This window comes from Cicer arietinum, chromosome 2 (assembly GCF_000331145.2).
Source record: "Cicer arietinum cultivar CDC Frontier isolate Library 1 chromosome 2, Cicar.CDCFrontier_v2.0, whole genome shotgun sequence".
Classification (NCBI taxonomy): Eukaryota; Viridiplantae; Streptophyta; class Magnoliopsida; order Fabales; family Fabaceae; genus Cicer; species Cicer arietinum.
Genome location: NC_021161.2, coordinates 23611837 through 23671958, shown reverse-complemented (window position 1 = coordinate 23671958; position 60122 = coordinate 23611837). Strand labels below are relative to the sequence as shown.

The 60122-nt window shown below is 34.0% G+C and overlaps 3 protein-coding genes across 3 annotated transcripts; all 3 read right to left on the bottom strand.

The window, feature by feature from the left end:
- Nucleotides 1-19073: 19073 nt before the first annotated feature.
- Nucleotides 19074-19523, bottom strand: LOC140919394 (secreted RxLR effector protein 161-like). The gene has a single exon (XM_073365405.1). It carries the CDS (start codon nt 19521-19523, stop codon nt 19074-19076), a length of 450 nt encoding a protein of 149 aa, XP_073221506.1.
- Nucleotides 19524-40642: 21119 nt separating this feature from the next.
- On the bottom strand, nt 40643-41800 carry LOC113785514 (uncharacterized). The gene is made up of 4 exons (XM_027332155.2): nt 41683-41800; nt 41126-41425; nt 40962-41034; nt 40643-40845 (listed from the first exon to the last, which is right to left on the bottom strand). Exons 2-4 carry the CDS (start codon nt 41357-41359, stop codon nt 40835-40837), a joined length of 318 nt encoding a protein of 105 aa, XP_027187956.1. The 5' UTR covers nt 41360-41425; nt 41683-41800; the 3' UTR covers nt 40643-40834.
- A 23-nt stretch (nt 41801-41823) lies between these two features.
- LOC101497806 (uncharacterized) lies at nt 41824-48276 on the bottom strand. The gene is made up of 5 exons (XM_073365404.1): nt 48197-48276; nt 42834-43052; nt 42495-42733; nt 42013-42231; nt 41824-41940 (listed from the first exon to the last, which is right to left on the bottom strand). The coding sequence occupies exons 2-5, from the start codon at nt 43048-43050 to the stop codon at nt 41824-41826; spliced, it is 792 nt and encodes a 263-aa protein (XP_073221505.1). The 5' UTR covers nt 43051-43052; nt 48197-48276.
- Between the last annotated feature and the right edge of the window lie 11846 nt (nt 48277-60122).

Below are 60122 nucleotides of genomic sequence, written 5' to 3'. Positions count from 1 at the left end.
GGTGTCTTCACTGATTATGGCTAGACAACAAGAGTTGTGGGAAGCTTTTAGAGACCTACACTTGAACGTAGAGTTCGGACCGGGAATTTTGAAATTCGGAATGATTAAGATCTCGAGTGGATTACTTGAAGACATTGCGAATTCTCAGGATGACGTCTTAATTCAAGAGAAGAGGAATCTAATAGTACAAGGGAAGACGACTGAGTTCAAGATCGGGGCAGATAATGTTTTGCGGTGTAATGGTAGGATTTGTGTACCAGCCATTACAGATATGCGGAAAACGATTCTAGAAGAGGCGCATAAGAGTAAGCTGAGTATTCATCCTGGGGCAACAAAGATGTATCAGGATTTGAGGCAGAATTATTGGTGGCCAGGAATGAAGAAACATGTGGCGGAATATGTATCCACTTGTCTAACTTGTCAGAAAGCGAAGGTGGAACATCAGCGACCTGCTGGAATGTTGCAACCTTTAGATATACCTGAATGGAAGTGGGACAGCATTTCCATGGATTTTATAACCGGATTACCAAAGACAAGGAGAAAGAATGATTCCATATGGGTGATAGTGGATCGACTAACTAAATCTGCTCACTTTTTGCCGGTAAGGACCACCTATAAGGTAGATCAGCTAACGGAGATCTACATTGCTGAAATTGTGAGGTTACACGGGGTACCATCGAGCATTGTATCAGACCGTGATCCGAAGTTCACATCGCATTTTTGGGGAGCATTGCACGAAGCGTTGGGAACGAAGCTACGATTGAGTTCAGCTTACCATCCACAAACGGACGGACAGACTGAAAGGACAAATCAGTCCTTGGAAGATCTGTTGAGAGCATGTGTTTTAGATGATAGAGGAAGTTGGGATGATGTACTTCCGTTGATTGAGTTCACTTACAACAATAGTTTCCACGCAAGTATTGGAATGGCACCATATGAGGCTTTATATGGGCGCAAGTGTCAAACGCCCTTGTGTTGGTATAAAGACGGTGAGAATATGATTGTCGGACCAGAGATGGTGCAACAGACCACAGCTAAAGTAAGGAAGATCAAGGAGAAAATGAAGACTTCACAAGATCGCCAGAAGAGTTACGCGGACAAGCGTCGCAGACTTTTGGAATTCGAACAGGGTGACCATGTATTTCTGAGAGTCACACCTACTACTGGAGTAGGTAGAGCCTTGAAATCGAAGAAGTTGACTCCTAAATTCATTGGACCATATCAGATTTCTGCACGAATTGGGCCGGTTGCTTATCGGATTGCATTACCTCCGATACTGTCCAATATTCATGACGTGTTTCATGTGTCACAGTTGAGGAAATATCTCGCAGATCCATCTCACGTGATCGAACCAGACACAATCCAGCTAAAGGATAACCTGTCGTTCGAAGTACCACCCGTGAGAATTGATGACAGGAAGATTAAGCGGTTGAGGACCAAGGATGTTTCGTTGGTCAAGGTGATCTGGAACCCAATTACTGGAGATGCGACTTGGGAACTGGAGAGCAAGATGAGGGAACAACACCCAGAGTTATTTATCGATGCATAGTTTCGAGGACGAAACTAATTTTAGGGGGGGAGTAATGTAAGACCCATAATTTTAAAGTACCCTTTTATGTATTTTTGGTATATTTTGGATTTTGGCTCGGAGGCTTTTAAGCCAAAGTTAATAATATTTTGGAGTTTTATAATCAAAAAGATATTTCGATGCCAATTAGAATTTCTCGTCGATAAATAAATTGAATTTAACTGCGGTAAATACTTTACGGTTAATTTAAGGCGTTTCGGGTGAAACGGTAATTTAATAAATATCTAGATTTTGAGATATTTGTTAAGTTATATTTATTATATTTATATATGTTTGTTTGGAGGGAAAAAGAAAGGAAAACTAGAAGGAAGGAAAAGGAAAAGAAAATAGTATATAAAGGAAGGAAGGAAAAAGGAAGAAAGGAAAAACAAAGGAAAGAAAAAGAAAGGAAGGAAATTTACAATTTTCCATCTCCTTCCTCAGACCACCGTGAAACCAAAATCCATCCTTCTCCATTTTTCGTTTTCGTTGCTTCCTTTTCTTCAAAGCTAGTGACCCAAGGTTGGGTGAGAGTTAGATCAAGGTTTTCGCAACTCCACTCTTCCTCTTTGATTCGAAAACGAAGAAAAACGGTTTTGAGATCCAAACACAAACCCCTCCGTTTCTTCTAGATCCAAACCTCATTTCTCGAAGAGATAGAAGGGAAAGTTGCTCACCTCCATGCTACGGTGCTAGTGCCCTAATTTGGAAGCGGCGTTGCGAGCGGAAAATTTACCGAATTTACTCACGGTGCCGTAATCGCACGTTAGAACGCACGTTAAAGCTAACGTTGAGGTAAGGGCTCCTTCCAAACTTCTAGTTTGCATTAGGGACTTATCTGTGGTTGTGTGGGAAGGAATTTGTTAGGGTTTAATGTATCGATTTGGGGAAAAACGAAACTAATGCGTTATGGGTAAAACCTTAGAGTTAGGTTTTGTTTATATTGATGAATGGTTCGTGGTAAATGAATTTGAAATCATTGTGTGTGATTATGAGTAAATTAAATTTGATGTATCTGTGTGTTATGTTGCTTTGATTTGTGTTCGTTCTTTTTAACATGCTCTTAATTGACATTGATGAAATTTGATATGTGTATGGTTGGATTTGTGAATAAATGAATTGATATGTTTTGATGTGAGAATTTGTTTGAGTTTGTGTTGTGTGGAATTTGAAAACCATTAAGTTAAATGAGTATTAAGAATGGGGAATCTCTTAATGTCTCGGTTACTTAACATTTTGTTTTGAAAACCGTTTAAGTTAACTGGACGTTAAGGAGGGGGAATCTCTTAATGTCTCGGTTACTTAATATTTTGTTTTAAAGAAAAATCGTTTAAGTTAACTGGGCGTTAAGAAGGGGGAATCTCTTAATGTCTCGGTTACTTAATATTTTGTTTTAAAGAAAAATCGTTTAAGTTAACTGGGCGTTAAGAAGGGGGAATCTCTTAATGTCTCGGTTACTTAATATTTTGTTTTAAAAACCGTTTAAGTAAACTGGGCGTTAAGAATGGGGAATCTCTTAATGTCTCGGTTACTTAATATTTTGTTTTAAAGAAAAATCGTTTAAGTTAACTGGGCGTTAAGAATGGGGAATCTCTTAATGTCTCGGTTACTTAATATTTTGTTTTGAAAACCGTTTAAGTAAACTGGGCGTTAAGAATGGGGAATCTCTTAATGTCTCGGTTACTTAATATTTTGTTTTGAAAACCGTTTAAGTTAACTGGACGTTAAGGAGGGGGAACCTCTTAATGCCTCGGTTACTTAATATTTTGTTTTAAAGAAAAATCGTTTAAGTTAACTGGGCGTTAAGAACGGGGAATCTCTTAATGTCTCGGTTACTTAATATTTTGTTTTAAAGAAAAATCGTTTAAGTTAACTGGGCGTTAAGAACGGGGAATCTCTTAATGTCTCGGTTACTTAATATTTTGTTTTGAAAACCGTTTAAGTAAACTGGGCGTTAAGAATGGGGAATCTCTTAATGTCTCGGTTACTTAATATTTTGTTTTGAAAACCGTTTAAGTAAACTGGGCGTTAAGAATGGGGAATCTCTTAATGTCTCGGTTACTTAATATTTTGTTTTGAAAACCGTTTAAGTAAACTGGGCGTTAAGAATGGGGAATCTCTTAATGTCTCGGTTACTTAATATTTTGTTTTGAAAACCGTTTAAGTAAACTGGGCGTTAAGAATGGGGAATCTCTTAATGTCTCGGTTACTTAATATTTTGTTTTGAAAACCGTTTAAGTTAACTGGACGTTAAGGAGGGGGAACCTCTTAATGCCTCGGTTACTTAATATTTTGTTTTAAAGAAAAATCGTTTAAGTTAACTGGGCGTTAAGAACGGGGAATCTCTTAATGTCTCGGTTACTTAACATTTTGTTTTGAAAACCGTTTAAGTAAACTGGGCGTTAAGAATGGGGAATCTCTTAATGTCTCGGTTACTTAACATTTTGTTTTGAAAACCGTTTAAGTAAACTGGGCGTTAAGAATGGGGAATCTCTTAATGTCTCGGTTACTTAATATTTTGTTTTGAAAACCGTTTAAGTAAACTGGGCGTTAAGAATGGGGAATCTCTTAATGTCTCGGTTACTTAATATTTTGTTTTGAAAACCGTTTAAGTAAACTGGGCGTTAAGAATGGGGAATCTCTTAATGTCTCGGTTACTTAATATTTTGTTTTGAAAACCGTTTAAGTAAACTGGGCGTTAAGAATGGGGAATCTCTTAATGTCTCGGTTACTTAATATTTTGTTTTGAAAACCGTTTAAGTAAACTGGGCGTTAAGAATGGGGAATCTCTTAATGTCTCGGTTACTTAATATTTTGTTTTGAAAACCGTTTAAGTAAACTGGGCGTTAAGAATGGGGAATCTCTTAATGTCTCGGTTACTTAATATTTTGTTTTGAAAACCGTTTAAGTTAACTGGACGTTAAGGAGGGGGAATCTCTTAATGTCTCGGTTACTTAATATTTTGTTTTGAAAACCGTTTAAGTAAACTGGGCGTTAAGAATGGGGAATCTCTTAATGTCTCGGTTACTTAACATTTTGTTTTGAAAACCGTTTAAGTAAACTGGGCGTTAAGAATGGGGAATCTCTTGCTAATCAGTTTTTCGAAAATCATTTACGAAATCGATTGCCCAATCGATTGGCCATTAAGTCAGGGGCTCAGCTACCCTGTCAATCGATTTCCCAATCGATTGATTTCAGCCCAGGATTCTGTTTCATCAAAATCCTTCACCCCAATCGATTGCCTAATCGATTGGCTCAGTGAAAATCCTCAGTTTTAGTTGTATGATTGTTTGCTCATGAAACTATCCATGTCTTGATTTGTTATGTTATAATTAGGGGATTGAGAACCTCATTTTACTTTCATTTTAACTGGCAAAGTATTGTATGAACTTTTCGCATATTGAAAATCCTGCTAAGGTGCATGCTTAGTTGAAAAGTTATTTTTAGCATTTAAAACTTAAATGTTATGTGTTAACTGTTATTTTCGGTTGGTGACCTTTACAATTATTGTGGAAATCTGGGCTTTGCCCTCAGATGAGAGTCAGGACGATCTTACCGGTTCGTACCCTACGGACGGAAATGGAGATGGGAACGCTTGACTGCGGCTACGATAGGAGGATCTCACGGGGCGCGTGGAGATCAGTCAGGGTGTTTAGTTGTTTTGTAAAATGATCAGACTAGGTTGTCACAGAGGGAACATATGTCTTTCTTTTGTATTGCATTTATTTTAAAATGGAAGACTGTACCTATACTAATATTGTCAGCTTGACATGTTATTTTCGATGGGTTACGTGTACCATTTGTTGTTGGGTAAATGGTTTGGATTTATAATTGGAGTAACTTTTCCGCTGCTTGTAAATTATAATGACTCAATTATTTATTCAAAGGCTTTTTCCTGATTTAATTCTGTGTTTTAGTCTAATACCTTTTGAAAAAAAAAAAATATACCCTCGCTTTGAAAAACGGGGTGTTACAGATTTCAAAACAGAACAGATCGAACAGATTTAAAAAAAGAACAGATTTTATATTATTTATCAGGTAACAATTTATTTGATTTATTAGGTAACAATTTATATGATTTATCAAGGTTATGCCATTTACTATCAGGTAAAATTTTATATGATTTATCAGGTGACAATTTATCAGTTTTAGTGACAACAACAAATTAATAAATACAATACCTGAGACAACAATCACTCAATAGAAATTGACACACAATACAAGAGAAATAGATAAGGGTTCAACGAGAAGACGTCGCACAATAGGAGAGTTCACACAGTAGAGGAGATGAGGGTTTGTAGGGTTAGGGAGAGATCGTATTAAATATGTTTTTATTTATTTAAAGAGAATGATTTTTATCAAATACGCATCATTTTATAGCGTTTATATAAAAAGCGCTCTAAAAGACCCTGTAACTGTGTGAAAGCGCTATATTTTATAGCGCTTATATACAAAGCGCTCTAAAAGCGCAGTACACATTATGTGAGAACGCTATGTTTTACAACGTTCATATCAAAAGCGCTGTAAACATTATGTGAAAGTACCATGTGACCCTACAACAACCCTTTCAACAAAAGAGCTGTAAATATTATGACCCTATATGACCTACAATAGCGCTTTTGTAAAAGCGATTGTTAGAAAGCACTGTTGTATCCTCTGTTAATTTTAAAATATTATACAATAGCGGTTTTAGTAAAAAAAACGCTATAAAAGACGCGCTGTAAAAGGTTAATTTTGACGTAGTGTTAGTAAGATATTTTACTATGTATTATTTTTGTGGTTAAAGCCACAAAGAAGAAAATGAATGGATTTTAAGTTGCAACATTTTCAATGAATAATAATTCTTAAATTAATATGTCAATGTTGTCGATCATGGAGAAAATTAATTTTATCTCTATAATCCTAGATGGATGTATGATATTACATTTTTCAAAGGAATGAGATTGAAACTACATTTTATTTGGTGGGATTAGAGAATTTACCGTATTCGCCATGACCCAAGAAAATTAGAAAAGTGATAAGATGTTCATACATGCTATATAGATATAATTGCGTCATATTGGGTGGACTCTACACTTAATGAGATTTATACGAAAACTCATATTAAGAAGACTAGTGGTGACTATGGAGATGAGCACAATAAGAAAACTTAGGTTTTTCTTTTCTTTCGACATCAAAGCGAAAGTGCTTTGCCCACATTTTAGGAAGAGTTGCAAAGACCACACCGTATCATATGCTAAAGTTGGAGTAAAACATCTTATAAAATGCTTCTACAAAGAGAGATGCTTATATGCACTCATTTGTTGTCGAAAATTCTACTTATGCGATAACATACGCTGATCCGATTTGCAACTGTTGTTGATGTTTGTAACGAGACGTCACAATCTCGATTAAATTTCTGCAATTGGCCGTGCTGCTGCCGTCTACGAAAGAACGCGTTGCTGCTGTCCCCCAATTGATCGTCTGCTGCCGTCTACAAACTGAACTTGTTGCGAACTCACTGATATGATCTGCAAATAATAAACGGTGAAGTCTGAGACACACTGAATGCGCTGTACTCAAGGATTTATCCGTGTAAACCCATGTGGGATCGAAAGGAATATAAATTTTTGAAATAACTCAAAAAACACAACTTAAAAATGAACAAACTACACCTCGAGGAAGTAAAATTACACTTCAAGTCTGAATTAAAATTACAGAACCCATAAATCTTTTACCCTTACTAATCCAACAAATTTGGCCAGAATTTTCCCTTCATCGTTCCTCAGTACACCTGCAATTTCTGCAGGGTTTGCCTTTTGATGACCCGTCACATTACATTTCCGCACTTTTGGTGGCAATGGACACCAATTTGTCACTTCTCGTTCTTCTTTAATGCTTCTAACTACTTTTCCTAGAGTATGGGGACATTTGGAGCTCTAATATCTCATCCAATTTTCTAGTTTCAATTTAAATTAGAAGAGAAGTTGCTCCCAATTAGTTTTTTCAGCTTGAAAAACAATTTTATTACGTTGGTTCCACAATGACCATAACACCTCATATTATAAAGCAATCCATAATATTTTAAAAGCCGTTATACTCCACTCCCATTCAAACATCAAACCATCTATCGGACTTTCTTGTCATCCGTATGCAATTGTTCCACCAGTTTCGTACCTCCATCCAAATTAAGCCTAACTGATTTTACAATGTAGGAACACATGGCTAATTGTTTCTTCTTAATCCTCACAAAACGGGCCTAAAAAATAAATGGAAAAGTCAAATCAATGACAGGCCTACACCGGCTAAAATGAAGAAAATGTGTCCATCGATGAAATGTTTGAAAACATAGACAGTGGAAGGGAAGAAGTCACTCTCAATCCGATCTAAGTTAATAAGTCAAAATGGCAAGTAAAAAATTTTAAGCTTATGGACTTAATGGATTTTTGAAGAGTAAAAAAAAATTCTTTCACAAGATAAAACAGATTGACAATGGAGGAAAACTGTAGCAAGATTACATTATCGTAGATTTAAATGAGGCTGTTTACTAGTTTTCTGATGTTGTTCTTGTCAATGCCACTAACTGTTAGGACAATTTATTTATAAATAGAATTGTAGGGTTCAATGTTCAAGACTGCTGATTTGTTTTCAAAAATCATCAATCACATTTAACGAACAATTCCTAATTCTCTGTCGAAATTTTGAAATATGTCTAATACAATTTCCTATAATTCTCTTTTCCCTTGTTTACTTTCCTTGCAATTGTTATTTTCCTTATTAACTTGTATGTTCTTTACTTTGCTTTTCTTTTTGTTTGGCCTTCTTAATTATCCTGCAAATTAACTTACTGCAATTTTCTTTGATGTCATTTAAGTTTTATGCATTTTGCAAGTTCTCCTCTTTGCTATTTATATATATATCTCGTCGAGCAATTCTATGTGTTCGTTGTTTGGGATTTGTTTCATTTTATACTTGAAAATTTTCCAGTGATTTTATGCATTAAAACTGTTGATCATAGTATTTGGGCACATGTTTCTAGCTTTTTAGTTTGGTATTTTAAAAGTTTTTTATAGCTTAGAATAATATTTTTACCTTGTTTTTAAACTTTGGGTCGAATTTGAATTATAATTTTATTATTTACATTTTAATTTTATTATTTACATTTGGACTCTTGCTCACTCTGTAGGCCATAACTTGACCTCTAGATATCTGATGCATATGAGCAGGAGTTGGAAAGCTAAAAATCAGAGCTACAACTTTTGTATTGGAATAAAAGCCCAATGCGGAACTTTACTATGCCTAAATTGCAGATTTCGTAATCTGGACTTTTGTTATAATTTTATTTGCGGGTCACTTGTTTTTAAACCCTAAAATCCAATATGGAGTACTATATATTGGCAGTTTTGTTTCTTTTCTACGGATGAGAAAATTAGGATTCAAATTGCTACAACAAATAAACAGTTTTTATTTTGATTTCATGAAAGACTAATTTTATAAGATTAATCAACAAATTCAGAGTTTCATCAACACCTTGAGATTTAGCTTACACTGTCAATTTCAAATTCATGATTCTATTCTTGTTTATTTGATTATATTGATATTTTGATTTCTTGAATTGAATTTCAATAGGATCAATTAAATTTATTTGATAGAATTTGGTTTCGGTTTCTAATTTAATTGAATTATAATTTTGCGATGCTTGATCGTTAATTGCAATATTTTGATGATTGTGATGCTTAATCCAATCAAAGAAACCAAATTCACTTAGGATTGATTATGCTTGTTTGATCAATTCTATAATCAAATAAGAATAGAATCACGAATTAGAAATTTAACCCATTGATAGAATATGTGATAGGTGTGAAACTCGAATAAGTGGATTAATCATTTTGCGCATCTGTTAAATAAAAAATCTAAAAAACCTCTTTTTAATTTCAACTTTCTATTCGGTTATTATTATATCAGAAGTCCTTGCAAAACGATTCGAGTTATTACCTATATTTACATTTTATTAATTGTATTTGACCCGTGTGCGACAACAGATCAAATTGGTGCCGTTGCTGGGGACTCTCTAATAACAATATTAACCAATATTAACCAGTTTTAGAGTATTACTAACCATCCTAACAATTGTAAGAAGATCCAATTGTTGATGCTCTACAAGCATATGCAACTAATATATACCATCCTGAAGCCAACTATGATCTATCATCTAACAGGTACAATCCTAGTTGGAGAAACCATCTCAACCTGAGATGGGGGTACTCATCTACAAAACAGATGCAGCAAAATATTCTTCAACAGTAAAACAATGCACCTACATTAGAGGACCTCGTTAAGCAGATGGTCGTCCAGAAATCTCCAATTTCAACAACGAACATATTCCACCATTCAAAATTTGGTAACAAAGCTTGGTCAACTAGCCACTTCAATTAATCAATTGCAGACTTAGGGGTCAAACCAATTACCTGCAGAATCAATAGTAAATCCAAATGCTCCCAATGTCAGTGCAATTACATTGCGGTCTGGGAAAGTTGTTGAAATACCAATGGTACCTGAAACTACAGTGAAAAATAACAAGGTTGCTGAGGACACTTTGATACCTGAAATTGTTAATGTTGAGCAAAATATACCACTTCATTTTCCTCAAAGAGCAGTGAAGACTAAGAAAATGGGCAAGGTAGATAGGGACAACGAGATCCTGGATACATTTAGCAAGGTGGAAGTGAACATTCCCCTCCTTGAAGCAATTAAATAGATTCCAAGATATGCAAAATTTCTAAAAGATTTATGTACACACAAGAGAAGGTTAAAAGGTAATGAAAGAGTAAACATAGGGCGAAATGTTTCAACCCTCATTCAACCCATGCCTCAAAAATGCAAAGATCCAAGAACTTTTTACATTTCATGTACCATAGGCAATAGTCAATTTGAAAATGCTATGTTAGATTTAGGAGCTTCCATTAATATTATGCCTGCATCTATTTTTAACTCTCTTGCTCTTGGACCTTTATAGAGTACATGTGTTACCATTCAATTGGCGAACAGGAGCAATGCTCATCCCGCTGGACTTGTGGAGGATATACTTGTTCAAGTTAATAAATTGATATTTCTTGCAGATTTTTACATTCTAGACATGGAGGGAGATAATAAGTCCAACAGGGCGCCTATCATCTTAGGCAAACCATTCTTTAAAATTGCTAGAAAAAAATTGATGTGCATGCTTGAACTATATCAATAGAATTTAGTGATAGCAGTGTAAAATTTAACATCTTTGATGCTATGAAACATCCCATGGAAGAGCATTCTATTTTTCAAATTGAATTGCATGCTGATTTGGTTGATGAAACTTACCCCAATATGTTTGCTACAGATTTTCCTTCATTATCTAGTTTTTATGATACTTATACTTGTGAATTCTTTACAGATACTCAATTATGCTCTGTGTATGTTGAGATCGAAGCTTCCGTACAGCTTGATCATTGTGCTGATATTGATATTTCTATTAACATAATTGATTTAGCATACTTAGCTTTTGCCACTAGTGTTGTACCATCCATTGAACAACCACCGACTATAGAGCTTAAACCACTTCCTGAAAATTTGAAATATGCATATTTATAAAGAAGTGGCAAGTTACTTGTGATTATTTCAGCCAAACTTGAAAATGAACAGTGTGACACCCTAAACCCCAAAATAATATATATAATAATTTATATAATATTCCTATAAAATTTGCAGTGGATAAATAAAATTTATTTCCAATAAAATAAAATCTTTTATTTTTAATTTAGGATATCACGTTTCTCAAAAATAAAATAAAACACTTTAAACTTAATTTTTTCATTAAAATAGTGCAATCCTGATAAGTTTGATTTCAGTATAATTACTTGGTTTAATTCTAAAAACTAACTAGTACTTCTAAGGTTTTCATACAAAAATTCGTTTCAAATTAAATAAGAAAATACAAATTACAACCCTTATTCCCGGTATCACTTATCAGAGCAGTGTTCCTCCCAAACTTGAACTTCAAGACTCATTAACCTGTAACAACTACGATTTCACAAATGCAGGGCCAAGCCAGTCAAACACAAACAACAAAGGAGGTGAGTTTTGAAATCATGTTAATAGTATAATATAAATAAGAAGAACACGCAATTAATCATAAATAAACTGTATCATTACACTAACTTTCTTCAAGGAAAACCATAACATTATAAAGTCAAAACCACTCAAGGAAAATCAATAAATTTCACTATAACATCAAATCATATAAGAAAATTATTATCGCTTTTGAAACACACCAATCACAATAAAACAATCACAAGGAAATGCAAAGCTATGCATGAGTTTAGACTCTACTTCACAATGTGGTATCATTCTAACTCTGAAGTGCTTGGTTAGGAGGCTTGATACTATGCCACCATCCCAGTGGACGGACAATTCAAATTGGCTCTGTCCTCATTGATCCCCTCAACTCAACCCGAGACACATATACGTGAAAGTCGAGGTAAACGTTTGTTGTGTGGTAGCTCCCGACATTTGGAGTGCTACCTCCAAGTCACCTAGGAATTCCCCACCCGTATACCTCCAAGGTCTAACAATCTTGCCTTAAGACTCGACAGTAGACCGCTACGATTAGGCTCATTCAGTTGTACTTCCCCAGAATCACTAGGCCTGTCAGGCCCTACCTATATGATGACAAAATAATTTTCACTTCACAAATTCTCAATATTTATTTTCTCCCCTCGTTAGCTTAGACTACTCCATTAAGAACATCATATTTATAAATCATCACTATTTCATCATATATGGGGTACTTCAATATTCTCATCACAATTTTATAACGTCATTAATCAATCATAATCATAATCATCGTATAGACTCATCACAATTTTATAACATCACTAATCATACATAATCGTAATCATCATATAAACTAATCAGAATTTTATAACATCACTATTATCGATATAAAGTCAGCATTATCATCCTGCATACATATATCATACCATGCATTCATATTTTATTATCACATCACATAAATTCGTCTAATCAAACACATGCATCAAATTCATTTGAAATCAAATATCATAATAATATCAAATACCACACATTTAACGAAATTAAATCAATCAACACCTTATGAGAAAACGTTAAAAATAAATTATGAGAAGATACTCTAAAAACTAAATTCGAAATTCGGTCAAGGAAAATTACCATAAACCAGAAAATCAATCAGTGGATAATATATCAACTTTTCACATGGTCGTTTTGGCGTTGGTTTCCCTCAAATCAGACTTACGGTGAAGGAGAACAGCGCAAAATAACGAATTCTACAAACGGAGAAGTCGGATATTTTAGACAGAAATTGGGGTTGTTAAAAATCTGGAAAATTATGTTTAATTGACTAGTTAAATGAATGAAATAACATACTCAAATTTGGGCGAAAATGGAGAAAGTTTTCTGGAAGAGTTATCGATCACCGATGTCAAACGATAGGTTATTGTTGTGTTTCCGCTTTGCTTTTACGGCTGCCCTTCCCAGGTTCCAACTACCTTCCCTTTTTTGTTTGTTATATTTTATTAACAATTAGGGTTCACACACGAGTCAAAATCATTGGTCCCTTTTTTATGTTTTTGTTTTACTATTATTATTTTTATTTTGCTAGAACAAAATTAATAATTATTTAATCTCTTTTTTTAGTATTCTTCCAAACACAGTTTTTCCAAATATTACTAATATTTTATAAATTAGAGTAATTAAAATAATCAATATAAAAAAAATATATTACTAATAATTAAAACTCTCACATTCAAAATAATCTCTACAATTATACTTATTTCTCAAAATACTCACATTATAATAATACCAGCATATTAAAAAATAGTCAAAATTATAAAATAAAAATATAACATTAATATTTTATATTAATTACTAAATCATAATAAATATATATAAAATCACAATGTCATAACAAGTATATAAAAATAAACGAAATCAAACACAATATCAATTCTATCTCAAGATAATTATTTATAAAAAAATAAGTAATAATAGAAAATAGTTATAAATAATTGAAATATAACTATGTGGATACTTAATATCAGTCAAACGCACAAAAAAATATTACATTAATTGGGTACACGTGTATTAACGTAAAATCACATAAAATCTTTTTCTTTAAAATATATATTACACTAAAATACTATCTTTTTTTTTTAAAAAAATAGATCAAAGAGTAAAATGTAATATTTATTATTTATATCGCTCATGTAATTTAATATTTATAAAACTAGCACATCATAGAAATCACTTATATAACAAAAATTAGTCAAAAAATTTATCGTCATATATTCTAAAATAATTTTAACATTAAATTAATTATTTATAATCGTATTTAACTAATAAAATAGTTTATTATAAAATTTAGGGTGTTACAAACAAGAAGAGAAGCTGTTGCAGATTTTGAGAAAACACAGAAAGGCAATTAGATGGACCTTGGTTGATATTCATCGTATTAGCCCATCCATGGGTATGCATAGGATACTACTGGAGGATGAAGTAAAATCAGCCAAGCAACCCCAAAGGCGATTTAACCCATTAATTTTGGATGTTGTAATAAACGAAGTGACCAAGCTCTTGCAAGCAGGCATTATATACCCCATCTCTGATAGTCAATGGAATAGTTGGAGGGTATGAATCGATTACAGGAGACTAAACTAGAAAACTAGAAAGGATCATTTTCCTTTACCATTCATTGATTAGATGCTTGAATGATTAGCTGGTAAGTCACATTATTGTTTTCTTGATGGTCTTTCTGGTTATTTTCATATTAGTATTGCACTCGAGGACCAAGAATAGACCACGCTCACTTGCCCTTTCGGCACATTTTCCTATAGGAGCATGCCCTTTCGCCTATGCAATTCCCTTGGCACTTTCCAACGCTGCATGATTAGTATTTTCTCTAACTTGATAGAAAATTGTATTGAAGTTTTCATGGATGATTCTACTGTGTATGGTTACTAATTCGATGCATGCTTGAACAATTTAGATAGAGTTTTGCATAGATGTATTGAAACTAATCTTGTGTTGAATTATGAAAAATGTCATTTCATGGTGGAACAAGGCATAGTTTTGGGACATGTGATCTCTAAAAATGGGATAGAAGTTGATCCTACCAAGATTGATGTGATTTCTAATTTGTTGTACCCAACTTGCAACCTCGAGATTCGTTTTTTTCTTGGCCATGCAGGTTTTTTTAGGTGTTTTATTAAGGATTTCAGCAAGATAGCTCTTCCGCTGTCAAATTTGCTGCGAAAAGATGTCAGTTTCTACTTTGATGACAAATGCAAGAAGGAGTTTGATTTCTAAAAGGCAACACTGACCTCTACTCCCATAATTCAGACACCCAATTGGAACCTCCCTTTTTAAATTATGTGTGATGCATCTAATTATGTAGTGGGAGCAGTCCTTGCATAAAGGGTTGGTAAGGTTGCCCATGTTTTTTTTATTATGCTTCTAGGACTTTAGATTTTGCACAAGCTAATTATACTAACGATGAAAAGGAACTTTTAGCTATTTTTTTTGCACTTGATAAGTTTAGATCATATTTTATAGGTTCGAAGGTAGTTGTTTTTACTGACCATGCAACTTTGAAGTTCTTGCTGAAGAAACCACAAGCAAAACCGAGATTGATCCAGTGGATGTTGTTACTCCAAGAATTTGATTTAGAAATTAAAGATAAGATTGGAGCTAAAATTTTGGTGGTTGATAATTTTAGCATAATAGAATTGGATGAGGACCTCATCCCCATTCAAGATGACTTCCCTGATGAGCAACTGCTACAGTTGCGCGAGGTAACTCCTTGGTTTGTTGATTTAGTTAACTATCTAGTTGTTGGAGTCTTTCCTGCAAATTCATCCAGAACAAAAGTACACAAACTTAAAAGTGAAAACACCGAGAAAGTGTTCAAAGTAAATGGACAATGCCTCAAGCTTTGAAGATGCTACCATAGAAGAACTCTCCTTGGAAAATCCCACCTACTCTGAAGTTTGAATAGAGAGCTCCCTTTCCTTACTCTTATTTTATACTTGTTACTTTCATTAAGGACAATGTTTAATTTAAGTGTTGGGGTATTATTTAGAATTTTATTATTTAGGATTTTATTTGTAATATTTTACAAAATAAAAAATAAAAATAAAAACAAAAATAAATAAATACATAAATAAAAATGGACATTGCACTACATGATTTTTCATCAGATTTTGTGGTTGTAAATGTTGAGAGTTTGTTTGAACTAGCATGATTGGATAGTATCTTTGCATTCTTGGTAAAATAAATTGGATTAAAATGCTAAATTTTGTATCATTTGTGATAGGTCATTAACCTTTGTGAGATTTTTTAGCCTTATTATGAATGAAATATATGTTTCCATATTTTTTTCTTGTGTGGTATCTCATTCATGATTACTAGTTATGCCATAACTTGACTTGACTCTTGGCCGCATGCATATATTGAAATGGTCTAGGCATTTGTTTCTTGTTAAGCTACTTGCCAAATAAGCCTACCCTACAATTATCCATTTGTTTAATCCCCTTTGAGCCTAATTATCCCATTCTTTGTTATATAGCTCATTACAAGCCTTAAAGTGAAAAACAATTAATTGATCCAATCTTGGGGGATCAAGGAGTCTTTCCTTAGATAAGTTTAGGACTGCTCAACTTGTTTGTTTAAATTTGAGGGTTATGAAAAAAAAAAGAGAAATATAGATTACTCCTTAATGTTGTTTTTCTCTCTTAATCATTACTCATTTATCCTCTTTGATTTTCAGCCCTAGTCTCCTTAGGATTACCTCACCCTTACCTTGGCTACATTACAACCTGAATAAGGACCTTTTGATCATTATGTGCATGTGTTTCAAATATAGATTATAGAGGTTTGTCAAGCATATGGTAGTGCTAGCTTTCATGACGTGCTTTGAGTGTAAACAGCAGCCCATACACTTTGAGAGAATTTTATATCCGGGGAGGATTCTATCACTTATGATGCATTCTTTAGTTAACTTGTCATCTTATTTGCCTTGGTTGTGATGACAAAACTATTCATGTTTTCCTTAAGCTAAAAATATATTTTTTTTCTCTAACCACTTTGCATTCATAAGAATATTTGGAATCGCATACATTGCTTTGCCCGAAGTGCAAAAGTTTAAGTGTGGGGGAATTTGATCATAGCATTTGGGCACATGTTTCTAGCTTTTTAGTTTGTTATTTTAAAAGCTCTTTATATCTTAGAATCGTATTTTTAGCTTGTTTCTAAACTTTGGGTCGAATTTGAATTATAATTTTATTATTTACATTTTAATTTTATTATTTACATTTTAACTCTTGCTCGCCCGGTAGACCATAACTTGAGCTCTGGATATCCGATTGGTGCACATGAGCAGGCGTTGGAAAGCTAAAAATTATAGTTACAACTTTTGTGGTGGGATAAAAGCCCAATGCCAAACTTTACTATGCCTAAGTTACAGATTTCGTAATCTGGACTTTGTAATAATTTTAATTTGCGGGTCACTTGTTTTTAAACCCTAAAGCCCAATATGAAGTACTATATATTGGCAGTTTTGTTTCTTTTCTACGAACGGGAAAATGAGAATTCAGATTGCTACAAGAAATAAATAATTTTAATTTTATGGAAGACTAATTTTATAAGATTAATCTATGAGTTCAGAGTTTATCAACACCTTGAGATTCTGGTTACACTCTCAATTTCAAATTCATGATTCTATTCTTGTCTATTTGATTATATTGATATTATGATTGCTTAAATTGAATTTCAATATGATCAATTAAATTTATTTGACAGAGTTTGGTTTCGGTTTCTAATTTAATTGAATTATAATTTTGTGACGCTTGATCATTAATTGTAATATTTGATGATTTTGATGCTTAATTCAATCAAAGAAAACGAGTTCACATAGGATTGATTATGCTTGTTTGATCACTTATATAGTCAAATAAAAATAGAATTACAAATTAGAAATTAAACTCATTAATAAAATCTGTGATAGGTCTGAAACTCAAATAAGTGGATTTATTGTTTTGCTCATCTATTAAATCAAAAATTTAAAAAACCCCTTTTTAATTTCAACTTTCAATTTGGTTATTATTATTACATCAGAAGTCCTTGTGAAACATCTAAAAATCCTTTGTTTCCATTTTTTTTTACCTCTATTTACATTTTATTAATTGTATTTGACCTGTGTGCGATAGTGGATCACCATGGTTCATCCACATGTCATCACATTGCATAACATCTAAAAATCCTTCATTTCCATTTTGTTTGAAAATCCTTTGTCTAAAAATCCATTTCTTGCATTAAATCATGTTCATTACATTTTACTTTGTAAATTCAATTTTTCTTTTCTGCATATGTTTTCATGCATTAAAATCCTTTTTTATTTTTTATTATTATTTTTATTTCATAAAAATAATATTCCCATCTCAACTCCAAATTCCATTCCATTTCATTTCATTTTTGACATGGTAATTGATAGGAAAATTCCATAACAAATTGTGTATGAGGTATAGCCATTTGATGAGGACCAAACTTGAAAACTAAAGAAAAGATCAAGGGCAATAAAAAGTCAAATGGCTTTATAGTTCTTATAGAACAATTATATTTTAATATTAGTTTGTTTTGTTAATTTGTTTCTAACAAAATTAAAGATAGTGAGAGAAATTTTTTTCTTTTTTGATTTTTTTAATCTACAACACTTTACATTGAGCAAAGGCTCATGATACCACTAGACGTGAATCTAAATAGATGCCCAATACTGGATCTTGTGCTTACCATGACTTTTGTAATCATGTCTTTCCAAATACGATAAGGTAAAAACAACCCAATGTTGGGGGGTTTATCTCAAGACACTCTGGCAAGTGTACACCACCAAATTGTTGACTCTAATCATGAGATGAGGCATATGCTCACGCAACAAATGAGTTGAATCCTAAATAGTCACCCAAATAGCCAGATTGAATAAGGAAATAGGTGTAGTTTGTTAGAGAAAGAAAGGTATTTCTAATAGAAAATTCTCAATTTTCTTGATGCTCAATGTCCAATACAAGTAGGTATTTATAGGTATAAATAGAAAACTCTAGACACATTTTTAGATATTTACCACAATTTTTTATAATTAAAGCACTTCTAGATTATTCAATGCAAATTCTACATGGTTCTAGAATTATCTAATTTCAAATTAGTAATTTTATTACTCCCCCTTAATATGAAATTTTCTTCTTCATTCCAAGTCTTGCTCTTAGCCTTTGAAAGTCTTCAAATTTTAATGGCTTTGTAAAAATATATGCAACTTGATCTGAGTCTTCACATATTTAAGCTCAACTTCATTCTTGGCAATGTATTCTCTAATGAAATGGTACCTTGTGTCTATGTGCTTGTTGCGATCATGAAACACTAGATTCTTTGCAAGTGCTTGTGCAGACTTGTTGTCTATATAAATATCAATAGCTTACTTTTGTGGCATATGAAGTTCCTCTAATAATCTCTTTAGCCAAATGGCATGACAAGTGCAAGATGTTGCTGCTACATTCTCTGACTCACATGTTGAAAGTGTGACAATATGTTGCTTCTTTGAGCTCCACGAAAAAGCACAGTCTCCCACGAAAAATATAAAGCCACTAGTACTTTTTCTATCATCAATATCTCCCGCAAAGTCGCTATCACAAAATCCAAAAAATTTAAAATAATTAGAAGAAGAGTAAAGTAGTCGATAATCAAGTGTACCTTTAAGGTAGCGGAGTATCCTTTTAGTGACTTTCATGTGTGTAGTAGTAGAAGCTTCCATGAAACGACTCACTACTCCAACCGCATATAGAATGTCAGCCATTGTACATATTAAGTATCTTAGGCTTCCAACGAGGCTTTTGAAAAACTTTGACAACTTCAATCCGCTCTCCATTGCTGTGTTCATCGGATTGCAATCAAATATTTTAAATTTCTTCAAAACTTCATTTGCATAGTTTTCTTGAGAAATAAATATACCTCTTCCAATTGCTTTACTTCAAGGCCTAAGTAGTATAACATGAGCCTTACATCAGTCATCTCGAACTCAAGCGCCATGGCATTTTTGAACTCTTCAAACAAACTTGGATTATTCCAAGTGAATATAAGATCATCCACATAGAGACAAACAATCAAAATATCTCCATTATCACAAACTTTGACATAAAGAGCCTATTCATTGGGACAACGAGCAAACCCATTGTCTTTGAAGTATTTATCGATACGACTATTCCATGCTCTTGGTGCTTGCTTTAATCCATACAACGCTCTCCTCAATCTAAAAACTTTATTTTTCATGTCCTTTAATCATGTATCCCATTGGATGTTCAACATAGATCTCTTCTTCAAGATAGCCATTTAGAAATGCCGATTTTACATCAAGTTGATAAAGTTTCCACTTAATTTGAGATTCTACATAGATTAGCAAATGAACAGTGTCTACGAAGCAACTGGAGCAAAAACTTATTCATAGTCAACTCCATGTTTTTATTTGTAGCCTTTGGCAACAAGTCTTGCTTTGTATTTTCCAATCTCTCCACTAGCATTCTTTTTAGCCTTGTACACCCATTTGACTCCAATTTCTTCCTGGCCTTTTGGAAGAGTTGCTAAATCCCAAGTGTTGTTCTTCACAATTGATTTTATCTCCTCGTCTATGGCTTGTCTCCACCTTTCATCTTTCACTGCTTCTCTATAAATTAATGGCTCATTATCTGCCAAGAGACAATAGAACTCTTCAAGGTCAAGAGCAATTTCAGTTGACCTTTCATAAATGTCTTCTATATCTATTATCTTCCTTGGTCTCTCACTTGAACTTACATATAGAGAAGTAGGTGAAGATGGAGGTGAAGAAGGTGGAGTTGCATCTTGAACTGGTGATGTGGCCTCTTGATCTTCTTCAAAATGTGGAAGGAAATTATAGTTTGTTTCTTCTTGATCTTCCCAATTCCATGAAGCATTTTCATCAAATTCAAAATCACGACTCACCATTACCTTGTTGTTGCATGGGTTATACAACTTGTAACCTCTAGAATGTGGATCATAGCCAACAAAGACATATTTGATGCTTCGATCATCAAGTTTGGATCTCACTTGTTGTGGCACATGTGCATATGCTATGCTATCAAAGACACGCAAATGATTAACACTAGGCGTCCTTCCATTCCATGCTTATAGAAGGGTTTGGTCTTTGACATTTGAGGTTTGAGAGCGATTTGCCAAATAGACCGCACAAGAAACTGCTTCAGCCCAAAACTCCTTTGGCATCCTTTTGGATTTTAGCATACATCTTGCCATGTTCAAAATAGTTATGTTCTTTCTCTCGGCTACTCCATTCAGTTGCGGAGATCTTGGAACGGTCAATGGACGACAGATTCCATGAGTTTCACTTAATTCATTAAACTCCTTCGAAGTGAATTCACCTCCTCGATCAGATCTCAAAGCTTTGATTTCATGACCGCTCTCCTTCTCTACAAGAGTTTTGAAGTTCTTGAAAGCAACAAAAGCTTTTTATTTTTTTTAAGAAATAAATCAATGTTTTTCTACTAAAATCATCAATAAAGAGAATAAAATATTTACTCTTAGCAAATGAAGATGGATTGATTGGTCCACACAAGTCAATAGACACAAGTTGTAGTGGCTTAGTTGCTCTTGATATGGCTTTTTTAGGGAAACTTTTTCTAGCTTGCTTGCCAAGAAGACAACCTTCACACAATTGATTTGGATGATTGATTGAGGGCATCCCTTTCACCATACTCTTTTCTCCCATAATTTTAAGTGCACCAAAGTTCAAGTGGTCATACCTCATATGTCAACGCCATGCTTCATCTTGGACACTCATCTTCAAACATTTTGTTTCAATAGTTCTTATGTTCAAGATAAACATTCTATTTTTCGACATAAGAACTTTAGCAATTAAATTGTTATTTTGATCTTTAAGCCAAAGATGTTTATTTTTCTTTAGAATTTCATATCCTTTTTCAAGAAGTTGGCTCAAACTCAAAATATTACTCTTTAATTTAGGCACATAGTATACATCACTAATCAACTTATGGCTCCCATCTTTAGAAGAAATTACATTCCTACTGTTTCCTTCAATTTTTACTTTTGACGAGCCTTTAAAGGAAACATTTCCATTCATCTTTTCATTAAGCCCACAAATTTCTCTTTGCATCCACAACTATGGTTACTCGCACCGTTGTCCAAGTACCATGATCTATTAGCATCTCTATCTTCTTCCTTGAGTGTTACCAACAAAGTTGACTCTTCATCTTCGTCAATAAGATTAGCCCCTTCTTCCTCTTGATTAAGAGTATTACAACATTCCCAAGAAAATAGCTAAATTCTGACAATTATAACATTCAACTTTAGATTTGTCATACCTCATTTCACTTTGATAATAGCTGTAAGACCCATAGTTTTAAATTCTAATTTATGTATTTTAGTGTATTTTGGTATTGAACTCTGAGGCTTTTTAGCCAAGTTATTGATATTTTGTGAGTTTAATACCCAAAAATATCTTTTGATGCCCCGGTTAAAATTATTCGTCGATAAATAAATTAGATTAAATGCGGTGAATCTTTTTTCGAAGAATAATTTATTTATGTTACGAATAATTTAATACCGGTAAGTTTTGTTAAAAATATCTCGAGTTGCTGAAAATTTTACCTGTCAATTGAGTTGCGACGAGAGTAGGTATTTTTATCAAAATGGTTTAGAAGTGATGGGAGGTGATGTGGAAATGATGATTTTACAAATATAAAAAATATCTAGATATTTAGATATTTGTTAAGTTATATATATATATATATATATGTGTGTGTGTGTGTGTGTGTGTGTGTGTGTGTGTGTGTGTGTGTTTGGAGGGAAAAAGAAAGGAAAAGGAAAAACGAAAGAAAAGGAAAGGAAAACAAACAGAGGAAAGGAAAGGCAAACAAAACCCATTCTTCCTCTCCCTGCCTCGCGAACCCTTCATTGTTCTTCTCCTTTGTTTTCTTTTTTTGGCTTCAAGAAACCAAGTGATAGTGAAAGAAAAACATTCCCCTGCTACTCGACATCTTCTCTTCATCTTCTTTCTTCTTCTCTGATTCGAAAACGAAGGAAAACGGTGTTGGTGATTTCAAAACCGTCAAACACAAACCTCCATGTTTCTTCTAGATCTAAGCTTTATTTCACGAAGAGATAGAAGGGAAAGTTGATCATCACTCCGCTACGGTGCTAGTGAGTCAACTTTGGAAGCGAAGACACGAACAAAGATTTTACTGGAATTAATCGCGGCGCCCTAATCGGCTGTTAAAGCTACCGTTAAGGTAACGACGATGATATATGTGTATTTGTGGAGTTAGAATTTTGTGAAACGGATGTGTGATTTGGTGGAAAAGGAATTTAATTCATTTATGTATGGTTGTGAGGAAATTTAACTTGATGTGTTTGGGGTGTGGTTTGTGAAAATTAATCTGGCATGAGTGATGTTTGAATTTTGTGGAAATTATGGGTGATTGATGATTGAGCTTGGTGTGGTTTTTGTGGAATTTGAATTGATCAAATTTAATGTGAATTGTAGATTAAATTTGATGTGAGGTGGTGGAAAATAAATGTTTGAGTATGCTCTGTGTGAATTTGAAAATCATTAGTGTTAAATGAGTATTAAAAATGGGGAATCTTTTAATATCTGCATTTACTTAATGATTGTTGTGGAAAGAGTCAGAGTATGCTCATGCATTTCATAGTACATGGTGACCGCGACGGTTCCATGGTGATAGTGGTGACCGTGATGGGCCACGAGATGATCCCATGTGAATTGTTGGTTCATCTTATCCTTGCGAGGGTTATCGTGTCGTGCTGATCTGTGAGAGATTGAACTCTAGAATGTGCTGATCTATGAGCGATTACACTCTAGAAAACAGTGTAAGGCATGTGATAGGCGACACTTTAGTAAATCGTGCGGGCCTGTGATTGGTGGCACCTTGGTAATTAGTACAAGGCCTATGATAGGCGGTACAATTAGGATTTACGCCCCTTCGAGGAGAGTTTTGGTTTGGAACTTCTGGGATCCATGCATTTTGACATATACGCATTGCATTAGGGTGCTTGACACGCGAGTCGTGTTTGATATGCTATGATGATTGCGTGTGTATACTCAATTGTTGTTGTGATTGTGCCTTAATTGCTAAGTGTGATTGTTTTGGATTTGTTGTAAATGTTGATTGATTGCGAAACCTTTTCGAAACGTTTTCGAAACTGAATTATGTTGTTTTCTGCCGCTGTATTCGAATACAATGAGGTTGTAGTCGAATACAAGGATGTTGTAGTCGAATACAGTTGTGCTAATTTTGCGACTAACTTGCAAAACAACACTGTATTCGAAGACAAAGATGCTGTATTCGAATACGACAATGCAATTTTGTTAAAAACTTCATTTTTCAACTTGTTTATGAATGTTTGACATATGAAAACCCTTTCAAGGAGTATGCTAAGATGAAAGGTTGTTTTGTGCATTTAAAACTTAAATGCTAAGTGATATTTGTTAATTTTGGTTGGTGACCTTCACAATTATTGTGGAAATCTGGGTTTTGCTCTCAGATGAGAACCAGGATCGTCCTACCGGCTAGTACCCTAGATATGGACACGTAGTTAGACATACCTGACTGATGTTGTGTCCGAAGGATCTTGCGGGGCACGTGGAGATCACCCAGGTGATATAGTCTTTTGAAGCATGATTAGATTAGATGGTTGTATAGGGGATATATTTCTTTATTTGGCGTATGTATTTATTTTAATTTGGAAGATTGTACCTCTCCTTGATGATGGCCTTATAGGAAAACCATGCCGCTAAGAAGGAATGACGCTCCAAGAGTCAATGTCAATAGGGATGACCAAATGGAGGAAGCTATGAATAACATGACTGCTTCTGTTGCTGCCCAAACTATTGCAAAGACTTGACGAGATCTAGAAAAGAGGGATAGAGAGGTACGTGCTGTTGAGTCAAGAGGATAAGAATATTTTCTTCGTTACAATCCTCCAAAGTTTAAGGGTGATGAGAATTCAGAGAAAGCGGATCAATGGATCCAAGAAGTGGAGAAGATCTTTGAGATGATTAACTGCCAGGCAGGAGTGAAGGTCAACTATGCTACTTATCTGTTATTAGGGGATGCTGAGTATTGGTGGAGGAGTGCAAGGTTGTTGATGGGGTCAGCTCACGAGGAGGTGAACAGGGAATAATTCAAAAGGAAGTTTTAAGACAAATACTTCCCAATGAGTACCAGGACTAAACTGGGTGATGATTTTCTAAAACTTCATCAGGGGAACATGATAGCAGGCGAATATGTCGCTAAGTTTGAATCGTTGTCGAGGCATTTCAGGTTTTTCCGTGAAGAGAATGATGAACCATTCATGTGTCATCGTCTCCAAGACGAACTAAAGTATGAGATTTAAGACTTTGTTTAACCCTTGGGAATTCAACGTTTCCAAGTTCTTGTGGAAAAATGTAGAGAAGTTGAGGATATGAAAAATAAGAGGGCTAGCCGAGGAGGGAATTTTAATTGAAGAGGGCCTAGTCGGGTGAATTATTGGAACAAGAGAAACAAGTTTCTAAACCTTATAATCGACCACAAAATAACAACGGGGGGCAGAGTCGCTCGGGGAACTAGAATTTCGGTAGGAAATTGAGACAAGGGAGTCGATGATTCCGATGTGGGGAAGAGGGACATTATGCTCATGTTTGTACTTCTAATGCTAATGTTTGTACCTCTAAGGGACTTACATGCTACAACTTCCAGAAGTCAGGGCACATTGCAAGGGATTGCACGGCTCCGAAGGTAGAACCAGTTGTGAATGCAACTAGGGCTACTCGTCCTATTGCTAGAGGAAGCGTTTATTGCGTGAATGTTGAAGCTGGAAATCCATCTAGCCATCTGATTCAACGTGACTGTTAGATTGCAGGTAACACTCTAACTGGACTTTTGGATTCGGGGGCAACCCATTCCTTCATAGCTATGGATTGTGTGAATCGTTTGAAGTTATCTGTGTCTGCCTTGCCTTTTGATTTGGTTGTTTCCACACCTGCTAAGACTTTGACAGTAAATTCTGCATGTTTACATTGTCAAACAACTATCCAAAATAGGGATTTCTTGGTTAATTTGATATGTTTACCTCTATAATCACTCGAGGTCATTCGTGGTATGGATTGGATGTCGTATCATTATGTGATCTTGGATTGTGCTCGCAAACTGGTTCTTTTCCCCGAACCAGGAGTTGTGAAGTGTAACACCCCGATTTTTAACAGCGCGAGTGTATTTTTTTTTTCAAAACAAATTCATTAAAACAAAGAAATAAAGAAGGAAATACTTTTGGATAAATATTTAAGTCGTAACACAACGACAAAAGTCAACAACATTTACAAGCAGCGGAAATAGTTTGAAATAAAAATCAAAAGTATTTAAAACAGCAAAATGCACCGGGGCTATGGGACCTATCAAACATAGCTCATATCCCTGGGGTATTCTTGGAAAACACTTGTACAATAGCACTGCCCAAGAATCTTAACTCCCCCACGTCACATCAGAAAGTGGTACATGGACTCATCAAAATAAAAGTGTAGCTGACAATATTGGTATAGGTACAGTCTTCCAACATACAGTAAATACATCCACAAAAGAAAGACCTCTAGTCCCTATACAACCGTCTAATATGTTCATACTACAAAAACTATACAACCCGGGTGATCTCCACACACCCTGCAAGATCCTCCTAACAAAGCTCCAGTCAGGTGTGTCCAACTACCTTCCCATCTATTATTTGGCGTATGTATTTATTTTAATTTGGAAGATTGTACCTCTCCTTGATGATGGCCTTATAGGAAAACCATGCCGCTAAGAAGGAATGACGCTCCAAGAGTCAATGTCAATAGGGATGACCAAATGGAGGAAGCTATGAATAACATGACTGCTTCTGTTGCTGCCCAAACTATTGCAAAGACTTGACGAGATCTAGAAAAGAGGGATAGAGAGGTACGTGCTGTTGAGTCAAGAGGATAAGAATATTTTCTTCGTTACAATCCTCCAAAGTTTAAGGGTGATGAGAATTCAGAGAAAGCGGATCAATGGATCCAAGAAGTGGAGAAGATCTTTGAGATGATTAACTGCCAGGCAGGAGTGAAGGTCAACTATGCTACTTATCTGTTATTAGGGGATGCTGAGTATTGGTGGAGGAGTGCAAGGTTGTTGATGGGGTCAGCTCACGAGGAGGTGAACAGGGAATAATTCAAAAGGAAGTTTTAAGACAAATACTTCCCAATGAGTACCAGGACTAAACTGGGTGATGATTTTCTAAAACTTCATCAGGGGAACATGATAGCAGGCGAATATGTCGCTAAGTTTGAATCGTTGTCGAGGCATTTCAGGTTTTTCCGTGAAGAGAATGATGAACCATTCATGTGTCATCGTCTCCAAGACGAACTAAAGTATGAGATTTAAGACTTTGTTTAACCCTTGGGAATTCAACGTTTCCAAGTTCTTGTGGAAAAATGTAGAGAAGTTGAGGATATGAAAAATAAGAGGGCTAGCCGAGGAGGGAATTTTAATTGAAGAGGGCCTAGTCGGGTGAATTATTGGAACAAGAGAAACAAGTTTCTAAACCTTATAATCGACCACAAAATAACAACGGGGGGCAGAGTCGCTCGGGGAACTAGAATTTCGGTAGGAAATTGAGACAAGGGAGTCGATGATTCCGATGTGGGGAAGAGGGACATTATGCTCATGTTTGTACTTCTAATGCTAATGTTTGTACCTCTAAGGGACTTACATGCTACAACTTCCAGAAGTCAGGGCACATTGCAAGGGATTGCACGGCTCCGAAGGTAGAACCAGTTGTGAATGCAACTAGGGCTACTCGTCCTATTGCTAGAGGAAGCGTTTATTGCGTGAATGTTGAAGCTGGAAATCCATCTAGCCATCTGATTCAACGTGACTGTTAGATTGCAGGTAACACTCTAACTGGACTTTTGGATTCGGGGGCAACCCATTCCTTCATAGCTATGGATTGTGTGAATCGTTTGAAGTTATCTGTGTCTGCCTTGCCTTTTGATTTGGTTGTTTCCACACCTGCTAAGACTTTGACAGTAAATTCTGCATGTTTACATTGTCAAACAACTATCCAAAATAGGGATTTCTTGGTTAATTTGATATGTTTACCTCTATAATCACTCGAGGTCATTCGTGGTATGGATTGGATGTCGTATCATTATGTGATCTTGGATTGTGCTCGCAAACTGGTTCTTTTCCCCGAACCAGGAGTTGTGAAGTGTAACACCCCGATTTTTAACAGCGCGAGTGTATTTTTTTTTTCAAAACAAATTCATTAAAACAAAGAAATAAAGAAGGAAATACTTTTGGATAAATATTTAAGTCGTAACACAACGACAAAAGTCAACAACATTTACAAGCAGCGGAAATAGTTTGAAATAAAAATCAAAAGTATTTAAAACAGCAAAATGCACCGGGGCTATGGGACCTATCAAACATAGCTCATATCCCTGGGGTATTCTTGGAAAACACTTGTACAATAGCACTGCCCAAGAATCTTAACTCCCCCACGTCACATCAGAAAGTGGTACATGGACTCATCAAAATAAAAGTGTAGCTGACAATATTGGTATAGGTACAGTCTTCCAACATACAGTAAATACATCCACAAAAGAAAGACCTCTAGTCCCTATACAACCGTCTAATATGTTCATACTACAAAAACTATACAACCCGGGTGATCTCCACACACCCTGCAAGATCCTCCTAACAAAGCTCCAGTCAGGTGTGTCCAACTACCTTCCCATCTACAGGGTACTAAACGGTAAGAAGATCCTGGTTCTCATTCTGAGGGCAAAGCCCAGATTTCCACAATATTTGTATAGGGTCACCAACCGAAATTAACAAATAACACATAGCATTTAAATTTCAAATGCATAAAATGGCCTTTCAACTTACCGAGGTGCCACCTATCACGGGTCAACAGGATTTACCAAAAATGTGTAGTCTATCGCGGACCTTACATGACGCGACAATCCCCGCAAGGATAAGATGAACCAACAAATCACATGGCATCATCTTGTGGCCCTTCCGGTCACCACTATCACCATGGCCCATTCGGTCGCCATGTACAATGAAACGCATGAGCATACTCTAACTCTATCCACGAAAATCATTAAGTAAATGCAGATATTAAAAGAATCCCCACTTTTAATACTCATTTAACTCTAACGATTTTCACGACAATCATTAAGTAAATGCAGACATTAAAAGATCCCCATTTTTTATACTCATTTAACTCTAACGATTTTCAAATTCCACACAAAGCATACTCAAATATTTATTTTCCACCATACACATCAAATTTAATCCACAATTTACATTAAATTCGATCAATTCAAAAACCACAAAATCCACACCAAGTTCAATCATCAATCACCACAAATTTCCACAAAACTCAAACATAACATATGTCAAACTAATTTTCACAAACCACAACTCAAACATATCAAATTTCTTTTCCTCAACCACACACATAGATGAATCAAATTCCTTTACCACGAAAACACTCATCAATTTTACCAAAAACCCAACTCCAAACTTTCACCCATAAAAGCATTAAATTCATTTTCCCCAAATCTACACTTCAAACCCACCAAATTAAATATTCCACACAAACCCAAATAAGTCCCTAAATGCAAACTTAAAGTTTGGAAGGAGCCATTACCTTAACGATAGCTCTAACACGCGATTACGGTACCGTAATTAATTTCGGTAAAATCTTCGTTCAAATTGCTGCTTCGAAGATGGCTCACTAGCACCGCAACGTGGAGATGAGTATCTTTCCCTTCTATCTCTTCGCAAAACAAAGCTTAGATCTAGAAGAAAATGGAGGTTTTGAGTTATGGAGGTTTTTGGTTTTCTCGTGAAACAGAGAGAAGAAGAAGATATAATCGCAAAGGAAATGCTTTTCTTTCTGCTTTCCTTTCTTCCTTTTTCCTTCCTTTCTATTTCCTTTTCCTTTCTTTTCCCTCCAAACATATATATATTAATTATAACTTAACAAATATCTAATTATGTAGATATTTTAGATATTTATCACAATCAACATTTCCACATCCTCTCCCATCACTTCTCAAACCATTTGATAAAAATATCTACTCTCGTCGAAACTCAATTGACATATACAATTTTCAGCAGCCCGAGATATTTTTAACCAAACTGCCCGGTATCTGATTGGATAACATGAGACGGATCTGCAAGGTATTTCCCTAATTGTGACACATGAAACACGTCATCAATATTGGACAGTATCGGAGGCAATGCATCTGATAAGCAACCGGTCCAATTCATGTAGAAACCTGATATGGTCCAATGAATTTCAGAGTCAATTTCTTCGATTTCAGGGCTCTACCAACTCTAGTCGTAGGCGTGACTCTTAGAAATACATGATCACCCTGTTCGAATTCTAGAAGTCTGCGACTCTTGTCCAGATAACTCTTCTGACAATCTTGTGAAGTCTTCATTTTCTCCTTTATCTTCTTTACCTTATCAGTAGTTTGTTGTACCATCTCCGGTCCTACAATCATACTTTCACCATCTTTATACCAACACAAAGGTGTTTGACCCTTGCGCCCATAAAAAGCCCCACATGCTGCCATTTCAATACTTGCATGGAAACTATTGTTGTAAGTAAACTCTACGAACGGAAGTACATCATCCCAACTTCCTTTATCATCTAATGCACATGCTCTCAAAAGATCTTCCTAGGACTGATTTGTCCTCTCAGTTTGTCCGTCCATTTGTCCGTCCGTTAGTGGATGGTAAGCTGAACTCAATCTTAGTTTCGTTCTCAACGCTTCATGCAATGCTCCCCAAAAGTGCGATGTGAACTTTGGGTCACGGTCTGATACGATACTCGATGGTACTCCGTGTAATCTCACAATCTCAGTAATGTAGATCTCAGTTAGCTTGTCTACCTTATAAGTGGTCTTTACCGGTAAAAAAGTGTGCAAATTTAGTCAATCGATTCACTATCATCCATATAGAATCATTATTTCTCCTTGTTTTTGGCAATTCATTTATAAAATCCATGGAAATGTTGTCCCACTTCCACATATAAAGGTTGCCGCATTTATTATTATTATTATTATTATTATTATTATTATTATTATTATTATTATTATTATTATTATTATTATTATTATTATTATTATTATTATTATTATTAAACTCATATATCAATAACTCACAAAGTATCAATAACTTGGCTAAAAAGCCTCATATATCAATACCAAAATACACTAAAAAATATAAATTAGAGTTTAAAACTATGGGTCTTACATTACTACCCCTCTAAAATTAGTTTCGTCCTGGAAACTACGCGTCGATAAATAACTCAGGGTGTTGTTCTCTGATCTTGCTCTCTAATTTCCAAGTCGCATATCCAGTAGTTGGGTTCCAAATTACCTTGACCAACGAAACATCCTTGTTCCTTAACTGCTTAATCTTCCTATCATCAATTCTTACAGGTAATACTTCAAACGACAAGTTATCCTTCAGTTGAATTGTATCTGGTTCGATAACATGAGACAGATCTGCAAGGTATTTCCTTAACTGTGACACATGAAACACATTAAGAATATTGGACAGCATCGGAGGCAATGTAATCCGATAAGCAACCGGTCCAATTCATGCAGAAACGTGATATGGTCCAATGTATTTCAGAGTCAATTTGTACGATTTCAAGGCTCTACCAACTCCAGTCGTAGGCATGACTCTTAGAAATATATGATCCCCCTGTTCGAATTCTAGAAGTCTGCGACGCTTGTCCACATAACGTTTCTGACAATCTTGTGAAGTCTTCATTTTCTCCTTTATCTTCTTTACCTTATCAATTGTATGTTGTACCATCTCCGATCCTACAATCATACTTTCACCATCCTTATACCAACACAAAGGCGTTTGACACTTGTGCCCATATAAAGCCTCACATGGTGTAATTCCAATACTTGCATAGAACTATTGTTGTACGTAAACTCTACCAATGGAAGCACATCATCCCAACTTCCTCTATCATCTAATACACATGCTCTCAAAAGATCTTCCAATGACTGATTTGTCCTCTCAGTTTGTTTGTTCGTTTGTAGATGGTAAGCTGAACTCAATCTTAGTTTCGTTCCCAACGCTTCTTGGGTCACTGTCTGAAACGATACTCGATTGTACTCCGTGTAATCTCAGAATCTCAGTAATGTAGATCTCAGTTAGCTTGTCTACCTTATAAGTGGTCTTTACCGGTAAAAAGTGTGCGGATTTAGTCAATCGATCCACTATCACCCATAAAGAATCATTCTTTCTCCTTGTTTTCGGTAATCCAGTTATAAAATCCATGGAAATGCTGTCCCACTTCCAATCAGGGATATCTAAAGGTTTCAACATTCCAGCAGGTCGCTGATGTTCCACCTTCGCTTTCTAACAAGTTAAACAAGTTGATACATACTGCGCTACATGTCTCTTCATTCCTGGCCACCAATACTTTTACCTCAAATCCTGATACATCTTTGTTGCTCTAGGATGAATACTCAATTTACTCTTATGAGCCTCTTCTAAAATTGTCTTCCTTATGTCTATAATTTCTGGTACACAAATCCTACCATTACATCTCAAAATATTATCTGGTCCAATCTTAAACTCAGTTATCTTCCCTTCCATTATTAAGTTCCTCTTCTCTTGAATTAAGTTGTCATTTTGAGAATTCACAATGTCTTCAAGTAGTCCACTCGAGATCTTAATCATTCCGAATTTCAAAATTCCTGGTGCAAACTCTACGTTCAAGTGTAGGTCTCTAAAAGCTTCCCACAACTCTTGTTGTCTAGCCATCACTGTTGAAGACACTGATACACTTCTTCTACTCAACGCATCAGCCACTACATTGACCTTCCTAGGGTGGTACAACATCTCTGTATTCGAATACAAGGCTGTTTAAGAAGTCAGCAGCAAAAACAAGATGTTTGTATTCAAATACAACCTTATGTATTCGACTACATATAAGTTTGTAACTAAAATAGGATGTCTATATTCGAATACAATCTTCGGTATTCGAATACACAGCAGAAAACAGCAAAATTCAGCTTTTAAAAGGGTTTCAAATCAATCCACACTTACACACAAATCCAGACAATAACACTTAGCAATTATAGCACAATCACAATGACAATTTGAGTTTCAAAAAGGTTTTGCAATCAATCACACTTACGCACAAGTCCAAAACATTCATACTTAGCAATTATAGCACAATCACAATGACAACTTGAGTTCAAACACACAATCATAATCTTGAATCAAACATGACTCGCGAGCCAAGCAGCCTAATGCAATGCGTATATGCCAAAATGCATGGACTCAGAATTCCAAACCAAAACCCTCCTCGGAGGCTTGTAAATCATAATTGTACCGCCTATCACAGGCCAAAGTATTAAATTACCGAGGTGCTACCTATCGAGGGTCAGGAAGATTTACTAAAAACGTAAATCGTAAATGTACCGCCTATCACAGGCCGAAGTACTATTTATCGAGGTGCCACCTATCACGGGTCATCACAATTTACCAAAAATATGTAGTCTATCGCGGACCTTACGCGATGCGACAATCCCCGCAAGGATAAGATGAAGCAACAAATCACATTGAATCATCTTGTGGCCCATCCAGTCACCACTATCACCATGGCCCATCTGGTCGCCATGTACTATGAAATGCATGAGCATACTCTGACTCTATCCACTACAATCATTAAGTAAATGCATATATTAAAAGATTCCCCATTTTTAATACTCATTTAACTCTAACAATTTTCACGACAATCATTAAGTAAATGCAGATATTAAAAGATTTTCTATTTTTAATATTCATTTAACTCTAACGATTTTCAAATTCCACACAGAGCATACTCAAGCATTTATTTTCCACCACACACATCAAATTTAATCCACAATTTACATTAAATTCGATCAATTCAAAAACCACAAAATCCACACCAAGTTCAATCATCAATCACCATAAATTTCCACAAAACTCAAACATAACACATGTCAAACTAATTTTCACAAACCACAACTCAAACACATCAAATTTCTTTTCCTCAACAACACACATAGATGAATCAAACTCCTTTACCACGAACACACTCATCAATTTCACCAAAAACTCAACTCCAAACTTTCACCCATAAAAGCATTAAATTCATTTTCCACAAATCTATACTTCAAACCCAACAAATTTATTTTCCACACAACCACAAATACGTCACTAAATGCAAACTAAAAGTTTGGAATGAGCCCTTACCTTAACGGTAGCTCTAACACGAAATTACGGTACCGTAATTAATTCCGATAAAATCTTTGTTCATCGTCGCTTCCAAGATGGCTCACTAGAACCGCAACGTGGAGATGAGTAACGTTCCCTTTCTATCTCTTCACGAAACGAAGCTTAGATCTAGAAGAAAATGGAGGTTTTGAGTTATGGCGGTTTTTGGTTTTTCTCGTGAAACAGAGACAAGAAAAAGATATAATCGCGAAGGAAATGCTTTTCTTTCTATTTTCCTTACTTCCTTTTTCCTTCCTTTATACTTCCTTTTCCTTTCTTTTTTCCTCCAAACATATATATATATATATATATATATATATATATAGAGAGAGAGAGAGAGAGAGAGAGATTAACTATAACTTAACATATCTAAATATCTAGATATTTACCACAATCAATATTTCCACATCCCCTCCCATCACTTCTCAAACCATTTGATAAAAATATCTACTCTCGTCGCAACTCAATTGACATATACAATTTTCAGCAACCCGAGATATTTTTAACCAAACTGCTCGGTATTAAATTCTTCGACAAAAGATTCACCATACTTAATCTAATTTTTTTATCGACGAATAATTTTAATCGGGGCATCAAAAGATATTTTTAGGCATTAAACTCACAAAGTATCAATAACTTGGCTAAAAAGCCTCAGAGTTCAATACCAAAATACACTAAAACACATAAATTAGAGTTTAAAATTATGGGTCTTACATTACTACCCCCTAAAATTAGTTTTGTCCTTGAAACTACGCATCGATAAACGACTCAGGGTGTTATTCCCTGATCTTGCTCTCCAATTCCCAAGTCGCATCTCCAGTAGTTGGGTTCCATATTACCTTGACAAACGAAACATCCTTGTTCCTTAACTGCTTAATCTTCCTGTCATCAATTCTTACAGGTAATACTTCAATTGACAAGTTATCCTTCAGTTGAATTGTATCTGATTTGATAACATGAGACGGATCTGCAAGGTATTTCCCAAATTTTGACACATGAAACACGTCATGAATATTGGTCAGTATCGGAGGCAATGCATCCGATAAGCAACCGGTCCAATTCGTGTAGAAACCTGATATGGTCCAATGAATTTCAGAGTCAATTTCTTCGATTTCAGGGCTCCACCAACTCTAGTCGTAGGCGTGACTCTTAGAAATACATGATCACCCTGTTCGAATTCTAGAAGTCTGCGACGCTTGTCCACATAACTCTTCTGACAACCTTGTGAAGTCTTCATTTTCTCCTGTATCTTCTTTACCTTATCAGTAGTCTGTTGTACCATCTCCAGTCCTACAATCATACTTTCACTATCCTTATACCAACACAAAGGAGTTTGACCCTTGCGCCCATAAAAAGCCTCACATGCTGCCATTTCAATACTTGCATGGAAACTATTGTTGTAAGTAAATTCTACGAACGGAAGTACATCATCCCAATTTCCTTTATCATCTAATACACATGCTCTCAAAAGATCTTCCAAGGACTGATTTGTCCTCTCAGTTTGTCCGTCCGTTTATGGATGGTAAGCTGAACTCAATCTTAGTTTCGTTCTCAACGCTTCATGCAATGCTCCCCAAAAGTGCGATGTGAACTTTGGGTCACGGTCTGATACGATACTCGATGGTACTCCGTGTAATATCACAATCTCAGTAATGTAGATCTCAGTTAGCTTGTCTACCTTATAAGTGGTCTTTACCGATAAAAAGTGTGCGGATTTAGTCAATCGATTCACTATCACCCATATAGAATCATTCTTTCTCCTTGTTTTTGGCAATCCATTTATAAAATCCATGGAAATGATGTCCCACTTCCACTTATAAAGGTTGCCGCATTATTATTATTATTATTATTATTATTATTATTATTATTATTATTATTATTATTATTATTATTATTTTTATTTGAAATCTGCAAGATACGTTACTTTTTTAAAAACCAATTATTATCATATTTGACCTCCAAATAGGATCCGATCAGCTTTGTAACCAAATCATTCGATTAGCTAGTTTAACACCTGCATGGAACAATAAGAGAAGTAAACAAACTACACAATTTAAGTGGAATCGACAACTAATGGCGAGTTAATTAATTGTGTGTATTGTTAACTAGGATTTAGTATCTCATTAAAATATTGTGTTTAGATAAAAAAATAATTTCCTTAAATTAGATTAGTAGATAAAAAAAATTAGACATCGTGTCTAAATTGTATTTTATTTCGAGGTTAGTTATTAAATGCTCAATTTTTAATATTTTGATTATTAAAAAAATTTCAGCTGTAAAGTTTTATTTTAAAGATTTTACAATATTATTTTTTCTGGATAATTTATTATTTATTATAGTATGTTATTCTCTTATATAAATTTGAAATTAAATTACAAATATTTATTATGCAAAAAATAAATTAATCAATTCAATAACGTCTCATTGTTATATGGAGATGTACTACTTCCGTGAAGTAAATATCATCTCATCATATGTGGAACACTAGTTCATCTAGTGTAGGGTACAAGTCTCATCCGTGTGGAACATAAGTTCATTTAAAACACATACAATAAAAATAATTCATTTTAACAATTATCTTCAAATATACAATATTTCATTTAAATATACAATAACAACAATCATTCAAAAACAATAATTAAATAATCTTTTAAAGAATACATATTCAAACAATTATAAACAAACGACAATTCAACAAACAATATAGTAAATAAATTAATTCATAATCTAAGATTGTATTTCATAAAATCCCAATGTTAATAGAGTTAGGTTTTCGAGAAAATATATTTTTATAGAAAAAATATTCAAATTACCTAACTCTTTTCACATCTCAAATTCCTAAAATAAACGTATCATGTATGAAAGGGTTAAAGAGTGTGATTACTCACCTTTTGAGTCAAAATTGAATTAAAATTGATCGATACTCTTTTGATTAATTTACTCGTTTTATATCTTTCTTTGTATAAGCTACCATACATGAAAGGGTTAAAGAGATGGTTGTTAATTGTAATTTTTTTTACAGACTAATAATATCTATATGGAACATTTCAACTCCTAAAAATGTTGATATTTAAACCATTTTATTTTTTTTTTCCATAATAATACGTTTGTTACAATACGAGGCACATGATTGGAAGAAAAAAAAAACTCCCTTCAAATAGTGTGTATCAATTTAAAATTTTACCTTATGCTCCTATGTGCAAATCAGATGTAACATCTACATATTTTAAATAATGTTTAATACAAAATAATATTAACAATAATAATCATAGTAATAAATAATAATAATCTATAATTTTAAATTTTAATTTCTAATTTTTAATTATTTCTAATATGTAATTTTAGGATGTTATATGTATCATCACGTTCATCATCTACACAAAGAGGTGGATTCCATCTTGTCTCAATATTATCTATATATTTTGTACAAAATGTAAGAATCTCTTGGCCATGCTTTGTTGCATACATAAGATTTCAATGACCCTAAATATATATTATATCATAACAAGAATTTAAATCAATACTCATCTTAAGCCACTAAAGTTGAACATTTTCGCATCACACGACAAAATTTGGAGTTTGTGTTGGTGTAGATCCTATCACCAATCTATTTTATATAGATTATCATATGAATCACGGATTTCAATCATATATCTAATTTTAGATACATATACAATGAGTCATTTATTATGTTATGAAATATATAACATCAAATCCTTAGAATAGATAGCTTGTTCAATAGAACATCAAGTGTCACTTGATCGTGAGACCCTATTGAACATTAGAATACTATTCTTAAAGTATTCGTAGTTAAACTATTATGGTTAATTAAAATGACAATAATACATTGAGACTATTATGTGAGAAGACGAGTGATCACATCTTATGGGTCATGTGTATGAGATATCAAATTGTCACATATGTATTAATATTATGGGTAACAATTATACTAGAATGACCTACCATAGAAAAAACATATAATTATTGTGAAAGTGTCATTAGTGATTCTCATGCGATCATAGTGAATATCCCTTCAACTCTGAAGCCACTATGATCCTTACATGGGGAGTGGTAGGCTTTAAGGTCATCAAACATTGTTTGTAACACACCAATCATAAATGTGGTTATTAGACCTACAATAAACCATGTTGAGAGTGTGACTTACGTAGATTAGATTTGTCCCTCCTATATAACAAAAGTTATGTCTTGGGCCTATCAATAGAATGAGACAACGGAAATGCATGGCCATGTTGGAATGAAATATTATGTGATAATGGGTTCATTAGTATTTATGCATCTACTCTATGATCGATATATACAATTGGACATTGCAAAGATCACACACATTGTGATATTTGGACGAAGGCACTATTAGTACATGGTAAATAGTGGTCATGGTAAGGTTAAAATTGTATAATTGATGTTGTCATTAATTGAATAGCAATGATGTATTTGTAGATGTCACTTAATTTTTATAATATTTATTATTAGTTTAATATTTAATTTTATGTTAATATTATTGTCAATTAAGTGAAAGCTTATAAGGTCACACGATAGAATAATTAAATCAGAAAGTTAATATTTAACTTAATCATTGTTTCAATAAATAATGATTTAATTAAATAAAAATAATGGTCTTGTAGTGTGTAGGGCCTCTAAGACAATAAAAAGGTAGAAATGAGAACTATATATATAATATATAGTATGCCTCCTCTAGGTTTTGTTGTTCCTCTTTATAGTAGCCGTCAACTAGCACATATGTCATTCTGAGGCGACTGTTCATGTGGATTGAATAGAGACAATGCACTTGTGGTGATGGTGATTTGTCTCCTTGAAGCTTCCAGATGTCAACACATGAACGCTTCTATTTAAATTTTTGAAGGTGTTTGAAAACACAAGAAGAGGGGTTGGATTGAGTTTTACCATTTCTTAAAATTACTTGAGTTGCTTAACCAAAAGAATATTTTTTTATCAAATCATTCAACTTACGATCATAAAAAAGGTTTGCTATAAGTAAATTCGAATCATAAATAACTTATATTTGAATAATAGAGGGAGAAAAGTAACAAGGATTTTATACTAGTTCATAATAGATTGTTGCTACAGCTAGTCTTTCCTTTACAGAGAGATTTTGCCTTAGTATAATTGAATTCTTAACCGAATACTTAAGCAGTAACATACAAGTATTATTTACTCTACCTCTTTAGACTTTGAGTATTTTTCTTATGCCTCTCTAGGAAGTTATCATAAGCACCCTTCTCAACTTTATAGAAGCCTTTCATGAGTAATTTTATATTTATTCTAGTACATCTTATAGATGAAAGAGTTGTTGCCACTATCGAGCTGATTTACATCAGTTCGAGTATGTGTTTGAATTTACACAAAATTTTTCAATGATTCTAACTCTCATTGAGAGAATATTACATTTCAAGTCCTATATTAGTTTAAGTGTATAAAACACTTTGTCTGATCTACATCAATTGTATTAACTCTCTACTGGGAGAATTTTTAATTCATTATTTTCTTTTGATGTGTTCTAGGCTTTTACAAAAATTCTTCTTAACATATTATCTTTTTCATTCTCTCAACTCTATTTTGATATTGATTGGTTTTACTTAAATACTGATAAATGTATCCGTTGAAATTGTTACGATGGAGATCTTGAAGCAACATTTAAGTCAAATCAGCCTTTAAGACTTATTCATATATACTTTCATAATTTATTCAGCGTATCTTGATTTAAGAAGATAAATTTCAGAGGCTAACATTATTTGAGGATATCATGCGCTTCTTAAGTCAATGGATATGTCCATTCTTGACGAGAAGACGATGTTGAAATGTTTATTTTTTATAAGAGCATTGACTGTATCAGATTGTTCACATGAAACGTTGACCAAACTATCAACTGGTTTACTAGAATTTTCAAACGCAAAGTCATCAAACTGAACTTGTAGTCCAAATCTGTTGAGGCGCATTGAGAGCGCGTTTAATAAAGTCATACATACCTTCAACATATACTTTAGAGTCACTTTGAATTTGTTTATTATAAAATTTTTTTTGTTCATTAGAGGACGTAACTTGTACCAGACCATTATCTTTGTTAGAGCCTTCATTTAGAGCAATTTTCTTCACAAAATGATTTAAAAGAATGTTCCCCCTAATTGTAGTACTCATAATTTGTTTAACCAAATAACGGGTCAGGCATGTCTAACTACGTGCCACTACAAGAAATTGAACGTTTAGCGACAGTGAAAATCTGTAGGTAAAATTACCTATACCGACGGGGTTTTTTTTCGTGGTATATAATCGCCCATTGCCTACGGATTGTCCCCGTGGCTATAGGGTATAGTGACAGAATTTTTTCCGTTGCGGTAAACATTTGATTTTACCTACGGATATTTCATTGTTGGTATATACTTTAGTCATAATTTATAAAAATTATACCTACGGTTTTGATTCTGTTGCTATACATTTAAGTGACAACTTTTTTCTGTTGGTATAGGTTTTAAGAGTAATTAATTTATTATAAATATTAATTTTTTGTTATCAACAAAAATTATATAATAATTTAAAATTTATTTTATAAAATTAACCAAATATAAATATACAATGAAATATATATATCTAAGACTCAAAATAAAATAAAAAGTGTTCATTGTATATATTAAAAATTAACATAAAAGTCTTACAACGATAAAACAAAATCCTAAACCTCAAAAAATAGACATTTAAAATAGACATCTTGTGTCATACATAACAATCTCAAAAAATATTAAGAAATTGACTCCACTAAATTGCCAATATTCCATCTTCAACAACAAATTAGCTTTTAATCTTCACCTACAATCAATAAAATAACAAATGAATAAATACACGATTCCACATAAAAATATTACTAATAAAATAGAGAAAATGTTAATGATTTTAATTAAAATTAACTAATACTATCTAATTACCATTTTCATTATTTTCGTTGTTGTTTGGACTAAGTGAATTCAAATGGTTTTGAGCACTAGTAGCATCAGGAACCTATCACAAAAAATAGAAAATATTACTTATGAAAAATACGATTATGGAACTTATGAAGTTAGTTGGATAAGATTAATAACTTATGATATACCTGTCTTGCAGCTTGTATTATATCATTAACATCTGCTCCAGAAAATCGATTTTGAATTAAAGTCATCACATTTGCTAACAAGTTTTCCATATTCTTAACTCTTTCGCGCAACTCTTCATTTTCAGATGCACAAACCTTCGATTTTTTAGAATGAGGAATCTTGCCCATACATCGCACACGTCCGTTTTTATCAGGTCCTTGTACTTGATAAAATATGTCATCCTTCCAAGACATAGAACCTTGTGTGTCTTGGGTTGATTGAGAAGTTCCAGCCTCATTATTATGTTTTTTTAGTTCTTCCTAAAAAATAAAATAAAAATTATTAATGATTGAAAATACCAAATTGAAATTGACATTCAAAGCATGTAGTACTACAATAAGATCCAATTAAAAAACTTCAACATTGCATATAGGCTAACAAATACAAAATCTCCTAAAAGATCAAGTAAAAACCCAATACAATCATCATACATTTGAAAATAAAATTCAGCACTTTGTCAAACTTAATTTAAACACATTTTATATATTGGTACCGTTTAATTATTATCAAAACTTACAATCAATCTTGCAGCCTTTTCATTGACAATTGTTCCATCTTTACGAGTGCGGGTATCAATGTAAATCTCTTTACGTCTAGGCAACACTCCTTTTCCCTTTTTTATGTACAACCAAATAAATAAGTTAAATGCATTTCATTTTTAAAAATAGAAATAGAAGTAAACCTTCTCATCAATAAACTTTGGGAGACTTTTTGAACCCATACAATGAACATCTTCAAATTTAGCACGATTTTGCCTATTAATTTTACTTATTTTCTACAATTGAAATAAAATATTAGTCTAAATAATAAACTCATTAATATATTACTCATAATATATACGACTTACTTGTCCTTCATTAGAAAACCAATGATGAACCAAACCACGATATTGATTTGGGTCAACCCTATCATCTGGTACAAGAGATGCAACTTCTTCTTCTGTTTTAGTAGGGTCATATGCCATTGACTTTAGATCACCCTTCCATTGCCTCCATTTCTCATTCAGCTCAGATTTTAACATTTCTCTTGTTAAGTCATTTATTGGAGGAACAAACTCAAATTTACTCTACACAATAAGAGATGTTAAAGAAACATGTTATATTAGTTAAATGTATTCTTACAGTTATCAACATGTTATGATGAGTGTGCTAAACATATATATTCTTAAACTATAAGTATGATTATAAATTGTTAATCCATCAAATATTCCTAACATCATCATTGTACATCAAACATGTTAGAGCACAAAAACTAAAAAACATGTTAATTGTACATCTCAATTGACTTCTTAAAAAAATGTTATATTAGTTAAATGAATAATCATAATACCTCTATTAATTTCAACATTTCTTCTTTGTAATCATTTGGCATAACTTTCCATGACTTGTAGTTGATAGGAGCATATTGATACCTTCTAGCTACGCTACCAATGAAACGAGTTAGAGTTGTCCCTTCCTCACCAATGGGTCGACCATATTTGTCCAAATTAACGATTATTAAATCACCATCTTCCATTTCCCATACATCTAACATTTTTGTAGGACCTCTAGCCCGTTTAGGCTCTACTTCTACAAACAAAACAAAAGGACAATAACATTTTGTGTGCATATAAGTCATAATAAAAATAATATAAATAAAACTTCAAAACAAAGAATATATAATTAATACCTTTTTCAATTTGTTCTTCTTCAACTTCTATATCAGAGGGAATTGAGTGAGATTCTACAGACTCACGTATGACACCTTCTGCATGACAAGGACTAGAACGAGTTTCTGCAACATTACTTCCTTCTACATTGGTTGAGTTTGTATTATTAGAAGTAGACTGAATTCCTTCATTATCACTTGCTCGATGTCGAATATTTAACTTTCTTCTTCGAGCCATTGCTTCTCTAACACAAAATTATAAATGAGTAACTTGGACAAAAGTCAAAAAACATAGACAAATCTAAAAGTATAATAAAAACATAATGTATAAAATCATGCACAATTAGAACACACTTCATTCGTCTTCCTCATCATCTTCATTATCTTCATCATCATCCATATTATCAACATCAACAACTTCAAAAAAATCATTATCGTCTTCAACTTGAAGCCTAACCAAATCATTAACATTTTGAGTAGCTTCACTTGTATCGCCCATTAGTTGCCCATGAATTTCTTCAATTTCATTAGATTCCTCATCACCCATATCATAGATATCTCTAACTTTTGCATTGAGAACAACAAGCCAATCCTTGTTTCTCTCATCATATATATAAAACACCTTTTTAGCTTGTGATGCAAACACAAATGGGTCATCACAAATATTTTTCCCAGTATGTTTTAAAAATTTGAAATTGACAAGCGTCATGCCAAACTTATCTTTCTTGATACCTTTATTAATATCAACTCAATCACATTTAAATAACACAAACTTGTACTTTCCAGAATAATCCAACAGCAGTGTATCAGTTATTGCCCCATAGTAATTAATTTCATCTTTTGAGGTCTTTGTCTTTACAACAACTCCACTATTTTGTGTTTTCAAAAATCTCTCTCTCTTCTTTGTGTGGAATCTAAAACCATTAATCGCATAACCTGTGTATCTTCTTACTACCTCAGATGGTCCACGGGATAACCATCTAAGTTCATGAGTAACTTCTGAGCTCTTTTGTTCATCCATACGCTGGATCTAAAATATTTCATGAAATATAGTAAGTTTATATATAAAAACAATCAGTAAAATTTAAATAATTAAATTATTATATGCTCACCCTGAGTTTAAACCACTCAATAAATTTTTGACCATGTTGCTTGTCAATTTCAACTTGTGTCAATCGTCGTGGTCGACACTGTCTCTTAAGATGTAAAATGTGTTCTCTAAAAGTAACAGTAATAGAGTTAAAATAAAATGTAATAAAAATTTCAATTGTATAAAATTGAAATATGATATGTGACTTACTCTATAAATGGAGCAACTGCATCACAATTAGAAAGCACATATCTATGTGCCTGTGCTAACTCTTTCTTGTCAAGTTTAGTTCTACTCACTTTCTTCCTCTTCCCTAATCGTAACTTTTGTTGTTTCTTTATCCCTAATGGCCTTCCAGAGACTTCATCGTCATTTCTGTTAGGTCTATTGAACCTAGTTTCTACCCCAGATAGATATTGCGAACAAAACGTCAAACATTCATTGGCCAAAAATCCCTCTGCAATTGATCCTTCTGGATGGGCTCTATTACGTACAAAGGACTTAAGAGTAAGAAGAAACCTGAAAGTGAAGAAAATTTAAAATATTTATGTTCTCAACATCCAAAAAAACTTGTTTAACACTTTTAATTAAACCAATTTTTATAAACATACATACCTCTCAATCGGATACATCCATCGATATTGTACCGGTCCAGCAACTTGGGCTTCGTGTGCCAAATGAATTACCAAATGCATCATAACAGTAAAAAATGAAGGAGGAAAAATTGTTTCCAACTGACAAAGTGTGATAACTATTTGAGACTCCAATTGTGATAGAAATTCCACATTAAGTACCTTAGAACAAATTTGCTTGAAGAAATTGCAAAGATCAACTAACACTGAAGTGACTTTATCTGGCAATGAACCCCGTAATGCTACTGGAAGAAGCTCTTGCATCAAAACATGACAATCGTAACTTTTCAATCCAAACATCTTGTGTTGCTTGACATGCACACAACGTGGGATGTTTGATGAACATTCATCTGGAGTTTTTACATTCTTGAGAATGCTTAGGAAAGATTCCTTTTCTTTGTTAGTCATTTGATAGCATGCTCTAGGCAAACGCGTTGTAGTTATATTAGGACTTGGTTGAGGATGGAGCATACTTCTTATGCCCATATCTACAAGATCAGCTCGTGCCTTATAATTATCTTTGGATTTTCCCTCTTGGTTTAACAATGTACCAATAATGTTGTCACATACGTTCTTTTCAATGTGCATCACATCAAGATTATGACGCAATACATTATATTGCCAATAAGGCAATGTGAAGAAAATGCTCTTCTTTTTCCAAGGTTGTGCTCCATTTGCTAGACCTTTTTCTCTACATTCATCTATTTGTCTTAAAATATCAGTCCCATCAAGTCTTTTAGGAGGGATCCTTAGCTCTCGTGTTCCATCAAAATCCCTACTATTCAATCTCCACTTATGTTTGGGAGATAACCAACGACGATGACCCATGTAGCAAAATTTTTTACCATGACGTAACCACTGCGAGGTAGTTTCAATACCACAACATGGACATGCATATTGACCTTTAGTACTCCATCCAGACAAGTTAGCATATGCTGGAAAGTCATTAATAGTCCACATCATAGCTGCACGAAGTTGAAATGTCTCTTTCTTATAGGCATCAAATGTTTCAATTCCATCATCCCATAACTCTTGCAACTCTTGTACTAAAGGTTGCAGATAAATGTCAATGTTATTTCCAGGACCTTTTGGACCCGGAATTAATAGTGATAACATGAAGTATGGTTGTTTCATGCACATCCAAGGAGGAAGATTGTAAGGAATTAGAATGATAGGCCAAGTGCTATGAGTAATACTCATAGTCTTGAAAGGATTGAAACCATCTGAAGCCACTCCTAATCGAACATTACGAGGATCTAACGAAAATGTTGGATATCGAGCGTCAAAATTCTTCCAAGCAAGGGAATCAGCTGGATGCCTAAGAGAACCATCATTCAATCTACTCTCATGGTGCCATCTCATTGATTCTGCAACTTTGGAGGACATGTATAACCTTTGCAACCTTGGTTTCAATGGAAACCATCGAAGGATCTTTGCTGGTATCTTCTTTCGCCTCTCAGAAGTCTCCATTCCATTACCTTGTACGTCTTCATTTGTTGTTTTCCACCTTGACGTACTACACTTTGGACATACTTCATATTTGGCATATTTATCCCAATATAATATGCAATCATTGGGACAAGCATGGATCTTCTCATACCCCAAACCTAATCCTGAAACAATCTTTTTAGTTTCATAATATGACTTTGGCAAAACATTTTCTTCTGGTAAAGCATCTCTTAGTAAATCAAGCAACATGGAGAATGACTTGTCACTCCACCCATGAAGACACTTTAAATGATACAAATGTACCATAAATGATAGCTTGCTATACTTCTTACAGTTGGGGTAAAGCATTTGCTCATTCTCCTTTACAAATTCGTAAAATTTAGAGTTTTCTCTAACTTCGGGAATTCTTTCACCTTCACCACAAATTGGCTCTTCTGTAGAATGAATTCCAAATACATCATGAACTAATCCATCCATGTCATGCTCCATTTCTACATTTTGTTTAGTAGCGCTACTTGAAGTTCTAGGTTTTTCACCATGATATATCCATTGTCTATAGCCTCTAAGAAATCCACGATGTGGATCTGTTAAGTGTTCATAAACACATACGCGAGAATAAGAGTGGCAATTGGCACATTTTGTACAAGGACACATTATTTTTCCATTGATTTGTGAATTTTGAAAAGCAAATTCAAGAAATTCATTAACTCCTCGAATATATTCTTCACTTTGTTTTGATGGATCACACATCCATTCTCTATAAGCCATTTGGAAAAATTAACTGAAAATGGATGATGCAAATTTTAATAATCAATAAGTTTTTTTTTCCTTTTTCTGTTTTAACACGAAGAACAATTAAAGACAAAGGCAACTAAAATTATAATCAAATTTCAAGCACATAATGCAAGTCCTAAAAAATGAAAAAGCTGAAAATTCGAATGCACAACTTGCTAAGTTACTGGAAACACAACCACAATATCAAAGTGCCACAAACACACTTGCTAAAATTAGAGAAAACTATTCCGCTCTTGCTTTTGCTATTAGTCTTTCCTTGAAGAAAAATAAATACTCATATTTTTCTCACCTCTCCTTTTTTAATTTATATATAATTTTTTCATCAATTGTTTTTCCTTAATAATATACTACTCAATGTTTTAAATGAATTTATCAGATCTTACCAATTGGCATTTGATTAATTAATTAACTTGAACTTCATGGTGATGTGATACGATTACAAGTTGAAGATAAGGACAAAGGTTTGAATTGTTATTACATTTAATTTAATGATCATTGTGTCTTATTTCTCAAACCTGTGGTAAGTTCCTTCACTACATGTATTAATTAAAGACAAAGGCAACTAAAATTATAATCAAATTTCAAGCACATAATGCAAGTCCTAAAAAATGAAAAAGCTGAAAATTCGAATGCACAACTTGCTAAGTTAATGGAAACACAACCACAATATCAAAGTGCCACAAACACACTTGCTAAAATTAGAGAAAACTATTCCGCTCTTGCTTTTGCTATTAGTCTTTCCTTGAAGAAAAATAAATACTCATATTTTTCTCACCTCTCCTTTTTTAATTTATATATAATTTTTCCATCAATTGTTTTTCCTTAATAATATACTACCTAATGTTTTAAATGAATTTATCAGATCTTACCAATTGGCATTTGATTAATTAACTAACTTGAACGTCATGGTGATGTTATACGATTACAAGTTGAAGATAAGGACAAAGGTTTGAATTGTTATTACATTTAATTTAATGATCATTGTGTCTTATTTCTCAAACCTGTGGTAAGTTCCTTCACTACATGTATTAATTTCTCTCTGCATTAGGTTCTGTTAGGTGGCTAGTATATTCTGCTATATTTTGTTTTAAGACCAGTATATATTAGTATTAGGTGGCTAGTATATTGTGCAATCTAAACAATTTACAATTTTCTCGAGCTTTCTAGTATGTACAAACAATATCTACCCTGACATAACGATGTTATTGTTGAAATCAAGTACATTGAAACTTCCATATTATAGTTGCAGGTTCAGAAATTTCAAAGATTCAAAGCACAGAAATAACAAAACAGAAATTACAAAGAAATAACAAAACAAATTACAAAACAGAAATTACAAAACAGAAATTAAAAGCAACACCGGTCACAGGTTCAGGTTGTACAAAAATAAATTAACAGTACAGAAATTCAAAATTTACCGGATGTGAGAAAGGTGGTCACAGTGACGACGAGAACGGTAGACGTGGTGCGAGAACGGTCACGGCAACGACGAGAACGGCAGGGAGAAGGTGGTCACGGCAACGACGAGAACGTGGTGCGAGAACGGTCACGGCAACGACGAAAACGATGGTTACAGCGGCAACGAGAATAGTGGTCACAACTCGAGATTCAACGTACGCGAGAATGAAACAGATTCGGGCTCGGGGTTGGTTGACAGGGAGAAGGTGGTTGCTCGACGACGAGAAAGAGAAGGAAACAGATTGGGGCTGTAGATTAAGAGGTTAGGGATTTAGATTGGGGCTTGGATTGGGTGAAAGAGAAGAACAACTCAACTTGTTTTAGGTTTTAGGTGTTTTTAGGAGTTGATACTGATTTACATTTTGGGTCTGTTATTTTTTTTTTTTTTTGGCTCCATTTAAAAATTTTGGATTTTGGCTCAATTAAAATTTTTTTGCCTCCATTAAAAAAATTAAGATTTTGGCTCCATTGAAATTGGGTGCATTAAAAAAATTAGGATTTTGCCTCCATTGAAATTATTTTGGCTTACATTGAGCAAAAGTTTGTACAAAATTATTTTCACAAATAATTAAGATTTTGGCTACTTTACAAAATATTAATTTTAAAATTTTGATGTCTATAGCCACAGATTTAATTGTGTAACTATAATAATTAGTGACAAATTTATATCACCGAAGGTATAAGACACCTAAACCAACAATAAATAATTTATCTGTGGGTATAGCTTATCTATACCTACCGTTTTTTATTTTGTTACTATAAGTTACTTTAGGGATATGTCTATTTTCTTGTAGTGTGTCCATCTCTAGGGTACTACCCGGTAGGACGATCTTGGTTCTCATATGAGGGAGAAGTCCAGATTTCTACAATAATTGTAAAGGTCACCAACCAAAATTAACAAATATCACTTAACATTTAAATTTTAAATGCACAAAATAACCTTTCATCGTAGAATACTCCTTGAAAGGGTTTTCATATGTCAAACATGCATAAACAAGTTGAAAAATGAAGTTTTTAACAAAACTGCATTGTCGTATTCGAATACAGCATCTGTGTATTCAAATATAGTGCTGTTTTGCAAGTCAGTAGCAAAATCAACACATCTGTAGTCGACTACGAGACAGGATGTAGTCGAATACGAGACAGGATGTCAGCAGCAAAAACAACACCACTTTATTCGAATACAACATTCTTGTAGTCGAATACAATGCTGTTTCAAAAGTCAGTAGCCAAATAAGGATATCTTATTCGAATACAACCTTATTGTATTCGAATACACATCAGAAAAAGTGCAAAAATTAGTTTCGAAATGGTTTCGAAATCAATTCACACTTACACACAAATCCAAACAATCACACTTACAAATTAGGGCACAATCACAACCACAATTGAGCATACATATACAATCATCACAGTATATCAAACATGACAACAAAACTGCATTGTCGTATTCGAATACAGCATCTGTGTATTCAAATATAGTGCTGTTTTGCAAGTCAGTAGCAAAATCAACACATCTGTAGTCGACTACGAGACAGGATGTAGTCGAATACGAGACAGGATGTCAGCAGCAAAAACAACACCACTTTATTCGAATACAACATTCTTGTAGTCGAATACAATGCTGTTTCAAAAGTCAGTAGCCAAATAAGGATATCTTATTCGAATACAACCTTATTGTATTCGAATACACATCAGAAAAAGTGCAAAAATTAGTTTCGAAATGGTTTCGAAATCAATTCACACTTACACACAAATCCAAACAATCACACTTACAAATTAGGGCACAATCACAACCACAATTGAGCATACATATACAATCATCACAGTATATCAAACATGACTCGCATGTCAAGCACCCTAATGCAACGCGTATATGCCAGAGTGCATGGAATCAGAATTCCAAACCGAACCTTCCTCGAAGGGGCGTAAATCATAATTGTACCGCCTATCACAGGCCTTGTACTAAATTATCGAGGTGCCACCTATCACGGGTCAGCACGATTTACTAAAAATGTAAATCGTAAATGTACCGCCTATCACAGGCCAGTAGTAGTATTTACTGAGGTGCCACCTATCACGGGTCAGCACGATTTACAAAAATGTGCAGTCTATCGCAGACCTTCACGACGCAATAATCCTCGCAAGGATAAGATGAACCAACATATCACATGGAATCATCTCGTGGCCCATCCAGTCACCACTATCACCATGGCCCATCCGATCGCCATTTACTATGAAATGCATGAGCATACACAACAATCATTAAGTAAATGGAAATATTAAAAGATTCCCCATTTTTAATACTCATTTAACACTAATGATATTCAAATTCACACAGAGAATACTCAAATATTTTTTTTCCACCACCACACATCAAATTTAATCCACAATTCACATTAAATTCGATCAATTCAAATTCTTTGTAACATAAATATATTATTCTTCGACAAATAATTTAAAACGGGGGCCAAAAAGATATTTTTTGCATTAAACTCACAAAATACCAAAAACTAGGCTAAAAACGTAAGAAATTTAACATAAAATACCCTAAAATTGTATAATTTAGGATTTAAAATTTAGGGTCTTACATTACTTCCCTCCCAAAAGAAGTTTCGTCCTCGAAATTTAAAGTAAGAGTAATAACCGCACCCAGTTTGCACTCGTCTCAACATACAAAATAGAACTTGTTTTGTCATGCTTCCGTGAAGAAAGTGTCGTCTATCCTTTTTCATAGATATTTAATAACTCTACACACTACTGAAGCCGGTAAGACTCACCCGTTCCATTCAACATGATTTTGTTTACTATCAACAAGAGATTAAGGATGATCAGTTCCTCAATTTGTCAATAAGTAGCCAACAAAAATGATGGTGGCTTTGACTATCTTAACCGAACTATTAGCGCTCCTTGCGACTTACGCTTGAGGTTATCCTAATGCACAAGCGGTCAACAATCTTCTCAAGGTCCATTGGGTTCCTTGCATTTTCTTATTTCTTTGATCCTATCGATGATGTACAATCGCCCAAAACTATGTCACATAGCCTCACATATATCCACTTGATACCAAATCGAAACACTGAGTATGACACCGACACACTGAGCACCAAACAATCGTTACCGGCGAGAACTCCCTAATTTGTCAATTGCCCACAAATCCTTGATTTCTTTAGTCGCACAACTACCTCCAAACATCCGGTTGGTGATCAAAGTTTCCTCAAATATTTTCGACAACAAGCCAGAACTATACCACCTACAACACACAAACTTCCTTCAGGTTTAGTGCTTCGTTTCAAGAGTCACGTCTCCAACAAAGTCCAACTTGAATCTCATGCCTTTATTTAGACCTACATTTTTCTCATGTCCAACACCTCAAATTCGCGCTTCACTAGACAATTTCTTACATACTTCGCAATTCTGCACAAACTCGAAAATAATTTTACTACATCTGCTGCCAGCATGCTGATACTTCTCAATTTCGCCGCATCCTTTATTTGTAGCTTGTTGATTATCTTTTCATTACGACATGTCAAACACATTGTATTTACTCCATCACTTTTCCATTTAAACAAACCTTAAATTTCTACCTCGAACCTTGATACATCTTCATTTTAGTGATTTCAATAAATCAAGCATCACTAATTTCCACCTAACATTTTCCATTTAATGCTCAATTCTTCCCTACCAAGCAAACTTTTAACTTTGATGATCGACGAACACAATAGCAACCTCCATGACATGCACTTCAGTAGTACCTGTATATCATTGACATACCCTTATAATAACAATGTCTGAATTATAGGTGAGATAATTCCTTTCACCAATCTTTAATTGTCATAAGCTACATATCTATGTGCTGCTCCAACAAGTTTTCTTGGCACATTTTCCAAAATTTGGTTCACTTGCTAGATTCTTATTCCTTCCCAACCTTCACCGAGATACAAACTGAAAGAATCCTAACAATCGAAAGTCCTAAAGAACTATTTCCCAAATGTTCCCCATAAGCATTTCCTAAGAAGTAATTTTTATAAACTTCATCCTAATAAATTTGTAGTAAAATATCTCAAAGATCCACATACCTTTCATCGTCCATCTAGTCACTAAAACACTCATTTTAAATCTTAACGCTTGACTTCCCAAAACCAACTTCTAAACCATAAATCATTTGTTACATTTCTTCTCTTTCACTTTGTATCATTTAAATAAACTTCTAAAATCTGATCCTCGAAATCTCCAAATAATCATCACACCATCTAATTCCATCCATTTAATCTTAAGATACAATACAAGTTCGTATTCATCATTGACTCTAACTGTATTAGTAATCTCACTAATGAAAACTTTTCTAATAATAACACATCATTTTTAGTAAATCTTCATACACTTCCATCCTTAACATGAACTATTTATCACTTGCCTACTTGAACTTCCTCGATTATGAAAGTTTTAGGCATTACTTGGTCCTCCATCCAACCTGGAGGATTTTAAATCATCAACTTAAAAATCAACCATCTTAGGATCCCAAATCAAATCTCGAATAGTTCCTCTGAACTATCAAAATATTAACATTCTCCTAGTAATTACCATCCTTTAATATACTCTCAAAGCTTACATTGTTACAATCTCTAATCATTCTCGTACTATGTACTTTCACTTCCATTTAATAGTAACATCCGGTTCAATAAATCAAGTCTTATTTCCTTATGTTTTTCCGAACATCACTCAAAATTCACACTTACGTGTCTATAGTTTCATCCGATATCACTATCCATACTTACCATCTCCTAATCCACATTGTCACATATCGGAGAAATATATATTCTCACTTCTATAATCATCATGAGATTCATACTTAATAATCTGAGTCGCGAATCTAGTTTAACTCGAATGCTCGACTTTACCCCTCAAGGTAGCGACTATTCCTCAAAGTGTACTTTATCTAATCAAGGTAGTATTTACCCCTAACGTGCAGCGCCCCTTAACTTCAATACAAGTCTCTTTCCTTGACACCTAAGCACTAAATGCTATTCCAAATGGAATCTTTTTCTTAATAGTTCCATGGTGTTCACACCCCTTTGGCAGTTATCAAACTTCATCTAGTGTCATCCTAAAATCTCCCAGGCGAACGTCTAATACTCTTCTTAAAAAGCTCTCCATTTAGATCTTTACATGAAATTGCCTATTAGTCTAACGTTAATCCATCCATACCCATCATCTTTGAGTTACCGCCAACAACATAGTCTCTATGTCCTTGGAACCAGTTGATAAATCCCATGCCTTCATGATTCGCTTCCACCCTGCTGGACAATTCGTCTTTTCGAAGATCTTTTCCACTTCTTGAATCCACTAATCAGCATTTTCTAAGATCTCATCACCCTTGAACTTTGGAGGATGGTAACGGTGAAAATATTCTAATCCCCTTGACGCAGCAGCACATATCTCTCTTTCCCTCTTCTCCAGATTTCCCTCTTTTCCAAATCTCGCAAAGTGTTTGTAGCCGTCTGTGCAACAACAGAAACATCCATGTTATTTGTAGCTTCAACCATTTGATCATCCCTATTGACGTTCATTCTTGCAGCGTCGTTCCTTCTTGGAGGAATGGTTTCCTCAAATCCAACATCAAGAAGGAATCTCAACACCTCGTAGAATAATTCCAAAAATAACTTCTGACTACCTGAATACATAACAACTACACCAGAGCTGACAATTCAGACAAATTACCCCGATGCATGATCAGATAACGACTCTCATCCTACAGGTTGACCTACAATCTATAACCAAAAGTTCCACAGCCCCAAAGAAATCCATACCAAAGTTCTGATACCACAATTGTAACACCCCGATTTTTAACAGTGCGGGTGTATTTTAAAAAAAAAACAAAATTCATGAAATAGTTTTTGAAATAAAAATCCAAAGTATTTAAACATCAAAATACATTGGGGATATGAGGCCTATCAGACATAGCTCATACCCCTGGGGTATTCTCGGCAGACACCTGTACAAAAGCATTGCCCCAAGAATTTTAACTCCCCCACGTCACATCAAAAAGTGGTACATGGACCCATCAAAATAAAAGCCTAGCTGACAATATGAGGTATAGGTATAGTCTTCCACATTAAAATAAATACATCCACCAAAGAAAGACATTTATCCCCTGTACAACCATATAATATGATCACGCTTCAAAAAACTATACAACCCAGGAGATCTCCACGCGCCCCACAAGACCCTTCTGACACAGCACCGGTCAGACATGTCTAACTACGTGTCCATCAATAGGGTACAACCCGGCAGGACGAACCTGGTTCTCATCTAACGGAAAAGCCCATATTTCCACAATAATTGTAAAGGTCACCAACCGAAATTAAGAAATATCACTAAGCATTTAAACTTTAAATGCACAAAATAACCTTTCATCTAAGCATACTCCTTAAAAGGGTTTTCATATGTCAAACATGCATAAACAAGTTGAAATATGAAGTTTTTAACAAAACTGCATTGTCGTATTCGAATACAACATCTTTGTATTCGATTATATAGTGCTATTTTGCAAGTCAGTAGCAAAATCAATACATCTGTAGTCGATTACGAGACAGGATGTAGTCGAATACGAGACAATATGTCAACAGCAAAAACAACACCACTATATTCGAATACAACATTCTTGTAGTCGAATACAGTGCTGTTTCAGAAGTCAGTAGCCAAATCAGGACATTTGTATTCAAAGACAACCTTCTTGTGTTCAAATACACATAAAAAAAAGTGCAGAAGTCAGTTTTGAAATGGTTTCGCAATCAATCCACACTTGCACACAAATCCAAACAATCACACTTACAAATTAGGGCACAATCACAACCACAACTGAGCATATATTTACAATCATCAATGTATATCAAACATGACTCGTGTGTCAAGCACCCTAATGCAATGCGTATATGCCAAAATGCATGGACTCGGAATTCCAAACCAAACCCTCCTCGAAGGGGCGTAAATCATAATTGTACCGCCTATCACAGGCCTTGTACTAAATTACCGAGGTGCCACCTATCACGGGTCAGCACGATTTCCTAAAAACGTAAATCGTAAATGTACCACCTATCACAGGCAAGTAGTACTATTTATCGAGGTGCCACCTATCACGGGTCAACACGATTTACAAAAATGTGCAGTCTATTGCGGACCTTCACGACGCGATAATTCTTGCAAGGATAAGATGAACCAACATATCACATGGAATCATCTCGTGGCCCATCCGGTCACCACTATCATCATGGCCCATCTGGTCGCCATGTACTATGAAATGCATGAGCATACTCTGACTCTTTCCACAACAATCATTAAGTAAATGCTGATATTAAAAGATTCCCCATTTTTAATACTCATTTAACACTAATGATTTTCAAATTCACACAAAGCATACTCAAAAATTTATTTTCCACCACCACACATCAAATTTAATCCACAATTCACATTAAATTCGATCAATTCAAATTCCACAAAAACCACACCAAGCTCAATCATCAATCCCCCAAATATTTCCACAACTTTCAAACATAAATCACGCCAAATTAGTTTTCACAAACCACTCCTCAAACCCATCAAATTTAATTTCATCAAAACACACATAAATGAATTAAATTCCTTTTTCACAAAATCGCACATCCATTTCATAAAATTCCAACTCCACAAATACACATATAGCATCCTATATGCAAGATAAGAATTTGGAATGAGCCCTTACCTTAACGGTAGCTTTAACGAGCGATTACAATACCACAATTAATTCCGGTAAAATCTTCGTTTGCGTCGTCGCTTCCAAAGTTAGTTTACTAGCACCGTAGTGGGAAGATGAACAACTTTCCCTTCTATCTCTTCGCGAAATAAAGCTCCTAAATCGAAGAAATGCGGAGATTTGGGTTTGATGGTTTTGAAAAATCCTAACACAGTTTTTTTTTCGTTTTTGAATCAAGGAGGAAGAAAGGAGCTTGGAAATTTGTTCTTTCTCACCCACTAAGCCTTGAGTTTCTTTTCATGAAGCAAAATAAAGCAAAAGGAAGGAGAAGGAAGAAGGAGGTTTCCGCGTTGCCTGGGTTTCAGTTTTTCCTTCCTCTCTGTTTGCTTCTCCTATGTATATATATACATTACTTACTATATATATATATATATTACTTATAATATACATTTATATATATATATATATATATATATATATATATATTATAATTAAAACTAAACCAACAATGTCTAAGAACTTTTACACACTTCACTTTACTCACATCTCAAACTTTTTTGATAAAAATATCTACTCTCGTCGCAACTCAATTGAGAGATAAAATTTTCGGCAACAAGTGATATTGTTAATAAAATTGTCCGGTATTAAATTCTTTGTAACGTAAATGAATTATTCTTCGACAAATAATTTAAAACGGGTCCCAAAAAGATACTTTTAGCATTAAAATCACAAAATACGACATCTCATTTGGGTTTAATTTCTTTTGTTTAAAATTCTCTATTGTTCTAATAATGAAGAAACCTAGATAAGTGTTCCTTCAATTTAAGAAGACAAACTCATACCTTTTTTTTCATTTTAGTCTCTAATAAAAAGGATTCAGAATAGTTTTAAAAATGTGTTAAATGTTTATCTGATGTGACAAAAATTGCGACAACTCATCAAAACTAACTGAGTTGTGGTTCAAATTTACCGTTAAAGATTATATTTATTTACTAATGAATGACTCAAGGATTTTCAATTATTTTTCTTTTATTCACGGACTGTTATGACACTGTCATTCATTTTCAAGGTCCAAAATGAGTGTTTACTCTATTTAAAAAGAATACAATTCTCACTATAATTAATCACCAAGTATCTAGGAAAAAAGATCCAAAAAAATCTGCATATTCACCCGGATTGTTTCTATTGATTTTGTAAAAAGTTTCTTTCGATATTATGGGCTAAGAATGGCATAACATAGAAAAACAATAGGTCCTTTTGCACAATAGCCGTTGTGTAAGCATCAAAATAACAGAGAAATTGCAGCAATTTGGTGAGCTATGACCAGATTTTGATCGCATGATATCCATGAAGAATAGCCCCAATTACATTCTATAACAATCACAAATAAACGAAATGAAAAGTAATTAACAAAGATGGTTCGTGTTGAGAGGTGATGTACATTTCTATATCTTTTTGGCTTAATTGCACTTTTGGTCCCCCTATTATAGGTGAAAATTGAAAGTAATCCCCCCATTTTGTTTGTCCACAGTTTTAGTCCCCCAAACAGAATTTGAGTCCAAATCATGATGAGTTGTCATTTTTTTAATGACGTGTCAATAAAAAAGGTGACGTGGCAGATGCTTACGTGGAATAAACTTATTATTATATTATTTCTGATTAAAAAATATAATTTATATTTTTAAAAATCATTATTATAATTGTGACAATATTTTTAAAAATACAATTTAATTGTTAAAATTAAGTTAAAAGAAAAAACACCTAAAATCAAGAACCCTAAACAAATCAAAATCAAAAGCATTCACTCATGAACCCTAAAATCATTATGAACCCTAAAATCATGAACCCTAAACAGAAATCGTGAAATCAAGTGCAATTAAGCCTATAATATATTGTCTGTTATGCATTGGAATCTTGGTACAGGAGTGTAGTAGAACTTGTGTTCTTCATGTTAGGCATCGATACCTCCATTGCTTTATGTACTGCAGTTTTAAGTTATCGTCTCTGTCATGCTTATTGATGGATGAAACATGTTCTTCTTATTCACAAAGACCAACAAAAACAGGATAAAAGAAAAACCCAAAAAAAAAACATTAACATCAGAGTACATTATTCCAAATAAAAAAACTTCAAATAAAAACATATGAAAGATTAAGATGCTATTTTTTGAGGAAAATTAAAAGAAACGAAACAGAGAACAAGAGAAGAAACAACGAAATACAAAGGACGATGAAGAAGACGACCACGAAGACGATGAAGAAGAAGAAGACGACGAACACCAACACGGAACACGAAGACGAACACCAACACGGAACACGAAGACGATGACCAACAATGAAGAAGAAGACGAAATCAGAATCGGATGATGATGAATAAAAGGGAAATGATCGATTTTGATGAAAAGGGTTCACGATTTGGGGCTTTTGTTGAATTGAGGCTGTTTTTTTATTTAGGGTTCAAGCTAGTTCATATGCTTCTGATTCTCATTGCTGCAGATGTTTTTTAGTTTCTTTTAACTTAATTTTAACAATTAAATTGTATTTTTAAAAATATTATCACAATTATAATAATGATTTTTAAAAATATAAATTATATTTTTTAATCAGAAATAATATATTAATGAGTTTATTCCACGTAAGCGTTTGCCACGTCACCTTTTTTATTGACACGTCATTAAAAAAATGACAACTCATCATGATTTGGACTCAAATTCTGTTTGGGGGACTAAAACTGGGGGACAAACAAAATGGGGGGACTACTTTCAATTTTCACCTATAATAGGGGGACCAAAAGTGCAATTAAGCCTATCTTTTTAGAATACATTAGTAATTTATTGAATAAATATTAATCATTAGTCTATGATTTATATATTGTTGAATATAACATATATGTCTAAACTTTTCTAAAATACTTGAATAGTTTATAGAATAAATAATTACTATATTTGTATTATAAATATCACGAAGAATCTAAAAGGAATCATCTAAAATATAACTTTTACAACTATAAATAGGTCATCAAGATTCGTGATAGCGTTTTAGCAAATGTACTGAGTCGTTACAAGTAATAATAAAACGGTAGTACCGAGTGTCGAACTCAAGGATTGCATTTTACTATCGAATTATATTTAATTACTAAAATTGAACAAAAAGTTCCCATGTTGATTGAAACAATAATTAGAATTAATAACAAAAATAAAATTGACCTTTTATCATAAGATAAATGTCAGGGATGAGTTTCACTTCGAATCCAACCTTGGTGTCTAATTTGATCATTGTTATTGAATTCCTTTATTGAATTATTACCGAATTCTCTTTATTATTCTTGCCCTAATGTCTTAGTGATAGAACCTTTAATTCCAAAGTAACCCTTAATTCCTTAGTAGATTTAAGTTTAGAATTAAGTATTACCGTACAGGAATTCTCTTTTTAAACTACTGCTTCTGCAACTAATTTAATTGATTTCATGACCTGCATCTATGTCTAGACTACAAATTCATGAATTTCTCATCTCAAGCATTCGTAAAGTCCACTTCCGTTTCAAAATTGTAACACCCCGATTTTCCAAGCGAGGGTGTATTTTTTTTCAAAACAAATTCATAAAAACAAAGGAATAAAGAAGAAAATACTTTTGGATAAACATTTAAGTCGTAACACAACGACAAATAAGTCAACAGAATTTACAAGCAGCGGAATAGTTTTTGAAATACGAATCCAAAGTATTTACACTTCAAAAGGTGGTACATAGACCCCATCATAATAAAATGTCAAACAGACAATATTAGTATAGATACAATCTTCCAATTTAAAATAAACGCAATCCAAAATAAAGACATATGTTCCCTCTATGTCAACCTAATCTGATCATTCTACCAAAAAACTATACACCCTGAGTGATCTCCACGCGCCCCGTAAGATCCTCCTAACGTAGCTCCAGTCAGGCGTTCCCGTCTACATTCCCATCTACAGGGTACGCACCGGTAGGATTGTCCTGACTCTCATCTGAGGGCAAAGCCCAGATTTCCACAATAGTTGTAAAGGGTCACCAACCGAAATTAACAGTTAACACATAACATTTAAGTTTTTAAATGCACAAAATAACCTTTCAAATTAGCAGGCACCTTAAAAGGGTTTCCATATGCCAAACATTCATAA

Bases quoted from the DNA above. Each gene is read 5' to 3' on its own strand.
- LOC140919394 (XM_073365405.1), bottom strand. From the start codon at position 19,523: ATGGAGAGCGGATTGAAGTTGTCAAAGTTTTTCAAAAGCCTCGTTGGA.
- LOC113785514 (XM_027332155.2), bottom strand. From the start codon at position 41,359: ATGTCTTGGAAGGATGACATATTTTATCAAGTACAAGGACCTGATAAA. The intron at 41,035-41,125 runs GTATATCATAAG...TTTTTGTGATAG, and splicing joins TAATACAAGCTGCAAGACAG to GTTCCTGATGCTACTAGTGC.
- LOC101497806 (XM_073365404.1), bottom strand. From the start codon at position 43,050: ATGGCTCGAAGAAGAAAGTTAAATATTCGACATCGAGCAAGTGATAAT. The intron at 42,734-42,833 runs GTATTAATTATA...TTTTGTTTGTAG, and splicing joins AGAAGAACAAATTGAAAAAG to AAGTAGAGCCTAAACGGGCT. The intron at 42,232-42,494 runs GTATTATGATTA...CTTATTGTGTAG, and splicing joins AAATGTTGAAATTAATAGAG to AGTAAATTTGAGTTTGTTCC.